This window comes from Liolophura sinensis, chromosome 11 (genome assembly GCF_032854445.1).
Source record: "Liolophura sinensis isolate JHLJ2023 chromosome 11, CUHK_Ljap_v2, whole genome shotgun sequence".
Lineage (NCBI taxonomy): Eukaryota > Metazoa > Mollusca > Polyplacophora > Chitonida > Chitonidae > Liolophura > Liolophura sinensis.
Window position 1 is genome coordinate 13350080 of NC_088305.1, and position 53304 is coordinate 13403383.

Genomic DNA, 53304 nt, shown 5'->3' on the forward strand with positions numbered 1-53304 from the left:
TTGTACCTGCATGCGCTGGTAACCTCTGTAGTATACAACTACCTGCTTATAGTACATGGCATATATAGGTTGTGGGAGTGCATGCTCCACTGGAGCTGTATTAAATGACGCATCGATCGTGTATAGTGGAAGCCCGTGACTATAACCTATAGTTGGGTGTGGAATACAGGAGCTTAACAGATAATAGGCTGGCCGATATACGGTACCGAGCGGGTCTTGGTACGGCTGTCGGCTCAAAGACGCTTTCAACAAAAGGACTATGACGTAATGTCAAGATTGTTTACAAGTAAACAAGCCTCATTAGTTCAACTAATAAATTGTGTTTTTGTAAAGCACGGGCTGATTTAGTTAAAACACGCCCTGAACCTGGGTGACATTAACAAATTTACAAATATTCGTCTTTGCCAGTGTGATTTTATCTCGTTCTATGTGAAGATATTTACTAGCTACCTGTACTTACACACATGTTGAAGATAGCAGATTAGATACCACAGTGGATAAATAAGATCTACTGGCTGTCCGCGTACAGTGCGTTACCCTACTCTATCAGTATCATGTTAAATTATACACGAAAAGGTTCCATAAAACGAATAACATGGTTTTAAGGAATACGAAGAAAGATAATATCATCTTAAATTATGCACGAAAAGGTTCCATAAAACGAATAACATGGTTTTAAGGAATACGAAGAAAGATACTATCATCTTAAATTATGCACGAAAAGGTTCCATAAAACGAATACATGGTTTTAAGGAATACGAAGAAAGATAGTATCATGTTAAATTATACACGAAAAGGTTCCATAAAACGAATACATGGTTTTAAGGAATACGAAGAAAGATAGTATCATGTTAAATTATACACGAAAAGGTTCCATAAAACGAATAACATGGTTTTAAGGAATACGAAGAAAGATAGTATCATCTTAAATTATGCACGAAAAGGTTCCATAAAACGAATAACATGGTTTTAAGGAATACGAAGAAAGATAGTATCATCTTAAATTATACACGAAAAGGTTCCATAAAACGAATAACATGGTTTTAAGGAATACGAAGAAAGATAGGATTAATAATGAGGAAATAAATTTCATTTTTGAGGCTTATTTTATATTTCTTAATAACCCTTCTTTTTCAGAAATTTTTTCTCTAAGCGTTCGGAAATATCCGGAAATGACGTCATCGATGTACATAATATGGAAAGCGTTACCAGCATAGCGCCCCCAATTCGGGCTCTCGCCCCAACAAAGTTGTTGGCCGTTTTCTATCACCGTTTACCTGACCACAGCGAGCCACTCGGACTGACCGCTGGGACCTCACGGAAAAGAAGAAAACTTTTTGGAGCTTTATACGTTAGGACACATTATATGCCCCATTTTACGAAATAAAAATCAACTGTTTCGTGTATCTTTTAACATATCTTTCTTTCCTATATGAGTTCGTAGGAGGGGAAGGAGGGGGTTCTGTCGTTGTCGTAAATTTAATAGTGACATTTCTGGGTATTTATTGATCTTTTTGTGGCCTGTAGTAAGTGTAATTTAAAAAAAAAACAAATGAAAAAATTCCGTCTTGATGCTGGCAGTCGCACTGTGAGGTAGCAACATTAATTGTAGCTATATATCTTGGTACGACTTTAAGTCAGGAAATTAGTATCTCATTCAGCACAGGACAGTGATTTCCTCTCGGTTTCCTTCCGCCATAAATCTGTATGAAAAACGTTAAAGAAATATGTTAATGTATTGCCACAATATGAAAACTTGGCACACTGCATGTGTATTGCGCAATAAGGGCATTCCTGCTCTAGGGCCACCTTTCCTTCAATCCCTGTTTCAATCCTTATCTCAATCCTATCTCAATCCTTATCTCAATTCCCATCTCAATCTCAATCCTATCTCAATCATTATCTCAATCCCACCTCAATCCTATCTCAATCCTTATCTCAATCCCCACCTCAATCCCTATTTCAATCCCCATCTCAACCTCTATCTCAATCCCTATCTCAATCCCCACCTCAATCTTGATCTCAATCCCATCTCAATCCCTATCACAATCCTATCGCAATCTTGATCTCAATCTCTGTCTCAATCTCTTTCTCAATCCCCATCGCAATCCCTATCTCAATCCTTATCTCAGTCAAGCTTTTTGAAAGCAAAGTCTTACTCATGTTTATATTGAGGAGTCTAACCCTCTACAAGTATTCATGTGTGGGCGGATTATTTAAGCCTGATTGAAAGAGATAAAGTGGGTAGCAAACTGAATCAATCACAGTAGCATCGGCAATATAACAAAACGACAAAATTATTTATTTTGTTAGTTATCAGTTCCTATACAACTGGCGATATCACCGAGCGGTATGGGATCGGGGCGCACGTCAGTCAGCAGTTCAAGGTTCATAATGGTTATTTAGGCATAGGCGAATCTTTCAAAATATTTATGTCAACTGCGTTTACCATGTCTGTATATAGGTTAAAGTCTCAAATTCAATGGCTGCGGCATTACCGACATTCGCAGCTCTTAAGCTGCTCATAAATGCGATATTGTCTGTTTTCTTTTGCTGTAGTAAATAGATATGGCCCCGTCGGGTGATAATCGACTTTACTGCATTCCGTTGTATAGAGTCTTTCTACTTTGAAAACAGAGAAGTCATTCAGTGACACGGGCGGTGAAGGTAGTCACGTTAGAAAAGATAACCCACCCACTTGCTTGTTTGTACGGGCACACAAGAGCTCTCTTAGAGTGCTTTCATGATCCTATCATTTTATTTGTGCAGGCCATGTATTACGGGACTTGAAACAAATAAGGAAAGAGGTGTTTACCGAAATCCTTTCCAGTTTCATAATAACCGCTCTTGAATAGAGCAGTCGTAAACAGCGTCAAGTTTTCTTTTTATTTTAAAAATTCGTTATACGAGAATTACACAGAAAGCACAGGATACACTGGGTATGTGGAGTATTTGCGGCGGATGTACAGTTTTTGGTTATAGGCCTATATAAAATTGTTGCCCATCCATTTGTGCGTCCGCAGGTAACATTTTACGTACATGTAATTATCTAATATTTTATAATCTAATTAAAAGAGCGCGATAAAGCTCACAGGTGATACATACATACATATATATATATATATATATATATATATATATATATATATATATATATATATATGGTTGGTTGGTACATATTTTCGTCTTGCGAAAGTGATGTGGTTTGCATGTTGGTCATGTTTTAGGAAATCTTTTAAGAGAATCTCGAAACTCACCCCGTATACTTGTAGCTACATAGTGTATAGTTTTAGTCCTATTATTTATTTATTTGATAGGTGTTTTACGCAATATACTCAAGAATATTTGACGACGGTCAGCATTATGGTGAGATCTAGGAAATCTTGCGGAATCCGGGCAAAACTCACTATCGTCCACAGGTTTCTTAAATGACTACCCACATTCGACTGGAGTGGAACCTAGCATGAGATTGAACTCACAGCGATGGCATTGGGGAGTGGCCGTGCTTTTGGTGTATGTGTTTCTATGCTCAAAGGTCACATTTTCCGTTAAAAAATGTGTCATTCCGTAGTTGGCTTGTATTTGTAAACTGTACTCAACAAAAATATAAATCTACGAACAAATTTTTACATTGTTTTCTCTCCGTAAGCTCACTGGGAGTGGTAATTTGAAGTTCGGAAACTTGTTTTGATTAAAACAAATCGATTAGTATACAAATAAATAATTTGGGAGGCAATGTTTCATGGAAGGTCAATTTAAAATAGCATTTTTGGATTATGGGTTTCTATTTTTGTTGAGTGTATATTGAACTATAACAGTATTATCGTTCAGGGATTACACGTTTTGCATACTACACAAATTCCAATGTTCAAAATTTAGTGAAAACGCCAGGTTTCGAACCAACGATCCCGGCGGCTATGCCTCCCACAAATATAATAGGTAGCCCACCGGTATAGGAATTTACCGCGAACATGTGTAATATCTGTACTTCATATGTGCAAAAGTTCGTCAATAACTTGCCAAAGGCCAGCGGTTTACCCAGCTCCCTTCACCTATAAAACTGACTCTAAAAAGAAAAAATGTTGAGCTTGTCGTTAAACAACGATCAAATAAAGAAATAAATTCCTCATTTTAGAGAATAAAGAAGGGAAAAGATTGACCAGAAGTGATAATTCCACGGAGAGTATTCTAGCTTCAATATCCATTGGTTTACTGAATTATGGTTTTTAAACTTATGTCCCTTTTAGGCTTATTTTGATCTGTTATCCTTTCTTGAGCCGTTCTGGCACAGGAGTTAAAATGTTTTTTAAAAATATAAAAAGAAAGCCTAAAGCTAAGTGTAAACGATAAAATCAGGTCGACACCAGTTTTCATGTCTTGCGCAGTTTATTATTTAGGGCTGGGGCAGTAATATGCTGCCAGACATAAAAGTTTTCAGTCACAACCAAAAAACAAAAAGGGCAACAGGTTGCTACAAAAAAAAAGAAAAAAAAAGAGAAGAGTTACATCCCCTTGAAAACAGGTCCGCATGATTCTTGTTAACTGTACATGTATACAGCATTCAAGGGAGACAACTGCAAACAATTTACGCATTAGTTCATTACTAAGTACAAATGTACATATAATCAGCTGACTAGGGAGATAATTACATTATCAATGTAGTTAACCTTGTAGAGATGGCTTATTTCCCTGAACACAACATTTTACACAATGCCTGTACATATATTACAATCGGCTCTGGCCTGTCTTCGACACAGTGTCTATATTACAATTTACTTGAGCAATAAAATAAAATAGAAAACTGTAATGCCTAATGCCAAACTGACTACACAGATGTAAATCAGAAAGGAACACACCCAGTATTTAGTTATAAAAATACAGGGTATATGTACTGTACAATATCCGTACATTGGTAAATACTACTGTGTCAAAGATACCTGGTATTACGTACAGTCTACAAAACTACATAATTGTGACTCATTCAAAGTGCACTTACCCATGTGAAGCAACACACAGGTATGACTTGAACGACGATCTTTTGCTAGAGCTTCCTCATTTATATCATGACCACCTAGAGTAAATGAATACAAACTTTACCGTAAGGCAAATACCGTACAGCACAATGCTTATAACGTTATGCATTTATAAAACTACTATGTTACACAGGCGTCACTCGGACGAAGTGGAAAATCAGTTAAAATTAATGAAACTATCGATCGCATTAACCAGCTCATCGTTTACATGTGAAAGTAACTACACACACAGTAATCACTAACCGCTCATGTAAATGTTGTTGGAATTCCCTATTTACAACCTTGACAAACTTCCCTCGTAGAGACACAAATTAAAGCGCGTAACAGTTACATGTGCTTGAAAATGCGAGCGTATTAATTAAAGACTAGTGTATTGGTTATTCCCAACGAAAAGCGATAAAAACTGGAAACATGGACTTCGCTGTACAAAGTCACATGGCTTACATGGACAACACTGTCCGAAGAAAACAGCGGCCTGTTCTTACAATATGTTTCATAACAACCTTTTACAGTTACATCTTACAATTACAGAACATGTTATCAGTCATGTTCTGGCCAATATATCATTAGTTACAAAGAAAAATTGACCTTAGTCGGCGAAATAATCTGTAGCGCCTGCACGCTTCGCTTGGTGTTGATCACTGAGCGGAAGTCTCCAAGCGCACCCTATCCTTGAGAAAGGGAGATAACTCTCACGATACAATAAAGGTTATTCCCGTTACATAAGGGGACTACCCGAAAGTTTTAGCGTTGATTTGGTTGATGTACTCACTTAATTTAACTCAGCGTAGTTGTACACCAAAGCCGGTATAGGGTGGAATAGTCTGACGTGGGAGAGAGATTAGTGGACACAGTACAAGAACTGGGAACAATTCCACAAAACCTTTATACTCCTAAATATTATCTTAAGACGAAATTGTGTCAAAATTTCAACTTCGAGTACCATACACTAACCACTGTGACGAGGTTACAAATTTCGACTTAAGACTTAATGACTTTGTGAAATCGGTCTCTGAATCGATGGGAAAAAAATGTGAAAGTACGGTATTCTATGGAAAGAACTGTGTACTGTACAAAAAAAGAGATACACGCCAGCTGTTTGCAGGCAAATGTTCAAGCCATTCGCATTATCAAAATCATAGTTTCCCCCAAGGAAACAGGGTTTTATGCTAACGGGACAAGCGAATTGAGAATATGCAGTACAAAGGACAGGCATGATTCTATATGCGTCGAAAAAGACATATCGTATATCAGCCGTCAACCAATAAGGATGTTTCGAGTCAATAATCGCAAGGCCAGTTTCCAAAAACCATGTATAAGACAAACCCCTAAAGAACTAAGAAAGTATATAATGCACGAAAATCACGCAAGGAGAAGCAGTCAAATACAGAGCAAGTACGTGTTCATTTTATAATATCATCTTGCGTGAAAAAGAAAACAGCAGTTACTTACCTTTGGACTTGAAAATTTGACGAGGTAGTCAATTGTTTCCAAAGCAGGTGCTTCAGTCATGACAGCTCAGTATTCCTGGTCCTGTTGCCACTGTACATCGGTTCAATGGGGAAATTTTTGACGTACACATGCGCACCATATAAGTGAAAGATAAGTCGTTTTTGAAAAACTGCGTTCACACGGCTACACCAGCGTCGTCCATCGCTTATTATCCCTAAGGTTCACGGACACTGATATAGATCGAACCCCAGGTTCATGGAGTCATGGCTATGGCCCACATGCAGATGCAGAGGCAGTAATAGCTTACATAATTTTCTTCGCTCACCTGGTCCACTTTTCTACATCTCCATGCAAATATTACCGTTTAAAGTGAAATGTAATTAGCCATGTAAATGACATTACTGACGGTATATTTGTAATATATCTAAGTGATATGAATTTGTTTAAAATTATTTTGTGACAAATTCAGTCATCTAAATGGTTGCTGAGGTCGCTTATTTATTTGCCATTTGTTTTGATGTTTCTGAAAACCAGCGCGTTAAAAGGTTGCTTGTTGAAGGCAACGAGACTGTACGACAGAAGAGATGCAAGGTTCAAGATTGCGAAATACGAGGTGCAAGGTACAAATCCGGCCATGGAGACCATGTGAATTCTACTGTTCTTGCTGCGTGTGACAATAAGTGGTCAACGACGCTAGTATGGCGGTTTGTTCAAAACTACTTATCTTCCACCACGAGAGTAGGCATAGCTGTATGTCAGATGTGAGAAAGTTTGTCAGTACGGCAGCAAAAGTCGGTGGTTTACTCCTCTCACCACCCGCCCTCCTCAAAAAACTAAAAGAAAATAAACAAAACAAAACAAAACAAAACAAAAAACAGACCATCACTGTATAAGTGAAAAAGTCTCGAATATGAGTTTTAATAACAATGAAATAAATTAATCTAAAAAATAAAATAAAGACAATGTTTTATTTTCACCATTCCTAACTATCTATGCTGTATCAGTCAAACATTCTCTTCTACGATATAACATAATATAACATTTATTGTACTTTTGGGATTAACGAAGTACTCAGGAATACGTCGCACTTTCCGGAATAAATCGTCTGCCTTTGGGGAATAACTGAGGAACTTTTCCACATACGGCAAACCGACGATAGATGGCCTAACCTCATGTTAGGCTACATAAACAGTCAAACGTGAGTTGTTCAGCACCAATTGCCACCAAAACCCCGAAAGCCTAGTAGATGGATTAGTGGTCTAACTATTGAAAGACATTTATCTTATGAACTCTGTCATAAACCGAGCTGGACTGCTTTTTATTTTAGACATATAAACCATTCTTGAATTACACTAACCATGTTACAAGATGGACAAAGGTCTTACTAAATTCCTACTTGACCGGTCCTGTAATCCAACACAAATAATTACATTTTATAAAGTATACTTTATAAAGTATGTGTGTTAAGGTCTATTTTATCAATTTAACTTTAAACAAGTGCGCCGTTTTTCTTGGTAGCAACGATGATATTCAAAGTAGGTCATGTGGCTATGAATAAACTGGCAGGTCTGGGGATGGCTGGGACAAGTCGAAGTCTGAATGGTCGGTTCAAGGATCTCAGAAGATGTGGATGTGTCACTGTATCAGTTTTAACACATTCGTGACGTCATTATTAGAATACTACAAACTAGGCCATACGAGGCAGGTCAAATGTGTACAACTCAGTGTTGTGTTATATGGAAGACGTAGGTAAATTCGTGTTTCCACCAAGTTACTAGCGAGTTAATTATTGACGCTATCACCATTTCACAACAGGTAAAACGATAAAAGTGTTTATATGGAAAATTCAATTCGAATACCATCGAAGTCCTGCTCTTTATAAGAAGAGTCCTTAGCATGCTGAGCGATTTCATTAACCACATTCGATGTCATAGCTACTTATGATGATTTCAAGAATATTGAAATGTGTTTCAGAGTTTCATTAGACACATTGGTTTCAATCAACGTCACAAGTTATTATTGCAAAAACTAGTGTGTCAAGGTAATTCAATTAAACGTCCAAATGAGTATAATTCTCTTGTAAGTAAATATGGACAGAGCGCCCAGAATCTCTGGCACTCTGCCTCATGATTGTGTCTAATTCCGCTTAACCCGGGGCTGGGAGCTGTAAATTTATCGTGTTGGATTATAATACACAGACGGCCACGTTGGATATATGTACTAAATCAAAGCGCACTAAATAAAATCTATGAGGTACATAGTTTGTTATCGATAACTGATATCCTAGCATGGTACTCGATTTGTATACTGATTCATACGTCATTGAAAACTGTTGACTGCTCATGCCCGCCATTCAGCCGTAAAGCACCTCCTAATCGCTGGATCCCAAAACTAGACCTGCGTCAACTGAGGGGCTGCTTGGGGTATGACTTAACTACCAAATCGTTTTGGTCATCTCCGTGTGAAACTCTTACTTTCAAATCCTTCCGCGCCATGGATAAAGTATGTTTGGTGTTTGTGAGCGTTGTAGGCTAAATGAGAAGATCACTCATTTCTTATCACTTGTGTTGTACCAAGCACAAGACATTCAGTCCCTGTTTGAGAGTACAGTGAGCTCAAACTGAGAGGTTTACGGGACAGGTTGGCCCGGTGCCAGTATAGTGTGGCTGGGTGTGGTGTCATGTCTGGTGTCTTCGGCATGATACTTCATTAACGGCAGCATATTGGCGGTATGGACTAGCCCTTCCACAAGAAAACTCTGTCTATGTACATACACATAACGACTCCTCGTCGTCATATGACACATGCATTTAAGCTAAAACCATTTCTTCATTCAGGTAATCAATGGATCATTATTCCGAGAGGCATTTTCTACTTTAGATGGATTTCGTTAACATAGCCAGACCATGTGGTTTAGCTTTCGATGACATCATTTGTCATCTTGGACTTTCCACGGCGGAAATAGAAGCTGAAGTCAGACATGCGCTGAAGCTGACACGTGACATCAGAAACCATTCTGACTGGTACAAGGTGTGTCCATTTATTCGCTATCCTTTCCATGCGTCTCGCTCTGTACTCATACTCCCAACTAATAAGCGCAAATCCACGCTTCGTTCATTCATATTGTATATTTACTTTTTATTGAATATATGAATACAATCGACAGCTTCTAATTGTACCATTTTACTAGTGGGAACGAATCACGCAAGATCACGCGCCACTGATGTATTAACGCGTTCATAGAATGACTGATTCATTGATTGACTGATTAGGGCTTAACGCCACGTCTGCAATATTCCAGCCACACGGTTATGGCGTTTAATAACCATACCAAGATCAGTGATAGGAATCTATGCGTCCAAACAGACATTCGTATATCTACACATGTAAACACTGCAGGCCAATAACCACAAGGCCTATTCCCAAATCGACCTTTAACACAAACCGTCACTGAACTATGAAAATATATAAAGTATGAAATTAGGAAGACTAACGTCTGTACCAAGGCCATCACAGAGGTTTTAGAGCAAATAAGAAACTCATTGATCCGGTTTCGTTGCAAAGAAAAGACGAGTTAGGAATTTAGAAAAATGGCTTTGATCTTCTGGCATAGAATCCTTATCCATTCCTGGTCGTGCACATGAATGTATTAGTATAGCATGAGTGTAAGTATGACACGCACACACACACACACACACACACACACACACACACACACACACCTTCATTGTTTACTTCTTGAGTGTCTCTGAAGAAACTGGCGCATTTTGTAATTCCTACTTGTTCAGCATTTACACGAACCGTCAGAACAAACCCCTAAGTGAGGTAAACTGGCAACAGGCGGAATTGTACTGTTGCCGCTGCTCTATTTGTGTTCTCCATATATACATTAGTCTCTTGTATCCATATTATGCAAATGGGTCTTTCGACCGATACATTTGTTTAGAAACTTTAGCTAATGAGGCTATATTTTCCGCTTTATGCTATTCTTTTTCACAGATGCTACAACCCAGTTCGCCTGCAGACGAGAATCAGCAGCCTTCGATTTTGTGACTGCTGAGTATCACTCCGAAACCCCTTCCCGCTACACTGGATGGAGGAGATTACTCGACAAGAAAAAGCAGCGCCAAAACGAGCGCGGAAAGTATGACTTCAGAGTCGTCACTAGACGTGTCCACAAAAGCTTTTGATGAAGGCACACTGCAGGATATGGACATTGTTGATTTGGTCGCGCAGAAGGCTGGATAACTACACAACTGGAGGTGGACATGAACGATTTGGGCTCGAAGAAAGAGAGGAATAAAGGCTCAAAAGTTAGACCGGATATGGTCAAAGACAAATTGACCTCGAGTGAAAACAATGGACGCAGAGAAAAGAAGCTGAGCTTCCTCAACAGACCAGATTTCAGACCCGAACTTAATTTCCAAAAATGAGCTTCTTTGAAAGAGAAAAGAATACCGAAAGGTTTGCACAGGCGCTGCAGCGCGCGAATTAAGGCGAACAGGCTTAGAACAATACAGCTGATCTCACAACGAACTCACTTATAAGCCATACGCTGGTACAATTTGTGTTTAACATGTTGGATTGTGTTCAACATACATCATTATATGTTTTTTTAACCTAAACCTGATTTAGCCAAAGTGCTAGGAAGGTGTAAGTAATGCTACTGACGCATTTACATGAACTCATGGTGGCTTCCTCTACGGCCGTACGTGGGAAGGCCTTCAGCAACCTGCGGATGGTCGTGGTTTCCTCCCACCTTAATGCTGGCCGCCGTCGTATAAGTGAAATATTCTTGAGTACGGCGTAAAACACAAATCAAATAAATAAATTTACATTAACAATTAGAATCAAAGCCAAGGTGAGGTAAGCCGACAGTAAGCCGTACTTCATCGGTTACATTTGATCATTTGCCAACAATTTACCGTCGCGCTATAGTTTTACTCTCTATATATAGAGAGTTTTTTATATAGGGTCGCTGCAGTGCTGTGTGGGTGTGGATATCAGTCAATCATAAGTTACACTACCATCAGTCCACTGGTGTCTTTCCAGTTCACGAAAAGCGGGTTATTAGCATACTCTATATAGTTACCTTCAGAGATCTCTGAATATTAAATCTGGTATAGTGTGTAGAGCAATATTATTTATTGGTGTTTTACGCTGTACTCAAGAAAATTTCTCTTCATCGAAGGCAGCTAACATTATAGTGGAAGGAAACCAGACCATCCACAGTTGGCTGGTGGTCCAACCCTCGTATGATGTAAGACGGGAAATTTGAGCTGGACTTGAACTCGCATTGGTAAGAGGCTTTGACGGTTATTGTGCTGCGCTATCAATCACGCTAACCACTCGTCTGAATGTGAAATCAGTGTAATACGTCCGGTTGAAAGTTCCTACTTTTCATTGGTCATGCATTGTCATTTTGTGCTATTTGACATCTACTATTCCAATGCCTGTACACACTGAAATACTTTTTGTTTGCTTTGATATTACATTTTATCAATTCGTATGTCGTGTAAAGCCCTATACGTCGGCTTAAAATAACATAGGGTTTGTGTGAAGCACGTTTTTCATTGTCACTCTGTGAAACGGAGAGACTGCTATATTTCGCCTAATTGAAACGAAACATACCGGCCACAAATACAGCTTATTTAAGCTGAGATGCGTTTTCAAACCAGTCAATATATTTCAGTTGATTATGCAGATACATTTTACTGCATAATAATTGCATACAATGAATTAGGTTCTGCAGTAGCTTGTATTGGAGGAGCTCTCCTACTTGTCAAAGTCTTGCGACACAATGTGGCTATATGTTGGTCACCTATTTGTTTTATTTTTTATTTGATTGTTGTATTTTACGCCGTACTCAATAATATTTCACTTATACGACGGCGGTCAGTATTATGGTGAGAAGAATCCGGGCAGAACCCGGGGAAACCCACGACCATCTGCAGATTTCCTCCCAGGTACGGCCGGACAGGAAGACAAAATGAACTGTACAGACTTAGACTCACAGCGACCCCCCTGGGCCAATGCGCCGCGCTGGCTCGTTAATCATCTCGGCCACATAGGCCATTATGAGGGCATAGGGAACATACTGATAACGTATATCACAAATGACATCAGAATAACTTTACCCACACCTTTATCTTCAGATAAATGGTTGTGGATTACATACATTACCAGTATTGTACATAACCCCCCCCCCCCTGAAGATTTAAGAAATGCAATTTTAGAGGCCTGTCGGCACAACTGCTGTTTCCAGTGATGATCCCCCAGTTGACCCAGCGACAGGTGCGGGAAACCTGGGTGATTTTCAAAATCGCCCATTACCATACAATTGTAGGACAATACAAAAGGAATTTGTTTTGGCTCATAGAAGCATTTTAAATAAAGACATTCGATTGTTGGCTTTAGAAAAAACATGATATATTGATCTTACCAAATATATAAACAACCCTGGAAATCAACACACCTTCTCAGACCATTAAACAACCAAAATGTCCTCGATATCATGAGTTCAAGCTTAAGTAAGGGAGGCAGGCATTTTCATAAATATATGAAACAGCCAGGTTCAAAATGGCAGTACAAGAAAGCTTTATATACATACCAGCTAATGAACAGTCGTTGGCGTTGACAGATTTTAGATGTACAATGGGTTTTCTTACTTTAATACAAACAAGGTAAAATGCGGATCAGGAATACTGGTCACTGTATTAAAACTTTTCGGGTACACTTTGGTATCGATATTCACATAAATATGTAAATCACAGGCAAGAATTGTCGTAAGGCGACACCAAACAGTGCCTCATGATAAACTCAGTCCACCTTGTCATCCCGAGGCAACGCCAATGAAACATAATAAACCAGTGTACAAGATTACAGCTAACCCCAGCAGAGCGACATGCGTAATATTAGTGCAATTTATGCGTCGAAAAAGACATTTGTGTACCAGCCGTCAACCAGTAAGGACGTTCCAGATCAATAATTGGAAGGCTAATTCCCAAAAACGACGAATAACACAAAACCACCAAAGAACTCAGAAAGTGTATAAAGGACGAAAATAGGACGGATTCATGCAAAGAGAAGCAATCAAAAGCTTTCACTGACACTGGAAAGACGCACGGTATGTTTTAGGCGACTTGGTGAAATCAATATTCAAATCGTGTACCATGCTAGAATATCTGTTGTCGATAACAAAATATGCATCAGTTCATATATCCAACATGCCGATCTAATTCAACGCGATGAGCATACCGCCTACACTAAGCACACATTCCCTGAAGTAATAGGATAGTAAACCAAGTTTTATATGTGTGTAAGAAATGTTTTATTTCACTTTTATCGGTACAAGACCGTTTTGATACGTTAATAAAAACAAACAATTTATTACACAACCGTGTACACATAAATTTCAACTTAAATCAGACGAAAGATGATAGACTTCAGATGTGAAGACATGAGTATGACGCGTAACACAACACTGTCGAACACAACGAACATTATTTAAACATCGAGAAGTCATGTATGCGTTTAACGCGCAACTCTCATCAACAAGCATTAATAAGTGAAGTAAAAACTACATTAGGAATGGACATGAATGACACGTAATGCAACCAATGACACATAAGGCACCATCGATACATAATACGTCAACGTTTGGAACGTTTGTAATGAATGAGGGCCCCTTTCGGAATTGTGGTCTGAAAAGCACAATGCGTAATTCCTTTAATGGAATCCATCTTAAAATGTAAGAACCGAAAAAATAAACTTACTCGTACGTTTATGAGTACATTCAGCGACGTTTTCGCGATTTTGCCTTCACTTCGACCTGGGCCGGAGACGCTGTTCTCTTACGCCCCCTTTTCCCCACCGGTGATGCTACCTCTTCTTGCGTCTTGGCAACAGCTTTACCACGACCACGCGCTGCTCCTCCGCCACGCCCTCTAGCGGCTGTGACTTTAGGCTTTTCATCGACCTCCATGTCCTCTTCTTCATCTCTAGCGTCCGGTCCTCCTTTCCCTCGTCCTTTTGGCGCAGCTTTGGGTTTAGTCTCCTCTGTAGGAGGGCTAGTCTTTCCCTTCCCCTTCCCTTCCCACCAAGGTTTTCTTCAAACTGTTTCCCGAGGATCTCTTTCAGTTTTCCGGTTTTCTTGTGTTCCTTATATACCTTAAGCACATTTGGCCATCCGCCCGCGTTTTTGAAGAAACTCCAGTGGTAGCCATCCGTTTCTATGGCAAAGTGCACCGCCTTCAGCAATCTGCCGAAAATCTCATCATCGCTAAGGGGTTTAAGTTTCAGCACCTGAAATTTGAATCGATAGAATGGTGATGTTATCTGTGAGACCAAAGGAATAATGGAGAATGCTGAACAGATTACAGAAACGATGGAAGAGCTGACTGAGAAACATAAAGCCAATTCGAAGATCTTATTATACTGTCCATTTTTAATTATTTATTTATTTATTTCACTGATGTATTTAGACCATTCATCTGGAATAATATGCAACTGGTAGGTTTATAGTTTGGGAATATACATGTACACTGGAGTCAAAAAAAATCTCTTAATTGTGGTACGCAATGTGGCTGTAGACATGTAATACACTATAGCGGGAATAGTAGATATAGAATTGGAATTTTGGATTTAATTCAAACCGGTATAAAACTATCTACGTAGCTCCCCATTTGCCTACCTGACTGTGAAAGTGTGTTTGCTGCAAGAATGCCCTCTACTGATGGAGCAATCAAACAGACAGTTGCTTTCACTCTTTGGTGTTTCTAGGCCAAAAAAAAACGTTTGCCTTTGCATTGAACAAAAGGCACATAACAGGACTTAAAAATGACGTACTAATAGATCTATACTTGATAACACTTACAGAGGCTAATATTGTTTAAATAACGTTACAATTATTTGCCCATAAGACAACTTACATTGTACCAGTCTGTATAGGATTTCATAGAGTTGATCCTCCGACCACAGGCCTCCTTCATTTCTTTCACCATGGCGTCGGTAGGAAATCCAAAGTTGTTGTCATAGCGACGCTTGAGATCCTTGTGACTCATCCCTTCCGGCATGGCGATGTCCAAAAAGAGAACCTAATTGGCGAAATGTACACTCCATTGTAAATAGGCACTGATAATCTTTTTGTCCAATGTATGCACTTATATTTGATTAAACGTACTAAATAACAATTAAGCAACAAATAATTTTCACATATCAGATTTGGAATACAACTGTATATACCTAGTTTTAATAAAAAAGAAGAAAAAAAACTCTTCTCAGTTTCTACATTGTAGTATTCGAACTCCGGGATCGAACTTTAGTTCTATGAGGTAAATGATAATACTTTAAAGTTGTCTCAAAAGGAAAGGTGCCCGTGTCTAGACTCACTGCTACGTTCAGTAGTACACATATTACACAATCAACACAACACTGGAGTTTTATGTTTTTAAGCACAAATAGGACAAACGGAATTCTCATGGACTATGTACCTGAAATGCCAGAATCTTGCGACTGACTTCTGTTTTCTTCAGGGTCATGTCAAGTCGGTATTCTTTTGGGGTTGTCAGGTATCCCAGCTCAGCGTCTTCCTTAACATACCACATCACATTACGTCTCCAACTTTCTGAGAGATACGCCTCAGCCGCGTCTTTCCACCTGATACGTGTAGCAAGAAAAAGGTCGGCAGAGACAGCGTTAGAAAAGCAACGTAGAAAAGAGGTACACGTACATGTATTGTGTGGGTCAAAGGGATACAGAATCGATTCTGATTAGCTGGTGCGAGAGATAGACAAGTCCAGGCTATGCCTTGCCTAAGCTGAATTTGTATATGCTACAATTATTTAAGATTTAACGCAAGAATCCCTAACTCCACAGTTCGTTAATCAGCGTCGATTTCGGGTCCCTTAGAGGTGAAAAATACATATCGTTTTTATCAGTTTGTGGGTTTTCTCCATTTACACACCTGAGAGTCTGTGGTGCTGTTGTAAAGATTTAAAGAAACGTATGCGCTTTGAGGAGAAAACTGGCAGGTGATACATGTGGCTGGATGAAAAATAATAGACCACAACTTTGGAGGAGCAATTTGAATGATTTTTTCATTTTGGTTGCATTTTTAATTTTACAAAATTACAAGCACGTCTGAGTACCCAATGATGGCTGAAGAAAAAGAGCGAAAAGCCCACAAGGCTTCTAAAGACTAAATAGTTACAGGTTGGCTATAAATTCCTTTACAATGAGGAGGTAGGAAAATGAGCCCAAATAATTGTTAATCGTACCTGTACTTGGCAGAAGCAGACAGAAGTATCAGCCTCTCAGCGATGTGTGGACACTCCTTCTTTGTCCGAGCAGATTCGTCTTCGATAAATACCTGACAAAAAAAAAAGCAGGCCTATGTTTGACAGTACGTTTAAACAGAAATGATATTTGCACTAAAACTTAAGTACTTGTAGTTTACTTGCAGGTAAATGACTCAGTCGACACAAGATGTTGTGCTTCTTGTCTATTGTTTCACTGCTTAACACATAGCTCTGAACCATTCTGATGTCTTTTCTATTTGAATTTCTTATTCCTAGACAGGTTAAGAAATACCGATTCATGAAAAAGAAATCGCATGCATTTCAAATTCTTAAGATAAAAGATTTGCAGACACAACAGTGTACGCTACTTTAGGACAAAGCATCTTCTCGTCGAGTTTCACGCCATAACATTTCGTTTATTACGAATTGATAAAATTAAACTTTTGAAGATTTATCTAAGGAGAAATGGGCGTTGAATTGTTATATTCATAACACAACTTACTCTTAGCAGTTCGTCGACTTTATCTTGAAGGTCCGGGTATGTTTCTAGCGCCCATAAGAACAGTCTGTGAAGAGCGAAGTAGCCACAGAGATGGTTGTCACTGGTGTGTTGCGTTCCTTTGGAGAACTCAACCACAGTTGCCGACATCAGATTTGGGATGACTTTAATGATCATGTCTTCTATAGGAGTCTTCTTGGGGTTGCATTTTGGTAGGATTGCGGCTACTTCGCGGAGCGTTTTCTCTATCTGGTCTTTAATGGCGGAACCGTGGTTTGGATGAAGGTACAGTGGCAGGAAAAACTTCAGGGGTTCCTTCATGATGCTGTGTACAACACCCACTGAACCCATCATGCTAAAGAAGGATTCCCCACTGAGGAACTCGCATGGTGTCGTCAGAGACGGCCTGTGAGTGGGACCCGAAACCGCCAGACCGAAACCAAATAGTTCCGCGTTGCTCTTCGGTTTTGCCGTCGGACTGAGCTTATCTTTGGAAATGTAACACACAATGTCTCGTTTGTTGTTGCCACCAGTTTCCTTCTTGCTCACCTTGGAGTCTTTTTTGAGAGGTGGGTACGGTTTTTTGGTGGTATGTCCGCAGTCGGCACACTTGAAATTTTTAGTGAGGTTAGCATTATAGGAGCAATCCCCTTGAATCTCTGCTAAGAAAGACAACATATTTAACAGGACGGTCTGCACAGTGTAACCCGGTGACCAGCCAGCGTTCTTCTCGTTCGCCCATTCCCGATGCCATTCGGCAAAGTCCGAGAAGATGGACAGGCACACTTGTGTTCCTTTCTTTCCTGGTTTTGTGGCGCCGCCTCTGTAGCTAAACCCAGGAGGCACGAATTCAGCGCTCGGCGATTTGTACGGGTAATTTTGCGGGAAAAATAGAATGAGATGATACAAGACGCCGTTACATAGAAAGTTGCAATGCCATTCTAGCATGTTGCTTTCCAGTGGGGAGGCAGAAACGTTTTCCACGGGCGATTTTTCGAGCTCCTGCAAATCCAGCATCAGTCGCTTCATTGCCCTTTTCTGTTGTTGGTTAACTTTGGACATTGTGAAAGGTGTTGAACTCTTCACTGTTGTACACAAGTGGCAAATGTTTTCATATATTTTATCTACCTTATTTACTTATTAGAGAATTTCGTCTCAGTGGCGACGTGTGCGCTGCCAATCACTCTGTAAATAAAGAAGCAAAACGACTGTCAACAATTTTTGCCACAAATAATGACATTGCTCGACATGTCTTTGCAAATGGTTGCCACTGATATAAATGGTAGGGTAATCAGGGTTTACATTCACTCATCACGCAGTAGAATTTTTGATGTAAAATGCCTGCCAGAAATCTTTTCCATTTTAAATGTTTCTTAGGGGAACACAGTAATTTGGCAACCATCTCATTCCTTGTCTAATCCTATCTAAATGTGAGCAGTTCAGATTTTTAATTATTGCGCTGTCACACGCAATTTCCAGAAATAGATATAGATGATGGGCCGTTTAACACGCTGTGACCACCCTCTATAAGAAATACGTGTACAAGAAGATATCTTGATGGCAAACGAGAGATATGACTGATCTGGGCCGATGCGAAGCAAGCCATGTGTACATTTTGCAATGTTGTGATCAATATTTTGTAGTTTTTCCTGTACACTGCAACAGTCGTACATTGCTTGGCGCTTCGTTACAAATCCTTAGACTGACAAGAGGCTGCATAACTACAGCAATGTGATACATTAACATTCGTACATGTTACACTGATTACGTTTTAGGCTGAGGGAAGTTTGTAATGTGGGTCGTTTCTTTGGGTGTGTACGTATCTAGGGGTCAAAACTGCTATTCGTATGCCTGTAATTAATACGTGCAAGGCCAATTTCGAAAACGTTCATGAAACGCAAGCCATCAAGGAAGAAAGAATCTATCTGAAAGGAGAATCATGCAAGGAGAGACAGGCAACTGTTTCATTTAAGAGGCTAAAACAGGAGGAGTGCCCATTCTTCGCCAGATGTTAATCGATTAATCTTGACTTCGGAGATGGACCAACAATGACTGTAGCTAAGCAACGGTGTTGTATATAAACAAATGCATTAATGTAGCTCGCACTGAGTCCATAAAACATTTCAAAGCATGCACCATATAGGCGTACACAATTGTGGTGGGATAACAGAGATATTTTGCCATCCAGAATACATGTAACCTCGGTCAAAATGTCCTTGATTTTGTTTACATAAAACCTATATACATCAAATTCGTACTAAACAGTGTTGGAATCAATATCCTTCTAAACAGTGTTCGAATCAATAGTGATATTGTAATAAATGTACATCCAGTTGTCCACCTCAGGTTGTCATCAAGTCAGTAGCAGAACTCGAACAGACAGTTACCTGACTCTGAATTTAGTCTATATGAGATTATGCCACAAAAAAGATGGCTTGAAAAATAAGTCTGGTTGTGTTTGACCAGTTGATGTAAACATTCGCTGCAATATTTGCGTTCCACATTTTGCTCGCTGTAATACGTCCTTTCTCGTCCTCAATACACTGACGAGCAGTTTCAACATGTTCTAAATTCTACTTTAATAGAGATACCTGACTCTGTATACACAAAACTTCCAGAACATCAACCCAGGAAATGTTACGGGGCTTTAATCGCGGATTTGGCTTATGTATTAAAGCCACGAAATGACATTATTATCATTTCTAGCTACTATCCGTGATGTGTACGTAACAATTAAACATCAGCTAGAATTAAGATTGAATTATGTTCTTTATGTTCATTATACTCTCTCTACGTATACAGTTTATCTTCATCTGCAGTAAAAATAAAAAGGTATGGATCAATAAACGACCAGATCAAAAATGCTGACTCAGAAAAAGTATACCACATGTAAGAAAGTGAGTCTTATGGTTTAGCATCGCACTCAACAATTTTTCAGTCATATCACGACGAAGGAGTCCCAAGAGTGCATGTAATGTACCTCCTTGTTTAAGGACGGATTTTCACCGCTCTTTTATCCATTGCTGCTTCACTGAGACGACTTACCAAAGGCAAGTAAGCCGACTCACCCGAGCCATTACACCGATACGGGTCAATCAGTCGTTGCTCTATCCACCTAATGCTAAAGGCCAAGCGAGGAAGTTACAACTTCCTCTTTTGAGGTCTTAGGTGTGATCCGATCCAGGATTGACCCTTGATCAACTGCTCCCGACCACATATAAGATAGTCAACAATAACATTTAACTGTGAAAGATATAAACGGATTACTGTGTATATTAATACACGCTATTGCAGCGTTGCTATCCGACATGTCCTCCGTCTTATTACAACATGGGACTGTTATAATGCAGTATATGTGGATATTGCTATGTGCCCTTACCTAAGGCTTAATACCAAGTTCAAATCCACTGACTTACCGCGAATTGATTCCTACACAGCCGTTGCGTGCAAACGGAACTACAACTGGTAGGTACAAGAAGATAACAGCAACAGGGATCAAAAGCTTGTGTTCTGTGGGCTGCGGTCCGCGAGGCACTATTAATGGCGAAAGAGGTGTATCTAACGTAGGCCAACTTCACGCTGACTTACAGGTTATCCCGTCTGCAAACTACTGAACACGTTATACCCGATGACAGTGTTCTGGGCATAGTTCACTTCTTCATTCACAGCCGCAGATACGCCGTGACCAATATTTGCTTTTTGCTTTTTTGCTGAGCCTCTCCAGGCGGTGGTGTCCTTTGATTGAACGTGCTCCTCCTCACGGCTAGGACACGTGGTGGCCACGCCCACCTTTCCTCAGATATCGCTGTGGGTATGTTTCGGGCTATTTTTATCATATGTTTTATCATAAGTAAGTGCATGTAAATCGAAATGACCCCTCCCCCCCCCCCCACCCCCGCCCATTGTTCTATATAGTGTACGCTGTATACACTGTTCAGGTGCATGCATTCTATGGACACGAAAACAATGATTTGATCGATTATTCCCGATCATATTGCTTAGAAAAATTGTTATTTTTATGTTTTTTTTCTTTCTACGTCCCGTGTTACAGTAGCCATACAGAGCTTTTTATACATATATATGCTTAGCCCGAGGTTTGAACTCAGATCAGTTACGATTATCGTCAGACACTATAACACGTAATAATGAATCTCTGGCCAACAAAAATAGTTACAACCTGGGACTGCTCTATACACAATTACAATGCAAAAGGGTGGATATTCGATATCTATGAATGTAACCTACATCTGGATTTAGGGCCTACGTGTAATGTATGTAATCTTGCAATTCATTACCAATACGTCTACAAATTTACAAAACTATATAGAAACAAAAAAAAAACAACAAAAAAACAAAAAAAATCACATTTTACTCATATTATATATATGTTACATATTATGATGTATGTATGTATGTAAGTATGTATGTATCTACATATGTATGTATTTATGCGTGCTTGAGGTTTTACGTCGTACAATTTTCAGTCATATTAGGTGTGTGTGTTCATATACTGTGTTACCATCTTCTTGCAACATGGCAGTGGGAATGGCTGAATATTTGAATATATGTATGTGTGTATATATGCTATATTACTGTGCGTATAGTCGATATTAAAAGCATGTAAATAACCCATGTACTGATCTATGTATATCTGGGCAACCTCCAATAAATTATCTACAGTTTTGCCCTTCACACACCCACGCTTTACTTCTCAACATAAGTGTTACCGCTTCCAGGTTCATTAATTTATACTGACCTAGTTAGTTCAGCAATTTAATAGTATTAAAATATTTGCAAAGCAACCTGAGTATTTACTGTCTGGCTTACATCGTTCTCCGAAATTAATATATATATATATATATATATATATATATATATATATATATATATATATATATATATATATATATATATATATATATATATATGATAGACTGTATACATTTTACTTCTGTACAGTTTGATCCATTAATATACCTACTATTGTTCTATCCGTTGATCATACACGTTGTGCATAGACCAGGCGGTAACCAGTGTTTTGAGCCTACTACAGCCGCCTAGCTGACGAGTACGGTTTATATAGGTTTATATATGCTCAACGCGGAACAAGCAGAGACTTGTTAGACATTAACCAGGCAAGACCAGACAAGAACGAAACGGATCAATTCTATTAACTAGGTCACAAGGTACCAGTCTACCACCTGGCGAAGACGCAAAGTACGAGCCAACCTACAGGTTAAGGCGACATATAAATAGCTATTTTTAGCCTTGACTACGGTTAAATGTAAAATATGTAGAACGTTAACGTAAGTGCGTTTTTTGTTTTTGTTTTATACAGTTTTGATAGCGCCTCTTCCTTATCTGAAAGGTGCAAGCCGTACATATTTACGAAATAGACTGTTGTTATAACGACTGAATGCTTCATCCAAAGTAAATAAAATAATTGAAATAAACGACATGCTTTCAGAAAAACATGTCATCCTATATATTTTGCCGATTTCTTGAAAACTTTTACAGAGTTATACTAGGCACACACTGAATTTGTACACGTTAATAGATGTATTACACGATATAGTTTTGAAACCAATGTGGTCGCAGTGAGTTCGAGTCCAGCACATGCTTGCTTCCTCTCTGGTGAGGAAGAGAGTGAAAATGTCTGCCAACTACCTGAGGATGGTTGATCGATCGTGTGTTTCACCTGGGCTCTGTCTTGGTTCCTCCCACCATGTTTCTGACCGTCGACGTATATGCACGTATAGGTGAAAAAGTTTTGAATGCAGCGTAAAACACCAATGAAATAGGTAAATAAATAAATCCTTTAACAAAATATCTTTTGTACATTTTCTTAAATACACTGGAAACCATGCATGGATGTCACTTAATTTCCGCTAAAAGTGTAGGCTTATGCAATCATCGAAATTATTTAAAGTTTCCATAATGTTTTCTCCATGGCCTACCTTGTCAAAAGTTGGCCTAGTGTTAACATCATTTTGAAACAGAAAATCACTTGGCCAGATTATTGCGTTGTTGATTCCAATTCTCACCACTGATGCCCCTTTCTTAGTATGTAGGCCTACATACATGTTTCTTCAACCACCCTCCCTCAGCACCCATTTTCAAAATGCCATAGGAGGGACGGGAATTGATGGAATACAATATTCTGGATGAGAACGGCAGTAATGTTAACGAGAAACCCCCATGTGTGTGTGTGTGTGTGTGTGTGTGTGTGTGTGTGTGTGTTTTAATTTTTTTAAATACATTAACTATCATAAATTTGGAATTTCTACCTGTTGGTGGAAATTATTATTACCATTATTAATTTCTACCTGTGAGTTACTAAGATTCAGTTGTGTGGATACATATACTGTACTGAATAGTAGGCACGTGTTTCAATTAACTGCCCACAAGAGACGCGTAGGGCCTACCGTCTTCTCATATTCTCTTCCAAACATAAATTGACGCGTATCGGGGAAATGTTTTCAGAAGGTACATGTAGGCCCATAGATTTATTTGCGTTGATGTTTTATGCCATACTCAAGAATATTTCACTTATATGACCGCGGCCAGCATTATTGCCATGCTACTTGGTCCATGATAAACAACGCAAAGATATGCCGCCTAGAGCTCCCGGCCTGCTCGCTGCCTAGATCAGAATACAACACTGGGAGTTCCAAGTGATAGCCATACACGAGGAAAAGGTCATAAGGTGCAACTCTTCCCAGCGGCCAGTCTGCACTGTCAGACATGCGCACTTATCTGTTCAGCCCGGTATCCGGTAGCAGCAGCCGATGTTTGTTCGTGCAGTGTTAAAAAACTGTACTTTAGCTTAATTTTGCGATGCCACTTGTCGAATGTTAGCATAATTTTTTGGCGACGATCTAGTTGTTAGCTATGGCAGCACTGTCGGGTGCCAAAATTGGGGCAATCGGCCTCTACATGGGTAAAAATTGCTCCGCTTTCTTCTGCCGCTCGCGTCAGTTTGCCAAGGTCGGAGTCGTGGGGACGAATCATGTTGCCCATTTGACAGCTACCCACGGGGAGCCATACCCTAGAGCTAAGCCATGGCCCTACAAAACCCGGGGATACAACGTAATCTACGAATTGTTTGACAAGACCACGAAACGCCTCAATGACAATAGCAAAGTTATCGTTGTAGAAGGAAATATGGCGTTAGGTAAACATAAACTTGCAGAGGATATCGCAAGAGAGTTCGATCTCCTTTACGTTCCTGCTCCAAAATTTGACGACATCTTCATATTATCATGGTCTGGGTTTGATATCAGAGAGCTTGATGAACAACTGCCTAAAGCTGCCCAGTGTTGGGACCTGAAGCGGTTTTACACAGATCCGAATGCGAAACGAAGCCGAGTTGGATTGTCACAAGTATTTTTCTATATGGACAAAGTGTTCACCTACGCAAAGGCCGTTCATCATATGTTAAGCACAGGTATTAGGTGCAGTTCATGTTGACAACACAGATGTTAAGTAAAATAATTGCAGATATATAACACTGCTGGTCATTCCTTACCTCTTTTGCGGGTAGTAATGGGCTTCCTGTGTTTCCTCCTACCATAAAGCTGGACGCCCTCGTATAAGTGCAATATTCTTGTGTACGGTGTAAAGTACCAATCTAAAAATATATAACAATGTGAAATGATATGCAGTGTGTCATAGTCCCACAACAACGGTATTTTTTAGGTCCATTTCGGCAGATAAAAGCAGCACCTTCATCCACTTCTGTCTCTGCTTTGTTTTAGTACTTACCCCAGAGAAAATTCTAACCAAAACCCTGGCATTTTCACAGTATTTTCTTTTTTTCTCTTTACACACCAAATACAAAAATTAAAAATCGCAGTTATGGATTAAGGGTCCACTTTTATTTGAATTGCACTAAAATATCACTCTTTGGGGGTCAACAGTACATTGCATCTCATTTCGCATAGTGACTTATGGCTGAGTCAGTTGAATCTGGTGCTAGGCTTTTAGTTACGCAGACACAGGAGTTGGAGGTTCAAATCCTTACCTGGGAAGGCACTCTTACTGTTTGTGGGAAATAAGTGGTTGATACAGTGATTCTTCCAGCAATATTGTGTACATATATCTGTACTCTGTTTCCTCAATTCTTTTCACATATGAAAGAGCAACTTTCAGTGCATTTTATCCACATTTATAATTTGACTTTTGGAAAAAAAACTACATTGATTGGATTGGGGAACTTCACAAAAAGTATAATTTTATAAGTCTACAAAGATAAACACCTTGCAAACATGCGAAAAAGTTGAAGAATTACAGTACATCATGTGTGCAAAAGTTCATCAGCACGTCACAGGTTTAAGTCCATGAATGCCTTTTAAGTCTTGATGTTCTCTACCCATAAACCTGACCAACATCATGCAGTTGAGAAATTTGTGGCTACACTAGCAAACATCAGTGAATTAATTTGCCTTTCAAAATTCAGTGCACCTTGTTTTCTTGCCATGGTTTGATGTCAGTTAGTATTGAAGCATCTGGTACATAGCAATAATGCTGTACATAAAATAACATACAATGTTAGAGATTTCATTTCTAAATTGAATATTTTTTCTTAAAATTTCTTCCACAGGCCAAGGTGTTGTGCTAGTGCGATCTCCTCACAGTGACAATGCTTTTGCCAACACAATGAGGAAGTTTGACTATTATTCCCCGGCAGGTATGAATACTGTGTTGTTGTTGTTTTTTTGATGTCAACTGTAAAAGGAGGTTGTACTCCCATATTTCAGATATGGAAGTTCAATGTTCTCAATTTCTGTTCTAGAAGTCGGGAGACCCGTGACCAAACCTGGGTCAGGTCATACCAGACTTCAAAAATGGTACTTGTTGCTGTTACGCTTGGCACTCAGCACTGAGAGGTTAAAGCAAGGAAGTAACTGGTTGGCCCGGTGTCAGCATAATGTGACTGGGTGGGGTGTCATTTCTTGTATTTTTGGCGTGATACTTTGGCAGCATGGATGTGCCGTGCCACAAGAAGATACAGAACCTGTGCACAAACGTCCTCTTCGTCATATGTCTGAAAAATTGTTAAATATGACGTAATACTCCAGCGCACACAAACACTGAATTTGTCTTCCGTTGAAAACATTTCTTGTAGTCCAAAATCAAATCAAAAATCCAAACACTATCAAATGGTGATAGTGTGTAAAGAAACTTTGCTAACCCTGCTTCAGGCTTCAGGCTTCACGCACACTTGTGGATGGATAAAAAATTTGAAGATCAAGAGTGCTACATGTATTTGTAGTCACTGATTTCTATGCTTTTAACATTAATGGTGGAAAGGGCGGCCTGCGACCTACGGTTGGTTATGGTTTCCTCCTGGGCTCCTCCCGGTTTCCTCCCCACCATGTATTGTCTAATGTGTAACCTATTAACTCATTACTGATACATGTATATTCTCTTCATTTTCTTCTCGGAAGTGGGTGGGGGTCTCCCTGGTTGAGGGATTAGCATGCTAGTGGAGCAGAGTGACTCAGGAGTCTCTACTAATGTGGTCACTGTGAGTTAAACTCCTGCTGATGTTGGCTTCCTCTCTGGTCTATGTGGGAAGGTCTGCTAGCAACCTGCAGGTAGCACGGTTTGCTCTCACCATAAGGATAATACTAGCGTTTAGAAGCTGGTAGTAGTAAGGAAACCACACTGCTCACGGATAACAGACCCAATAAATGTAGTTGTTATCGTTAAGAAACTGCTGGAGTATCCCCTAGGGCTTGATTCAGTTTGTTCCCACCATAAATTAATTCTGGCGGATATTTTGGGAGTACTTATACCAATCAAATATATAAATCACTTAATCATTTTCTCCTCTGTAGGCCTCAAGTACTACAACATGATCAGAGACAACAGTATTTGTGAAATACTGCATCCCCATGTAACTGTATACCTGGATGCGCCAGTCAGCAAGGTGCGAGAAGGCATCAAGAAGAGGAATATTGTGAGTAAATAGTGCCAGGGCTCAGTGTGCTAATACTCCCTACAGTATTTCACCTAAAGTTTGGCCCCGTTGAAATGCACTTTCAGAAGTATACAAAGGCCTTAAAATGATACTTTTAATATCAATGCTTTGAAAAACTAAAAAATTAATCCAACTTTAGAAAGACAAATTGGTTGTACAATTAGGTGGATGAAACAGTAAAGCGAAATGTGTCACTTGAATAAAGCTGAACAGTAATTATTATTTGATATTATACATGTAGGTATGATGTGATATTGTATGCTTTGTGCTCTTTTTTTTTTGTGATGGTGTATCAGATTGTTGCTCTGCAATATGGCTCATTGAATTATTTCTGGTGATGTGCCTCCGTGGTTGAGGAGGTTAGCACATCGGCAATGACCTAGGAGCCTTTCACCAATGTGGTGGCTGTGAGTTCAAGTGAAGCTCATGCTGGCGTCCTATCCGTCCGTACATGGAAAGTTCTACCAGCACCCTGCAGATGATCGTGGGTTTCCTCCTACCAGAATGCTGGCCGCTGTCGTACACGTGAAATATACTTGAGTGCGTCGTAAAACACCAATCTGATAAATAAATAAATAAATATAATATTTGTGATGACCTCTACTGACATATGTCCAGTGTTCTGTTGCATAGTAAGGGGAGACAACCAACTTATCTGGCAGTACATGTTCATATGCTACTTGTGTGTTTTGTATTTACAGCCCCATGAAGTGAACAGTAAGGTGCTAACAGATGAATACATACAATCCATTGACAACGAGTACAAAACCACGGTTCTCCCAGACATGAGGTAAGTACCTCAGCAAATCTTCAAAAGTTAGACCTAAAACTGAAATCAACCAGGGTAAATTTATCACTGGTTTGAAGTTCTGACAAAATATGCATTCAATTTGCGCATCAATGCTCATGGGATTCGGGGCTATCTTATTAGTAAAAGATCTGAGTACCGCGCAATACGTTCAGGCAAATAGAAATTCATATTATACCAAGTTGACGGCTGTTTTTTACTGTCCTGGTGCAGACTCCACAGAGCCATTTCATGTAAATATTAGATTTCTGATGTCAATTTGTGTGTCTTTTTTTCTTACAGGCGCCACGGCGCTGTTTTGCAGTATGACTTACGAGAAGATCTAGATTTGGAAATAGTATGTATACCTGAGCAGCAGTTACATGTAATTAAACAGAATTTGACAGGACAGCTTTATAAAGTTGATGTAATGATAAGACTTTACACTTGTTTGCACACTGACTTTTTTTTTTAATTACCATGTATCGTACTTGTAGTAATAAATTGAGCACATATTTATTTTGCGTCGATTTTCAAGTCGAAAAATGACATAAAAGGTGTGGGTTCTATGTTGGTCTCGGACAAGGATTTGTGGATTCCCCTGCTCTCATGTTTGTGGTGATGATAAGCCATTAACACTGACAGTACTGTTGAAGACAACTTATCTTTTACCAGTATGGTGTGCATATCTCTACATCTCATGTGGGAAAGGTTGTCAGTGACCTGCCAAGCGTAGGTGGTTTGTATCAGGCACTCAGGTTTCCTTGACTTGTAAAACCGTCACCTTATAAAGTGAAAAGATTTTGAGAATGATTTTAACCAACGTCCAAATAAACAAATTGGGGTCAAAAACCAGCCCCAAGATTGAGTTTATGGACCAGGGATGGATTCCACAAAGACATTTTGGACATAAGTCAAAATTTGAAATACAATCTTAAAGTTTATTTTTCAGTTTTATAAAGTAAAATTTTGTCCACCTCATCAGTGTTATCTTGATCTAAATGTGTCCAAATTTCAACTTTCAGCACCAACAATGAGTGATGTTGAAAGATGTTCAATTTTGACCTAAGTCAGAAATGGCTTTGTGGAAACAATCCCTGTCCTCAGGATCACAAACCAATCTTCGACATTTAATTGGCTATGTTCCTTTCCGTTATTTTAGCTGAAATTTGTAATACAATAACTTACCCAGAATTTACGTTTTCCAACAAAAATTTGTCCTTTAAATATAAGAAACAACAATTTTAAAGTGATTTTAAATTGTGACTTAAGTCTAAGATTGACTTGTGATCCTGGGGCCAGATGTACATATATATACATGCTGCTTGAAATGAGAGATCTGAAGTGCTAACTTCGTTCTGTAATACCACACGTGTGTATAACTGTGTTAGGTTGTGGAGGATTTAGAGCGGCTTGACCTGGAGGCATCCCCTGAGGAATACCCAGACCGCTTCCGTGAGTGGACCACGCTGAAGGAGGATGAGTGGGCGTACTACAGGAAATTGTGAGTTCTACTCGACTTTATGTTCTGTGCCCCTGTTTATATATCACAGAGTTACTACAGTTTCATGAAAATGTCACCAAATTCTCTTTATTTAGTAAAGAAAGCAATTGAGGACAGAAAATATTGGAAAAATATATATGGATTATCAGGGCTGTGTGAAATATATTGCTTCATGTGAATGCCTGCAATGTAAAAGCATGACATACTGTATTTCACCTAAAATTTAGCATTTTTCAAGTGACACATTTTGCCTTATTTTAATTGGGCTGCTGTAGAGATCTTTGTAAAGTTCAAACTATTTCATATCAGCAAAACTTAGGGAAGGGAGATGATTTACTCTGGGCTCTGGGTTCCTCTACCAAGGAAATAAAGTGTCACTGTATAAGTAAAATTTTCTTGAGTGTGGCATTAAACAAGAATCGGGGCCTCCCAGGCTCAGATGGTTAGCGCGCTAGCACAGTGTAATGACCCAGACGACTCTCACCAATGCGGTCACTGTGAGTTCAAGTCCAGCTCATGCTGGCTTCCTCTCCGGCCATAAGTGGGAAGGTCTTCCAGCAACCTGCAGATGGTCGTGGGTTTCCCCCGGGCACTGCCCGGTTACCTCCCACCATAATGTTGGCCGCCGTCATAGAAGTGAAACATTCTTGATTATGGCGTAAAACACCAATCAAATAAATAAAATAAATAAATTAAACACGAATCAAACACATGTAAGTAGATAAATAAACCTTCCGCCCACCTGTGTTTCAGTTATGGGTCTGATATAGCTGTTGGAGGTCTATTCAGTCGCCCAATGCCGATAGATGTTCCTGAGTTGATGCTCGACACGGAGACAGCTGAGATCTGGAGATCTGTTGTAGAGAGTGTAAGTCTTACAAAAAGGGCAAGAGCTTCTCTCCTGACAGCGAGTTTTTTTTTTTTAACTGAAGATTTTTATGGTGTCATTTAATTGGATCAATTTACCAAGCAATCAGAATAGGGCACATCAAATTACCTCCCTTGAGGCCACTGTCTGGGTGGGACCTCAGAGAATGGCTTATGGTAAGTTTCAGAGTCAAAGCAGCATAAGCTAGTTGAAGACCTAGCTTTAAAACCAATTTAAAGTAGAGGACACCATGGACTGAGCGATTTATGCCAGCTTTGCCGTTTTCAGGTTGTACCTGTATGCCAAGGAAAAATTGCAAAATTATGCAGCAGGCACTACCAGATAGAAAAAAAATGTGCTCTTTTCAGCCTAAAGCGTCATTTTTTAACGTTTTCTTCTCCTTTAAAAGGCCCAACTTCTCGTAGTTTCACGACACAAAAACTAAGCTCACATTACACCATAGTCTATGTCGTATAACAAGGGAGGTAATTCAGAGCTGCTTTATTAATGCGATAGCGTGGTGTACCCATTTTTTTGTTTTTTATGTACGGGCATCAGAATATGCGTGGGTAAATATTGGACACAGGTACACCCCTACACAACACTTTTAACCAATCTCACTGTCCTTCTACAATGTCTACTGACTGAAAGAAAAATGGTGTAAGGCAAATCAGCGAGGGTACATTGGAGAACATTTCTAACGTGAAGTTAACGACTTTGGGACAGTATGGGTACATTGGGTCCTTATGGGTATTTATGGCTACCTCGTATGACCAGTGTATATGAAGATTTTATCAATGTAAATTCTTAAAATGATAAATAAAAAATCTGCTTTCAAACTCTCGAGCCTGAAGAACCTGGCTAAATCAAGAGCAATGTTCAAGGGGCAGACATGAATTCACCTGATTTGCTGGGCTTCACACTTGATGTGTACTGTTAATTCCCTCAGTTATGCAGAATGCTGCTGTCGTCTCTATGTTGTACTTAATTTTCAGTTTTAAAGCGTTCAGTTCCATTGATGAAATTCAGCAGTTTCACGCATCTTTAGCATTCTACATTCTGTGCGTAATCATGTATCTTCCTGAACTGGTATGTGTATAGTGCATTCAGTCTGGCAGCAACATGCGGATGGTTGTGGGTTCCTTCCCGGCTTTTCCCGGTTTCCTCCCACGATAAAATGCTGGCCACCGTCATTTAAGTGAAATATTCACGAGTACAAACCGCCAATCAAATAAATAAACAAATAAATATTGTGCTCTTAAGTTAGTTTACAGTACATCCACGAAAACACTAAATGGTGGAGAGTTAGTCAGCACAGAACAAAGCTGCCAATATTCCCACAGGTGATGTTTCTTTCAAATCCCTGCAATAGACTTACCTCCATGACCAGCAGGGATTTTGTTAGAAACTGTATTAATCTTTTCAGTCGTTATGTAAATGAAATGGAACTCCTCCATTTCCTCCATTCTTGGCATGAATCCTTCTCGGGGTTTATTTTGAGGCAAAGACTTTTCATCACAAAGACAAGGATGTAACAAAATTTTGCCTGTTTTTTTTTTTTCTTACTTACACACCAGTACAAATTATCTCTGACTATATTTGAGTTTGCGGATTCGCATGAGTGATTTATTTCCAGCGAGCATTGTATTCTATTGTAACAACTTTGATTGTCATTTAGAAGCTGTAGTAATAGAAAAACATATTTTTTAATGTGGATGACAAACGTAGAAGGTGTTATCCTAAAGCAATGTGGTGTTCTCCTATTCCACAGTAATCTGTATGAACCGTAATTTACAAAAAAAACCCCACAAAACAACAACTTTTCAGTCTCTGAAATTATCATATCTCTTTCTCTAGTTGACTTGATTTGGTTGACATTGTAAACATCATCCTTATTTCATACAGGCGTCACAGGTACACATTTGGTTCAAACTCAGTTACTACTACTGCTTTCTTCCTTCGACGGTTGTCTGTCCAATCGGTTCATCTGATTTCCTTTGTGTCTTTCAGCATCCTGGATACAGATACGAGAAAGGTTTTGATCCTGAACAAAACCAGGTACTTTTCCGCATGTGACCTATGGAGTCGCCGCCTTAGTAATAAGCCCTTGTACATATTTATTTGAAAATGTTAGTGCTAACCCAGGTTCCTTTACGCATCCATACCATCTGAATGCTTACTCACTTTTCAGAACTGTACAACTGTGGTGAGGACTGAAATCCTCTGTGGAGCACTGTGTGCTCTTTGCTTCTTTGTACTCAAGATTACAGTGCTCTTTTGAGTACAGTGAGCTGTTGGTCTCCGAGTACACACGGATGCATTGCACGCAAGTGAGCACAGAGTGCTTTTCAGTAGGGCACTGTCTTGAGTACAATGAGCTAATGGCCTCTTTGCTCAAGGGTGAGTGAGTACAGTGTACTTTTGAGCGTAGCATTTTCTGAAGTAGTGATCTAATGGCCTCTGTATACTCAGATGTACTGTGTGCTCTAGTGAGAAAATTGTGTGTGGGGTGGTCACACTTCTTATTGGACTCCTGGTGTGAAAAATATCATTTGCAGAGCCCATTTATATTGTGAAGGGCATGGCTTTGAATGTCTCTCAGTATATGTCACTGTTGAATAAAATTTATCTTCACAAACGAAAGCCTGTTTCTTGTGGTAGTGTTGCTCAGTCTTTTGCATGGTTCAAACAGGGATCCGCAAGGCACGCCCGGGCAGGCCTTGGTGGGAATAGTCGGTGACAATCCTCAATTGATCATTTAGGTGATGTTACATGAAGTTTGTTGGCGATCACGTGTTTTCTGACACCATTATGCTTACAACGTTGCAGATGAAAATCTGTTGCCAAAGGCTTGTAAAGCACAGGTAGATTGCACTGGTTTACTCCACCCTTAAAATTTACTCATATTGTTGAAGTAAAAATTCGTGCGTTCGACTTTAGATAATAAAAAAACAGCCTTGATTTGACGCCAGGCGCAGTGCACCTGTTTACATGCTGATAGTGCCATCATTTGGACATCAGCTGTTGGTTTAGTCTGAGTCTCATTGGTTTTCTAGATTCACATTTGTTGTTCTCGGGACCTTCGTGTCAATAATCCCTCTCCAGGGCTTGCTCACATGTACGTGTAGGTAGTTTAATCTAATCCGGCTAAAAGATCACATGTAGGCAGTCTTAGCGTAAATCCGATTGGAATATCAACGTTCCACGAAAGCGGTAATATGTTCGAGTGGTAAATGTGAACGTTTGCTATAGAGAGTGATCTCCCGTGTTTTGGGGTTGATGTGTTGATCAGCTATTACTTCTACACACTTAAAGATCTGTATAGATATGCAGAGGCTTCCAAATTGCCCATTTCCTGTTTCCTTCACCAAACGCCATCAACGTGTCAAGGATAGGAAGCATTCTATCGACTTAACTATGTGAAGGCAGTGCAATATTGATTCACATAAACTTTGTACATAATGCCGACAAGATGAATATTTATACTGCTCGCGTGATATTGCCATTGTTTAAAGTTTCTTTCTGTCAGCTTGCCGTATATATTCACCTATGTGGCAAATCAGTCATACTCGCTACCTTACTTGCCTAGCGGTCAGTGACACGTAGGCCTAACACCACAATGAAATGCAGTTTTCTAATTAATTACTTTTTCGAATTCATAATGATGAATTTCATAGAAGCTTGTTTTGGAGAAGATTGCATTGCCTCTGTTGACGTTATAATTATTCGATAACAAGTCGCATGGCGGACAGTTGGCACGTACAGGTTCATGTGTCTGTTTTGGAATTGCTGCACTCATCAGACCAAACTCCACGTGGTGTCAAAGCGTACAACACTGTCTCCGTACCAAAGCGTACAAAACTGTCTCCGTACAAAAGCGTACAAAACTGAATAGGCAGCCCAGAATTCCTTCTCATCGAACACAAAAAGACTGTCGTAAGATCACATAGCTACAAGATATGAAACAAATTCCATTTATTAAGGTTATATTACACTAAACCTTGAAAGCAATTTCACAGATGCCAGTGTCAGAAAAGGGGTTTAAACGAAAGTCGGTAATTGGCGTGGATCTCCGCCAAAGCATAATGCACTCTGCCTACTATCCAGCATGCCCTGTGTTTTTAACAGTTGTGACGTCACCTGAGGCAGTGAGTTCTTGCTATGGAACCAGGCTTTTTGGAGTTTAACATTGTGAATTAGAAAAAGTATTCTAACTGGATTTTCCTTGCAATAACAGAGACCTATAACATGTCAATGTACAGAGCTTTTGGTGTTACTTGTCCTTAACGGACAAGTAACAGTTTGCAAGGCAGGTCAGTTAATCATCAAAATTTCCTCCACCCTCGAACCAGGTCACCCTTATAAACATGGAGGTGAAATTTTATTTGAATAAAACCCGTTAATCCATAATTAATAAAACCCATTAACCAACACAATCGATCAGTGATACGGAGCAATGAGGATACGCCATGGTAAGTATCTGACGTGTCTAGGGTTTCCACTGCAATACTCGATGAAGTCAAGCCATCTTGGGCGGTCGCTGAAGGAATAATGGCCCGGGAGCTAGCAGGTGTTTATTGGTGAAGTCGCTTACGACAGGTTTGACACATTGAACATACGGAACCATGTGTGAAAATGCCAAAATGGTGATTCTTAACTGCGGCAGCCACGCAAAGCCGTTTACGGGTAGGACGGAAAGTACCCCAAAACTAATTTTACCGGTCACGATTGCGAACGAGGATGAACCTCATTTTAAACATTCCCCATGAGAACCTCATCACTAAAAGCCAACTGATATGTTCCCAGTCCATGCACTAAGCCACTTAAGAACGACCTAATTAACGCTAATTATGACTTTTTGTCGGCAATGTTGCGCACGAGGATTTTTTTTAACAAAAAGATACCCTGAGACATGTTAATTGTTAAACGGTAATTCTTAAGTTCCAACTCCATGCTTAAAACCATTTAAGAACGGGTCAAAGGTCAAAACTTGGGTTAAATTACCTTAAAACAAGGGTATCGGGACTGACATTCTAAAATTTGCAGCTAATGGACTACATTTATTAATTCATGTATTTATCTGACTTGTATTTAAGAGTACAATTTCGTCTTCGGGAGGAGTGCCGACCATTGCCAGGTGACTGACAAAACGTAGGACTCAAAAAGTGGCTGCCTAAACAGCGCGACCTTGATTGGAACTCGAGTCAGCGCTTTAATTTAATGAAAGCCACTGAAGAATCGCCTAATTAAGACTTTTATTAAGGTATATTTCAAGGTACCTTTTCATAAAAAAAAATTCTTCGTACGTGACATGATCGATGAATGTCATAATTAGCGTTAATTAGGCCGTTCATAAGTGGTTTAGTACATGGGCAGGGAACTTAAGAATTTGTTTTTAGTAATCAAGTTGTCATGAGGACTGTATAACATGAGTTTCATCCCCGTGCGCAATCGTGACCGATAAAATTAGTTTTGGAGTACATTCCACCTCACCCCTAGAGGGCTGTGTACGGCTGTCGCACTTAAGAATCACCATTTTGGCGTTTTCACACATGGTTCTGTATGTTCAATGTGTCAAACCTTTCGTACGCGACCTCAACGATAAACCTCTGCTGGCTCCCGGACTATAAGCCCTTGCAAGCTGAGTGAAAGAACCTCTTGCCATGTATGGAATGGTAGAATTTGATTCACTGAGTGAGAGTTTAAACAACACCAGTATTCGATGAGCGAAAGCACTTCTTGCAACGTGGAGAATCCGTGTCTGTTGGGTTTACCTCGTTTTTCCGAAAAGCTTATCCAGGACTTATAAGGTGCCATGTTTTCTCTGCGGTAAACACCACTGTATATTAAACCCACGAATGCATGCATGCCTTCGTTTTATTTTGTTTGTTAAATGAACTGTGAGGATAAATTCGTATAAAGTGTTTTGAATAGTATTACACATTCCAAAAGAAATCTGAAAAATGTCTGCAGTGTTACTGCACTCATAAAATTAATGTTAATTTTAACAGAAAGTTTGTTGTCTGAGTGATGCTAGAATGTATTCTGTTATTGCAGCAGATTGTTCTGTCAAATATAGCACACATACTCTGTTCATTCAACATAAAGGTTCTATTAAACTAACAGGATATTATGTTGAATATGACAGGAAACATTCCAACATCACCCAGACAACACACTATTTGTTAAAATTAACAGATTAACTTTTTTGTAGCGTATAGATGGGTTCGGTGTTATAGAAATGGCACAAAAGCTGGCATTTCTCTGCACAATCGCCACGACGTGGCTGAAATATTCGCGATATGGCGTGAAGCCATAATCATTCATTCATTCATTCTCTTCATATGTGCGAGACCAACAAAACATCAATCAAAAAATAAGACATGGATTATTTTGTCTTTATAGAAAATTTATTAAACAATATATGCATAGAATCAGGCCTATAAAGGCTTATAATATGTACCGACAGTAAAAACGGTATTCCGTGGAAGATGCCCGGTGTACTACAAGAATCATTCGGTTATTCATACAGCCAGTCATTCTCATATAATACAAAGTCTCCCACGCAGTTTCATGACGGTCTAAACAACGGCGGTGCAATTTCTCATGCCATGCATTTCTATTCACTCATAGGCTACAAGCCCACTACACTATGTGTGCTTACATTGTTCTGTCAACAGAAGTGGTTCAGTCTCCCTCCCTTCCTTATGTCGAGTTCATAAGGTGCGATTTATCAGTGGAAAATAGGTGGATAGAAATCGCACATGATCCAGCCCATTGCGTTCCATTTGTAACATAGCTCATTTTAGACGATACTATATTTGGTATTAAATCAATAACGTCAGTAAGATAGGTGAAGGAATTCTTATCATTTTCAAAATGTATTGGTGCGTTATGAGTGGAAATTATAGCTGGGATATTGATTATGTTTCCAAAATCAACCCTACATAAGACGTCGCCTGCAAACTTCATCCGTGACAAGCTCGTTCATGAGTAACCGTTCGTTTTGTGTATAGATAGTGTATACCAGGAAATCTTGTATTTTATTTCCGAGCTTTCCTCACAGTGTTATTTCCTCAAATGTATTAATGTATAAAATCTGTTATAAATGTACGATAACACGTAATGTAAATGTGTAAAAAGTAGCTGTGATCCACGACTCTTGTTGTCAAGTCCCTGGCATTGCTTATGGGTTTTCTCCTTGGCTGACCCTCTTTATTGTCTTCAACAAGGGAAAAGTAGTCCCAGTGCACGCGCCAGTGACGTCATCAAGCTGTAGGTTCCACACCATTGCTCCGCCGTATCGTTTCTGTCGAATCCATTTACTCTGTAATTAAGAAAAGCGTTTCACATTTTCATGTTGGAAAACACAAAAAGCGTAATGACTGCCATAGACGACTATGTTCAGCTCACGCTGGTCTGCTCTCCTGTTGTACATGGAAGATCTGCAGCAACCAGCAATACTATCACTATCTCACAATCAGGCATGTAACGGTATCGTACCCAAACATGTTCAAAAAATTGCAGAAGAGAATTACATGTGCTTTAAATAGAGGTTTGGCTGCCGGGAGCATCGGCTCCTGGAGTAAATATTGTATAGGCTAGAAAAAAAGTAACCTGCAGAGCGGATCATGCGGAGGGATTTACACGTTACCGGCTATGTGTCATCGTTTTGTCAGTTTTGACACTGGATTGACACTCCATGCTGTATAGTCTCTATCACATAGGGCATTGAATTCGGAAAGTTTTACTGTTGTGAACTGACAAAGTACTAGTCTACTTGTTCGGTGAGTGGGTAGACCGCTATGCTGGTGTCTTCGGCATGGTTTTCCAGTGAGGCAGCACTATAAACGTGAGGACAATGAGAAGGACATGCTGGGAGACGCCTTCGTGATAAAACAAAACTTTTGTTAAACAGGTAACACCGAGCCACATGCAAACAAGCCAAAATGCTTTTCATTCCTTTTCTTGGTTGACTTTGTTTTCCTGAGAATTAAAAAGTCTTAAAAGCTTCAAACTGTAATCTCTGGAACAACACTTCCTACACCATTTTGTATAAAGGAGCGAAGAGTAGATTAACGAGATTAAATACAATCTACTATTCCCTTTGAACTTTGAACTGTGAAGCTATTTATATAACAATAGGTATGTGGCTTTCAAAGTTACAGTGTAACATGTCAAGTTTTGTGAACACGATCGGGTCCAGTATAAAGAGCAATACTTGTGTACAACAGACGTTTCGCGACCACGCTTTGGCAAGAAAACACATTTGCTACGAATGAGAACAATTGGTGTTCTGAAAGTTAATTATTTGTTTATTTGACTGATTTTCACGCCGTACGCAGGAACGACGGCGGTCAACATTATCGTGGGAGGGAATTATTCTGAAAGTATTGCTGCTGCTATATCTGTTATCTACCTGGATGATCCGTCACACTGTGCTCATGTCAAAACTCACGGCCAAACGCAAACGGCCATAATTTTGTTCATAATCAACCCCAAAATCAAGATTAATAAACAACTGTCTTGAAAAATGTCACAAAAAATATTTAGTTCTCTGCGTCGAAACAGACATTCACATACCAGCCGTCAACCAATAAGGACGTTCCAGGTCAATTATGGCAAAGTGACAGATTGACTGATTAACGGATTGGCGGGTGGGCAGACGAGGGGTCATTTTAGAGTACAGGTAGGGGACTTAACGGACTATACAGCTTGGATGTAGAGGGGGAAGTGCCGGCTGAGCTGTTTATGTTTGTCTTTCTACCGAGGTCCACGTGGTGTCGTTTTTTACCCATTCTCCGTCAGGCGATTCCTTTGATTACACCGTTCTCAGTGACTGTGACAATGAACGGTCGACAGCACTTGTTTGGATGTTTAAGTGACCATGCATTAAGTTTGTTGAAGACAATCTGGCTTCCAAAAAAAAGTATAATGTATTCACATTTACGCTGCCTCAGGATGAAAATATCTCCATCACAAAGTTCATCACTTATTTGCACCCGGCTGTTTGCAAATACTAAAAACAAATGTGTCTCATTTATCTATGAAACTGACTGGCCTCGTTTTGAGACAAAATGTTAACTGGACAGGGCGTTACACACCAATCATTGCATCATTAATATCTCCACAATTCCGACAGGTTACCTTTTTCGCGACACTTTCTACGTCGTCATAAGAAACCCACAGAGTGTCCAGGAACATGTACGGAGTCTGTGTGATGGTGTCAACCACTCGGGTAGCCCCGTTAGCCAGCAGCCAGCAGGACTGAAACAGAATTAATGGTGTTAGGATCAAACGGGATAATGGATCAGGTGGCTCCGTTAACTAGTGACCCAACAACACTGTAACGAAACAATTATTAAAATAAACAATTGCAGTCTTTCTAGTAATATTGGAACAAGTTCTCAAATCCATCCTTAAGTTTCCTATCATACAGCTCGCAAACAGTATGATGAAGTATGAAATGGCACCTGGTCTTTTCATCGCCCATGACCAAGGGTTAGCGTTAGGACTATCTACCTAAGTAGTAGGTAGTACCATATTAACTTATATGTTTATAATAGTTGTCTGATGTTGAGATATGCTAAAAAGACAGTTGCACTAAAATATATTACACTCTTTGTTACTTGTTGAAGACTGATTTATATCTTCAGCAAGCGGTAAAGTTGTATCCAAGACATGGTCAAACATGAAATTATCGTTTCAAACATGAAATTGTCGTTTCAATATTTTCAATACAATATTACACAGTGGTATCAACAATCTGGAAGTAACCGAAACAATGACAGACCAGTAACGGACCCATCTTTCCAGCTCTCAAACTCAATTGCCAAGTGCATGCAATTAAGTTTCGCAAAACCAGCTATGGCGTTGACACAGGCCTCACCTAAACATTGACTTATAAATGAAAAGGTCTGTTTGCTAGATGTCACGTCTTGAACGAAACAACCGTGATAACAACTCCGGCATTTGCTGTGTGATCGCCCTCAAGGCTTCATCGTCTCTTTTTGTAAGAGAAAAAAAACTTTCTTGCCCTTTCTCTCTGGTTTGTCATTAAGTTAATTTTAAGAAGCACATACCCATGTGTGTTAACAGCTCCGCTAAGCACACCATGAGTGCAATCAGTTCCAAATTTAACAACATCACGAACTGTAATACCCGAGCTGACCCTTTGTTTGAAACATTCATTCGCATGGAGGTGCAAGTAAATACGGCTATGGGAAAGAGGTGTTAGGGAGTTGTGTGTCGAGTTTAAATATGTCAGAAATGTAATTTAAATTTGATGAAAAGTGTATATAAATAGCTCAACGGGTAGAGCTTGTGCTGAACTTTTAATATATTTCAGAAACAAAATCCAAATTTGATCAAGAGAGTGAGGAAATACCATAATTGGAAAGGAGATAGCGAGTGTAATTGTCCAGGACATTCGATGTAGCATTTCGTAAGGTAAACTATCTAAAATTCAAAACTACATCATTTATTTTATTTCATCGTTTTGGGAATTAGCCTTGTGAGTATTGCTCTGAAATGTCCATACTGGTTGAGCGGTAACCTGGAATATAAGTGCAATATTCCATTCGAACGAACTACCTTATTTCCGTTTTGTCTATATCTTTATGTACCTAATCGATTAGCCTTTCAAACCATATTCACAAAATTTTCGAATTGGTAAACTGCTGCCCTTTGACAAGTAAATGATAAACGTTTTCACGTCTGAGGTGTGCACAGACTATGTTTGAGAATGTCTTTTACGCCGTACCCAAGAATATTTCACTTATACGACGAGGGCCAGCATTATGGTGGGTGGAAACCGGGCAGAGCCCGGGGAGAATCCAACGACCATCCGCAGGTTGCTGACAGACCTTCCCACATACGGCCGGAGCATGAGCTGGACTTGAACTCACAGCGACCGCACATTCATTTTATAAACATTTTCCCTAACAGCAGTTGAATATGAAACGTTTGTCATTTGACTTTTGAAACTATATCGACTTGTTACATGGCACATGTTCATTATAATTTACGACCATTTTGTAGCACAATTTCAAGTCAATTTTAATCAAATTTTACGTGCTTACGCCAAGTTTGTTTGTACGGGCCGGTATTAACTATCGACTGCTCTTACCTCTGTATACGAGTAATATCCGGTTGTATATAAAACCTTGCCAGGGGTGCCAGGTCCGGAAACTGGAGCGTGAAATCCGTGATTGGAGGAATTCATCAGGGTGAAAGTGATTCCGTACGCCGGAATTCCGATAATGATTTTGTGTTTAGGCATACCCATCTCCTCCCAAGCTCGTGTAGCACTTTCCTGAAAAAGATAGAAATACCCAGGCATGCGATGTGAAAGAATATTTGTTTATTATTTATTAAGTTTTAACAAAAGTAGTCAGTTTTCTTTTGGTGAGATCATTATTTTTTCCGGGCAACAAAGCTTGTTTGTGAATGTATGGATGAAGACAATGTTTGATAAAGTGAGGTTTATCTGACTGACGTTTTACGTCGTACAAAAGATTACAAGAATATGTTACTTCTTAAGTCTGCGGTCAGACTACTGCATGCAGAAATTGACCATAAACACATGGGTGCCATCTTGGTTCGCCATATATAGGCTATACCTGACAAGTCTTCTCTCTCTAGCGTCATGAATCCAATTATAGGCCTACATGTATGTCTAGGGCAATTTTTAACCATCGTAATCAAGAAAATCTCTCATTTTAATGGCCTTTTACTGTTTAAGTGTACACCACTTACAGTGACAATAGTTTTATTTAGAAGTGAGAAATTCAAGACATAGGTAAGAGTTTCTTCAGTATAATCTACGGGTGTGGTGTAGATTTAAAAACCGTAATCAGCTCAACGATATCAACTGCATTAACTTGATAACGGTGTCCAGCCTTACACATGTTAACTTGTTAACAGTGCCTTGCCTTCATCTTTTTATTTGATAACGGCGTCCAGGCAAACATCCATTTATTTGATAATGGTATCCAGGCCTACATCCATTTATTTGATAACGGTTTACAGACCTACATCAATTTTTTGACAACCGTGTCCAGGCCTTCATCCATTTATTTGATAACGGTGTACAGGACTACATCCATTTATTTGATAACGGTTTACAGGCCTACATCCATTTTTTGACAACCGTGTCCAAGCCTTCATCCATTAATTTGATAACGGTGTCCAGGCCTACATCCAATCATTCGATAACGGTGTCCAGGCCTACATCCATTTTTTTACAACCGTGTCCAGGCCTTCATCCATTTATTTGATAGCGGTGTCCAGGCCTACATCCAATCATTCGATAACGATGTCCAGGCCTACATCTATTTATTTGATAACAGTGTCCAGGCCTGCGTCCAAGAATGCATTGAAGCAATGTGTAGCTCATAAAATTGAAAAATTGGTAGCCTGCTCCAGTCACACTGAAATATCTTTTTTTGCAGTATACACTGTAGAATAGGGAAAATCACTGCACCACAAATGCAACTTTCTGAAAAAGTCTGGAGCAAGCAGTTATGTACCAATCAATCTAATACATGTATAACAAATGTTCGTATACTTTCGCTACGTGTAACATGATAATGTCAATGACAGCTAGAGGACCACATGTGTTCTCATCCATGGTTCACGTATGATTTCGCTATAGTTGCTACACGTAACGTAATACCTTAACAACTGGATTAATAATTATCCATTCTGATTCATGATAACACTTATTTAATGCACTACATCCCACATCTTTACTCACACAAAAATGTTGCCAAAGACCCCACAAAGATTCGAACTCTTCCTCCAGGTAAAAACCTCTTCTCCAGAGTGACTTGGTTAGTTCACTATACCATGAATCTTCCCTGACAGACTATGGCAGGAATACGGATTTTAAAGTTGTTAAAGTATAACAAAACTGATCACATTATAAAATTTATTTTTTTTACATATGAAGACAAACGTTAACCACAACGAAACTTTGACAGCACGTAGAAATACACGCAGGGAAGTTTCAGTAAAGATATTTTTCTGGTTAACGTTGATCTTCATACTGTAAATAAGAACACAGTGCCTCGTTTGATCGAAAGATTGGCCTTTTCGATTGAGAGTGCATTTTTGGAGGGTTTTTGCTATGCAACCATCTCTTCTATGACCATATGACTTTTGATAAAGTTTTGTACTCCTGATTCAAAAATTTTCAGAAGAGTGCCAAAATTTAGAAATTTGCGCTTTCTTATCGTACGCCTCTGGGGCCGATTCTCCGCCTTACTGTGCCAGGTCCTTTCTGAAGAGTTCCATCCAGTTCTTATTTAGATATTTTGTGGAGTAAAACCTTACCATGCTATCGAAGGTAGGGTCGTCTCTCGGAGCGTACAGTGGGCTGTTAAAGGCCGTCACCCCCAAATTCCGGGGCTCGGCTTTGTGGAGGTCATAGGTCATCAGATGAACCGAGTCTACCACCCTGGGGGAGAAATTGTCAGACGAGTGAAAACGAAAGGCATCAAGATATGTGGGAAGTTTTTTTGAACAGTTTTGGAAAATAAGGTAAAGACTGTCACTCTATTATAATTTTTTCAAAGAATTCATGTATGAGCATTATAGTCCATATCATTAATGTAGCCTATCTACAGATATATGTGGTATGTCACCACGGGAATCATTTTCGTCCGTAGTTTATCAGTATGTCAGATTTTTCACATCCTTTATTTATATATTTTAACACGGACCATTCATATGTTGAGTGCAAGAGAACTGTAACATTTACTGCGAATTTTTGAATGTAATAACACGCTTCCCCAGGAAAGCCCCAGGACACATGGCAACAAACTCACGGATTTCAACACCAGATCTGTCAGTACTAGCGCCTCCACGAAATGAAATGAAACAGTTAGAGATGCCAGGGATAGAAGGTAAATAAGTTAATGCTTATTACAGCTATGTGTTTCCGGAATTGTACAAACGTAACCGAACACATACTCAGCCATTTTGGGGGCGTCATAACAGGTCTGTATCAGATGACGGTATGCTGGAACAGCAGCCGTCAGGATTAAACTGCTTCCGTCGGAGGCACGCCGGATCTCCTGTAAAGCACAGTGAAAGTGAAGCAAGAAATCTCTTTGTGTATGTCTGGACATTTTTTATTCAATTTTCGCCATGCATGTGGGTTAAATACCAACATTCCACAGAAGTACCGTGTCGAGTATTCGAAAATTACGCAAATTAGGCCGTGATGACGTCTCAAACGGTCAGTGCATTAGTGGTTAATTTTTCTAAAGATGTCCATCCTGTAAATTGTGTTTATAAATAAATAATAATTTGTGTTGGATCTTAAAGTATTCTACTCTACAATAATTTAGATATGCCATGTGTGTGTAATGACGATAAGCATGCAATAATATATGTCCCCGTGATGACCGGTGTCGTACGACATGACGTGGCGTCGTAGTTGTCTTCGTCCATAATGATAAACCTGTTGATACTCAAACATTTTGTAGAATGAATAAATGAATGAATGCTTGTGGTTTAACGTCGTACTTGACAATTTTTCAGTCATATGACCACGAGGAGTCATTAGGTGTGGGTACATGTACTGTGTCTTCTTGTGACAGGGCGAGTCCATGCCGAAAAAATGTGCTGCCAGCACTGACGTATCATGCCGAAGACATCAGGCATGACACCCAACCCAGTCACATTATACTGACACCAGGCAAACCAGTCCTGTTTCCTCGTCCCAACCTCTCAGTGCTGAGCTCCAAGCGAGGCAGCAACAACTACCATTTTTAAAATCTTTGGTGTCACTCCAAAGGGTACCTGACGCCTATGGATAAGATCTTCTGACATAAAACTAATTAAAAATTCAAAGAATGATAAAAATAATACTATAGCTTGAATGTTTGTACATACCTGCAATAACATTAAGAATCCTTCTTTCTCAACCGGTGTCGGGTATTCCCAGTTCACATCTAAACCGTCAAAGCCAAAATTCTGTAAAAGTGCTACGATATCTCTTGAAAACCTGAAAACAGAGAGAGAAAGAGAGAGAGAGGTAACATACTACAAGATCTACGGACTTAGGTAAGGATTCATGTACATTTGTTCATTTCCTTTCATACGTTCTGACCAATGATTCCCTCCGATGAATATTATATCGAGTGAGTGAGTGAGTGCTTGGGGTTTAACGTCGGACTTAACGATTTTTCAGTGATATGACGACAAAGGGATCCTTAGAGTGTATGTAATGTGCCTCCTTGTTGCAGGACGGACTTCCACCGCTCTTTTATCTGGTGCTGATTTACTGAGACGAAAGAAAGAATTATGCAGTTCTTCCAAGAAATTTCACACATGGTATAAAGGTAAGAAGACTATAAGAATACATAGCCATCATCAGTGCTGGTGTTCTATGACTAAAACATAGATCAAATAAATTATGACCTAAATCAAATGTTTCATACACAAATCAACATTTTGAACTCGGGGACACAGATACTCACAAACACAAGGCTTTATAATAACCCGCAACCTGTGGATGGTCGTGAGTTTCCCCGGTTTCCTTCCACCATATTGCTGCCCGCCGTCGCATAAATGAGACATTCTTGAGTACGGGATACATCACCAATGAAATAAAATAAATAAATTTATAATAATGCGTGTTTGGTGCTTTCTTTTTACGGGAAGATTACATTTACTCACCTTTCGCGCTCTGATTTTTGCTTAACCACTGGAGACAATGAACCTTGTACAGATAAAAGAACTTTCAAGTCGGGGTTCTTTTCTTTCAAGAGGATAAGGTTCCTATACTTGCTCTCCTCCACGTCGCTGGCTGGAGCTATGAGACCGTCCTTCACGTAAGCAAAGGCGTAAATAAGGTGGGTACAGAGGTGTGGGTCTAGCTCCGTGGGTGTGACGATGTCCAGGTACCCTGGGTAGTAACAGGTCAGGATGGGGCTATAGCCTAGAGGAAAGGACAAGACAATACCAGGTGAACAAAGAAATGTAAAATTATTTTAAATGTATCTCAACCCACACTGCGATGACAAAGAGTATAAGTTTTTCATGCCTATATAATGAATGGTGTTGTATATATGTAAAATTGTTTTGTTATTTCTTCTGAATGAATGCTTTTTTCTTCAGGATGAGATTATAGTCCATGTACTGATCGAATTGTTGTTAACATATTGTCCTTCAAGCATGTTAGAAACCTTTCGTCATGCAGATGAGATGTATGATAACGTTAGCTGAATATTATTAAGACTCTCCGGCTGCATGTGGGAAGATCTATCAGCAACCCGGTCGTGGGTTTTCCCCGGGCTCGGCTTTGTTTCCTCCCATCATAATGCTGACCGCCGTCGTATAAGTGAAATATTCTTGAGTACGACGTAAAACATCAAGTAAATAAATAAGTAAATAAATAAATGTTATGACTGTATGGTTGGCTATTTACTGTTGGTACTCATCAGGAGTAGCGGAACCATTTCCAAAGTATCTATCTGTTAACAGATTGGGGAGGGATGTAATCCAAAATTAAGCATAGGATCCAGGAGTCTGAATATGAATAACTGATGCTCATATTCATCACGGTGAACCACGTTAATGTCTTTCCCTACTTGGAGAGAAATGTTTTCCTGTGTTGTCCTTAGAAAAAGTTTTAGAAACAGAAAAGGTGTTTTTTCTGCTAGTGTGCATTTTTTTTTTTTTTGGTAACAATGGTATAATGATGGTCCTGTTCTCAGTCACTCAGTAGGAGCGAAGTAAGGATAACGAAGCACGGCACCATCGTTTGTCTCAAAAGAAAACCTGAGGTCAAACAGCTCTTTAAACCAAAAAAATATATGGCTGCTAGTGCGTCTTCTCGTCACGTCTCTTTGTGTCATACTGATTACCCATTACGGACGGACGCGAAGAATGTTCGAAACACAAACAGTTTGCACAATCCCTGATTGGTATATCGAAAATAGCGCAGACGATCAATATTTCACGTTTCCTTCTTCAAACATTGGCACAGGAAAGTTCCATAATGCATGTACTTTATAGGCCAGCTACCTAATAATACAGCATATCTAAGAAGAGTAAAATAACAATTAAAACAAACACTATATAAAAAATAATATATTTATCTATTTATTTATTTGATTGGTGTTTCACTATTAATATTTCACTTATACAACGGCGGCCAGCACTATGGTGGGTGGAAACCGGGCAGAGCCCGGGGGAAACCCACGACCATCCGCAGGGTGCTGACAGACCCTCCCACGTATAGCCGGAGAGGAAGCCAGCATGTGCTGGACTTGAACTCACAATGCGACGGCATTGGTGAGAGGCTGTTGGGTCATTACTGTGCTAACGCGCTAACCAACTGAGCCACGGAGGCTCCCCAAAAATAATATAGGTGTACGGAATTTCAAACATCCAATAAGTTTATGTATAGCTTTTCTTTCCAAAGTATTGCCTTTTTATGCATCTGCAATCAATGTAACTGTAAACAAAATTCTTTAACTTAATTTTTCTGAATTGGTATTTTACGCCGTGCTTAAGAATATCTCACTTAAACGCCCCAGGTCAACATTAATGGCGGAAGGAAATCGGGCAGTGCACGGGAGATGCTCTTAGAGTTGAATTTAATGGACGCTACGAATACATGGACACAGAATGTTTTATTTGTAATTCCTTTACAGTACTGATAAACAAGTATTTATTGCTGCAGTCTGTTTTACTCTTTGCCCAGATCAGTGCCTTTGTTTGTGTTTTGTAGCACATGGATAGAGTAACTGTCTGTTACACAGTGCAGGATGAGGTATTTGCCCCGATTTACCTCTAAGCTACATGTATATTGAGGTATAGATGATTTAAATACTTGATCTCTGTCATTCTCCGACAAGGGACGATGAAAAGCTTATCCCTGTTATTGTCGCACGTCTGAAATCTTGCAGATTTGGATTTCCGCCATTGCTAACAAGGAGATGATATATTGTTCAACGCCATAACCTTGAAAGGCATTGATAATGTCAATCCTGTGTAAAACCACTGCTAGTATCTGCTATGACAGGCAGTCCGAAAGAACTGCATTCCAAAAAGCAATGATTAAATAAAAGAGCAAATGTAACACAAAATAAATTGTCCAAAATATGTATATATAAATATATATATATATATATATATATATATATATATATATATATATATATATATATATATATATATATATATATATATATATATATATAAATTAACATTTCACAGGTTGCCAAATGACTCTATCCTATGGGTGTGAACTATATGTTCAACCAGAAATGCATTGAACTACTATATAATATATATATATATATATTTATATATATTTTTCTCTTTGAGAAGCAGAGAAATGTAGTTCAATGCATTTCTGGTTGAACATATAGTTCACACCCATAGGATAGAGTCATTTGGCAACCTGTGAAATGTTAATTTTGACCGATGTTTTACGTCGTAATCAAGAAAAAGGTGACCACTTTTTTGGGTTGAGGAGACCCTCATTAAACCAATGACCTTTGGCATGTAAATGACGAACTTTAAGCGTAATGCACAGATTTTCAACGGTATCGAGAGCTCGATGTGCATGCCAAACTGACGGAGGCAAAGTGAGCTCCAACGACCCTTAAGTAAGAACATCTAAGCAGCCGACAGAGCGCTGTGAACCGCTTACTGCCAACAAGAGCTTTAGAAAAGTGGCGGTTGCCCAGTCAAATCCGGCCCTATTATATCTAGGTATACACATCTAAAGTTACCTTGTATTTTTGCTCTGAATACTATTACGGTAACTGAATGGCAAGGCGTATCGCTAATGGTTCGGGATTCTTATTTGATGAATGAAGTCTCGAATAAAGATTTGCTACATAATGCATGCTTCTATTTTTCGAAGTGTTGCAAGCTTAAACAAATGGTAAACTGAACTCAACGCAAGTTCAAGAATCCCATGCTATAATGCGCACTTATGCATGTGCCAAGGTATATTTTACAAGGGGTTTACATTTTCGAGGAGTCAATGAGTTTTTGCATTGTTGGGCTGTCTTTCCGTACAGTTTGTTGGCAAAGGATTGCGTTTTTTGTAGACGACCCCTCGTGATGAGTGAAGCCAAGGGAAATCGTGTTTGCTCTGCTAAATCTGGGGTGATCTATCCAGAGATCGTTATTCGCTGCAAATGGTTAGTGTTTACTAATGCACAGGTCGTTGTTTAGGCGTTATTGACCCGGACTAGGCAAACGTTGGAGAAGCAGTTCACGCCAGCAGTGTCCTTAAGCAATTACACTGTCACACGCCTGATGTTTGCTCTTATATACTTTACTTATATTTGACAGTTGAGCAATGTTACATCAAGACATTTGCCCAATGGATTCAGTTTTCTGGAAATCACATTTCGATACACGTCGGTCGTCTGAATGTATGCTAAGCTAAATTCTTACCACGTGCCCAAATTGTTTTTCTCTTCTGATCTTTTTAAATCAAGTTCGTATCTTGCAATGTTGCCGTTCTTGGAGTAATTTTTTGGGGCAAGTGCATTGTTTTTTTTTATATATATATACACGTGGCGAACGGTAAAGTTTCCTGATTTCTCCTGTAGTATCAAACTTAACACGTCTTCTCTATACTTTTGACAAAATGGAAGTGCAAAACCCGCCTCCAGGCCTTCTATCGATAACAAGAAAACTCGATAAGACGTTCAGACACGTCAAAATCATTCAGTTTCTATTTAAAGAAATCTTGTTCAAACCTTCTTTTAGGTCAACTGACATATTCTTGTGAAATTCATCAAGTAAGTAAGTAATTTTCAAGCCAATAACCCTAATATCCTTTGTTCAAAAATGTTTTAACAAGAATATACAAACACACAAAAGCATATACAATAGTGCTGGCTGTATCCAAAGGAAATCATCGTTTGTCAATTTTTGCCAGGAAGATGTTGTTGATATTTGAAGACAATCATGAGCACGAAATACGTTCTGGCGGGCCGTGATTGAAGTAACTGTAATACGACACACTAAACCATAGAGCTAAAATGATGCAAGGAAATTAAGATTTAAAGATGTCGAAACTACGTTCTCCGCGAACGGCATTACTTGTATGCACCGTTGATGGTGGATGGAAATACAAAGTGGGGATACGTCTAGATATAAATATATTTTTTGGCCGTACCTGACGTAGGAAGTGTATACCAGAGCATTGCACCAGCCAACCAGCTTAGTATACAAGAGCAGGACCTGAAGAAAAAATCGAATTATTTAGTTAGGAGAAAGAAAAACATTTTATGTACACATTTTAACATCATTGTGGAGGAAATAACGGCTTCTCTCCTATTTTGACGCAACATGGGACGCAATAAAGTGGCAATTAGAAATTTGGAACGAGACCGATACTGTCTACACCAAAGCATAGAGTTAGACGAACTCACGCTTAACGCTTTGCGTTATACCAATGAAGATGTGTTTTCCATTGTCACGAACAGCAAACGGCAGTGTTTGTTCAACAACAAAACGGCTGTCATCTGCAAGTCTGCCTTAACACACTCTCAATTGACTGAGGACTTATCCTGTATCTTTTCTCAGCTTTGTCCGCATACAATTCATTCTTCGTGTCTTCCGAATAGCGGTCTCTCTTTTGAGTAATTCTAAACCTTGTCTAACAACCTGCACTTAACGTCATCTACATCACGCTATGAAAGTCAAGCAAACAGTGAGATTTTGATGAACTATCCCCAAATGATAACACTTCATTGAAATGTTATAATATCCCCTGACAAAGAACAAAAAGAACAGAAAGCAGGAACAGCTGTTTGATCTCAGATTTCACAATTTGCGGTAAAATTCAGCATGCAAATGAGACTCACAATGCTTATAATTTATAATTGGGTAATGGTACACCTATGGTGTTGAACCGTTACACATTGAATAACGTGAGGAAGCCATGACACTGTATATTACGACAGAACTCGGTGTCACACAATGTATCAGACACCACATTCTCTACAAGGGTCCGAAATGTGTTATGCTAATGTACATGTATATCAATACGATGCATAAATAAAGTTAATGCATAAATACAGTTAATGCATAAATACCGTTAATGCATAAATACAGTTCACTACCTTATTTCAACTGAGTAGTTATTTCTCATACAAGACACGTGAATAATATAGTTATTATTATATGACGTACAGCATAGAGAGTAAAGCCAGAGCAGCGACGACAGTGTGATAGTTGGCAAATGATCACACGTAACCGGTGAAATATGGTCTCTTGTCAGTTTACTTCAGTCAGGCTTTTATTCTAACTGTTCATGTTAATGGATAAATAGTAACAATTCACAATCCCCTTGGCTAAAGGAGAACCAGGTAAAAATTGCACTGATGATGATTGCAACACATTAGTCATCACTGATCTAGATTTGCTCAAAATGCTGTATTGTCATCGCATTTAACATACAATCACATTAAAACAATGCAGAGGGACCAGGCCTATGGCGTAATGACGTACGACAACTTGTATAGGTAGAACGACGTACCAAAAATTAATACGCAGATGCAGAAGAAACAAAGATAGAAATAAGAAAACGCAAGATGGCGGTGTGGTACCGATGTAAATATCATATCTTAATATTAAGTTCATTTAAATGTTTGAGTTCTAAACAAGGTGTTATGGGCCATATTTATATTTGTATGACCTTAAACAGATTTGTTTTTCCTTTATAATTGACGATTAATAGAACTCTAAAAATTTTTGGAGTTTATCTCTGTTTAAGAAAAGAAAGTGGAAAGCTTTGTAAATAAAATTTTCTGTTGTGTATCTGGTGAGGTTTTATGTTAGCTTTTCCTTAGTGTTGCAGTATGCGACTTGTAAGATCGTTCAGACAGGTACAGGTATAAATATTTATACCAGATTTATAACGTAATCTTTACACCATTATTGAATATTTTATCCCCCAAAAAATAACGAAAGGTTAGTTCTTACCTCAGAAGTTTCCAGTCCATTTTGCTGAAGTTGTGAGAATATGCTTGGCCTTAAACTTCCACAGATTTCCTGCCACAGGGAAGAGATTCTTGTTCAGTAGGTCCTACTGGCTCTCTTTTCCGCTCCACTCTAACAGGTGATTTAGTTAATGAGTGCGGTTTTTCGAACAAGTTCGTTTTTTTTATCCTTTGATCTCATACAAATGTTTATTTTTTGTCCCTGTTCAAATCTCCCTCCCTGGGTTATTGAGTCTAGTGTTTCTTCGAGGCACGGCTGATGTCGTGAAGGTAAACAATATTGCTCGCCGCCCGTATAAATTCCTGGCTACGCGCCAGAAAGTGGAGTGTGTGATATTGAAGTATAGACGAAGCCAAGAAATATTTAACACCACAGGCTCTTATAAGAAAGAAAAAAATTTTTGCTTGGGGATGGGTTTTGTCCTCAGAGATATATACATATGTCGCAATTTTTTTTATTCCAACTGTCAAATATTCAGGAAAAGTTGGTTGAAATGTAGCTCATTGATTTAGAGACGAAAGTTTGGCGCAAAATGTCCCACTGCGTAATATATTTATTTATTTATTTATTTGATTGGTGTTTTGCGCCATACTCAAGAATATTTCACTTATACGACGGTGACCAGCATTATGGTGGGAGGAAACCGGACCGACCCCGGGGGAAGCCCATGACCATTGGCAGGTTACTGACAGATCATTCCACGTACGGCCGGAGAGGAAGCCAGCATGAGCTGGGCTTGAACTCACAGGGCCCGCATTGGTGTTAGGCTCCTGGGTCACTCGGCGACTGCGTAATATTGCGAACCGGTAAACACTGCCTTAAGGACGTTTCCAAACTTCGTCATCGTCAAATACTTGCTGGGGCCTCCGTGGCTCAATCGGTTAGCGC

At 39.3% G+C, this 53304-nt stretch overlaps 3 protein-coding genes across 3 annotated transcripts; 1 reads left to right on the forward strand and 2 right to left on the reverse strand.

Moving 5' to 3' along the window:
* Positions 1–13769: 13769 nt before the first annotated feature.
* On the reverse strand, positions 13770–18422 carry LOC135477679 (uncharacterized). Its single transcript, XM_064757865.1, has 5 exons — positions 17286–18422; positions 16763–16854; positions 15977–16142; positions 15416–15580; positions 13770–14789 (listed from the first exon to the last, which is right to left on the reverse strand). Exons 1-5 carry the CDS (start codon positions 18342–18344, stop codon positions 14367–14369), a joined length of 1905 nt encoding a protein of 634 aa, XP_064613935.1. The 5' UTR covers positions 18345–18422; the 3' UTR covers positions 13770–14366.
* A 5631-nt stretch (positions 18423–24053) lies between these two features.
* On the forward strand, positions 24054–32701 carry LOC135477680 (NADH dehydrogenase [ubiquinone] 1 alpha subcomplex subunit 10, mitochondrial-like). Its single transcript, XM_064757866.1, has 8 exons — positions 24054–24729; positions 25885–25971; positions 27125–27246; positions 27969–28057; positions 28358–28412; positions 29446–29558; positions 30312–30426; positions 32437–32701. Exons 1-8 carry the CDS (start codon positions 24174–24176, stop codon positions 32500–32502), a joined length of 1203 nt encoding a protein of 400 aa, XP_064613936.1. The 5' UTR covers positions 24054–24173; the 3' UTR covers positions 32503–32701.
* A 4113-nt stretch (positions 32702–36814) lies between these two features.
* Positions 36815–52551, reverse strand: LOC135477961 (acidic mammalian chitinase-like). Its single transcript, XM_064758198.1, has 9 exons — positions 52399–52551; positions 50588–50652; positions 46114–46375; positions 45328–45439; positions 44401–44504; positions 43762–43885; positions 41555–41740; positions 39574–39693; positions 36815–37753 (listed from the first exon to the last, which is right to left on the reverse strand). The coding sequence occupies exons 1-9, from the start codon at positions 52416–52418 to the stop codon at positions 37613–37615; spliced, it is 1134 nt and encodes a 377-aa protein (XP_064614268.1). The 5' UTR covers positions 52419–52551; the 3' UTR covers positions 36815–37612.
* Between the last annotated feature and the right edge of the window lie 753 nt (positions 52552–53304).

Excerpts from the sequence above, each read along its gene's own strand:
- LOC135477679 (XM_064757865.1), bottom strand. The coding sequence starts at position 18,344 with ATGTCCAAAGTTAACCAACAACAGAAAAGGGCAATGAAGCGACTGATG. Across the intron at positions 16,855-17,285 it reads AAGTCGACGAACTGCTAAGA|GTATTTATCGAAGACGAATC; the intron begins GTAAGTTGTGTT and ends TTTTTTTGTCAG. Across the intron at positions 15,581-15,976 it reads GCAAGATTCTGGCATTTCAG|GTTCTCTTTTTGGACATCGC; the intron begins GTACATAGTCCA and ends TTCGCCAATTAG.
- LOC135477680 (XM_064757866.1), top strand. The coding sequence starts at position 24,174 with ATGGCAGCACTGTCGGGTGCCAAAATTGGGGCAATCGGCCTCTACATG. Across the intron at positions 24,730-25,884 it reads TCATCATATGTTAAGCACAG|GCCAAGGTGTTGTGCTAGTG; the intron begins GTATTAGGTGCA and ends TTTCTTCCACAG. Across the intron at positions 28,058-28,357 it reads ACGGTTCTCCCAGACATGAG|GCGCCACGGCGCTGTTTTGC; the intron begins GTAAGTACCTCA and ends TTTTTCTTACAG.
- LOC135477961 (XM_064758198.1), bottom strand. The coding sequence starts at position 52,418 with ATGGACTGGAAACTTCTGAG. Across the intron at positions 39,694-41,554 it reads GATATTACTCGTATACAGAG|TCCTGCTGGCTGCTGGCTAA; the intron begins GTAAGAGCAGTC and ends ATTCTGTTTCAG. Across the intron at positions 37,754-39,573 it reads TAGAAAGTGTCGCGAAAAAG|AGTAAATGGATTCGACAGAA; the intron begins GTAACCTGTCGG and ends TCTTAATTACAG.